A 72,089-nucleotide genomic window follows, 5' to 3' on the forward strand; every position below is an offset into this window, starting at 1 on the left:
TTCAGACACTTTACTGATGAGTTTAAAAAGTCATTCTTTTTTACAGTAGACACTGGATGTGCAGAATTAAATAGCAGATACCTCCCTGAAGCGGTTTCTTTCTTATACCATCTGGTAACAAGAGTATCATTTACACCACATAAAACCATGACAGCTGGAAAGGAAAGGCCAATCTGATAAGATCACACACACACACACCACTAGGACAAGTTGGCTTTTAATCAGCCTTTCTACTTTTCCAAATGTTGGAAATATTAGGGAATGTTTGTTGTTAACAAGAGTTTAATTGTGGATGACTAAAAAGTTTATCTTCAGTTCATGATGAAAACGTTTAAAATGAAAATAGAAAGGATGAGGAAACCCATGGAGACCTCTTTAGAAAGACCCGACACAAAAGTAAAAAAGTCAGGGAAGTGAGTGATAGAAAGCAGTGCTATACTGTACATGAGGAAAAAGGCGGCGTGTTATGTTGATTTAAACCTTTATCAAATGTTAGAGCTCAAGTGTTTGGGCCCTGATCCTCAATAACTACACATGGGCCCCAATCTTTAGGTATAGCCAAGCTCAGCATGGGACCAAAGTGGGCATGGGGGTGCAAAGGTGGTAGGTAGAAGTTACCATAGCCACAGGCACAGACTTCTGTTTTTACTAGTGGGTGCTTTCTGCCTTCTGGTTTCACTGTGCGCTACATACATGCTCCTGCCACCTGCTGGTGGCTCATTGGTGCTGAGCACCCCCCATTTCTTCCCCCCATGAGTACTTGAGTCCCAGAACACACACCACGGAGTTGGTGCCTATGACTATAGCACTCCAATTATAGGGCTAGTACTAAAGCTGATTATATATTAAAAAAACTGCTTTTTTTAAATTTTATTTTAAGTATTTCAAATTTGGTTTCCTTCCAAATTTGAATAAAAGGGTATTTAGAAATTTCTTGTGAAATGGAATTTCAATTTCAGAATTGAGGGTTTTTTTAATATTCTATTAGCCATACCATAGCTGAACTTTTTATTTTAGATTTTACAATAATTAACAGCAGCTGCTACGTAGCACCAATTGAAACAGTTTATCTTGTTTTCTAGGTCAAAGCGTCTCTGGAGTATATTGATCTAAAAAAAGAAGGTAACTGTTTCAATCAGTGCTAAGAAGCAGCTGCTCTTGATTTAAAAAAATCCACTTAAGTGTTATATACACTATATGCTGCTATTACTGGTGTGGGGTGAAATAGTTGGAGGTATAAAAATTACAATTTTAACACAATTTCAAGCTTTCTAAAATTAAGATTTTCTAAAATGATTTTTTTGTGGTCAAGAAACATGTCCACACACACACCCCAGCTCTAGCTAGTTACAGGGTTTGTTCAATACCCAGTACAACTTTTAGAGCAGCTCTGAAGCTGCTCTAAATAAGGCCTGCCTGAAATAGCCTTCATGGGTTCTTAAGTAACAGTCAGACATTGCTAAAGCTCACCATCACACTTCTAGTCATGACCTCCTGGATTGTAAGAGATGTGGCATAGATTCAGTACAACCAAGTGAAGCTTCAGCCTGCTATTTAAGCCAGCATTATATAGCCCCTTTACATTACCAAAGCAGAGGTGGTGTGCCATTATGGTCAGACTAGTTTTAATCCTTTGGTTATAGGACGGAAAATATTGAAGATTAGTAGGAAGTCATTTGCTTATTCTGAAAATTTCTTCTTTGTCAAAAATCAGTTTCCCCAAAAGCACAGACACCCTGTGTTGCCCCTCTGGAGCCTTCCCTATACTTCGGTTAGTGCATTGGTTCTATGCTAGCTGGGGACCTCCCTCTTTCTCCTCCCCTGAAAAGTCGCAGATCCATTTTAACATCCACAATAACTGTCCTTGCAGCTCCCAGGTTCTAGTCTCCTTTGTACTGTCTCAATTTATCAGATCTTTCCTTCACAATAAGGTACATAGAACTATACACATGATAATCCAAATATGGCTTCACTTTCTCCTATAGTGTTGCTGTAATTCCCTTTGACACGTTTACACATTCCAAATTGGTTTGCTTTCTTACCACTATCAAGCCTGCCCCGAGAAATTTTAGAGCTACAGTCATCGTCTTCCACCCCACCAATCATACTCATGATCACTATTTGATAGACGATTTTGGACATCAGTACCTTGCATTGAATTGCTTAAGCCAGCTGTCTGTGCTTCAACTCCCTTTTTGTCCGTCTCAATTCTTACAGTTCCTTAAGGCCAGTCCTGAAAAAGATTTAAGCACGTAAGTAATTTTACCTGCATACATAGTCCCATTTACATCAATGGGACTACTCTAATGAGAGAAGTTTCTCACGCCCTGAAGTCTTCACATGATCAGGCCTGTATATTGTAAGCTATTTAGGGTAGCATCACATGTACCTCTAAGTTTGTGTAGTGCATAGTACAACTAAACCCCATGCCTGGTTCACTTTTCTACTTACTGTCTGCCTTGTAGAGTCACCTGATGCCCAGTATTTTACCAACAAATTTAAGTACTGTTATGGAAACAAGTACTGTCATGCATATTATGAGCCATTGAGTTATAAGCACTCAGGATGTAACTCTCCATAGAGAAAAAGCTGCATCCAGATAGTCATTATCTCTGTGCATTGTTATTAAACAAATAAGATTAGAATATACATTGACTTTGCATAACCTATTACTCCAATGGGAAACTGACATAAGGCCCTGAGATCTGCTACTACTTGGCAAAGAGAAAACAGGACCTTACTTCAATTTCCTACAGGTTGATATCCACTATATGGCAAGAACCACTTTCCATAACAAACATGCTGAAAGTATGAACATAAGTAGTAACAGAATCATTACCAAACCCACACATTTAAAGATCATGAATAAGACTTTAAACATTATGAGATTTTAAAAATAAAACTTGGGATTCTTTTCATTTGCCTCCTCTTTTTTGAGCCTCAATGTTACACTTGGATCCCATTTTTCAGTTCTCCTCTGCAATCATAGGGCTAAAAACTTACTTTCCTATTTAAATGAAAGTGGAGATTCTCCTGTCTCCAGGAGGTGGCATTTTAAGAATAATGCAACACTATGACATATTGCCAAAATTAGCAACACTATGCTAGGTCATATTTAAGATGTTCCTCTCATGGGGTCCACTTACAACCTCTTCCTACCCACTGTGGTGATTAGCTCCTTCTAGGTCTGGGGCCCCCTTCTGCTGTTTACTGCACACCCTATTGCCACTCTCTCTCCAAGTCAGCAACCACAGATGTTTCTTATTTGACCCTCAAGCCAGGTCACTGTGACACCCCAGAATAGGGACATATGCAAAGTCTTTTCTCCCTTGCAGTCTCCCCATCCCTTCCCCATGGTACCACTCCCTCAGTTGCTGGTAGGGGAACCCTGGCCTGCCCTCTTTTCCAGGTTTCAGCTCAGGAACCCTCTAATCAGCAAAAAAACTCCTGAACTTTACTGCCTTTCTCTGAGCCCTTTCCTCACCATCTGGCACTTACCCCCCAGGATTGCCAGCCAGGAGCAGCAGTAGCACCCTAAAAGTGGGGGCCCTAGAAGTGCCCACACCATGGCCCCATCCCCATTGCTCAACCTTACAGCCCTCCCACTTTTAAAGGGGCAGCAGAGCCCCACATTCCCCACTGTTCTATCCTGCTGTTGCCAGCCTTACAATTTCTTCCTCCTAGGGGACAATTATATGCTACTTACCTCTGTAGCCCTAAACACAACCTCCCTTCTCCAGAGAGTGACTGTAGACTGCTTCCCTGTTGCCCTGTCTGCTATCATCTTCCTGCCTTTATGAACCCAGACCAGCCAGTTCCTCCTCAACTGGGATCCTTCATTATTCAGGGGATTACTTAAGCCACCTGATTCCTCTCAGCTGTGGCCTGTCTAGTTAATTGGCCCCCTTCTCAGCCTATATTAACCCTTTAAGGGTAAGCGTGGGGTGAACCACAGCTGCCATCTCACCACCTTTTAGGGTGAATTATTCAGAGCTAGATTGTAATTTCACAATTTGTCCAGAGTAAGGGGCTGTACATAGTTACACTGCCTCAGGAACAAACTAGAGAGTGAGTCATGATTTAGAGCATGTCCTTTTGCTCATAGAGGGGACTACGGGATTAGCAGTCTCTGCTCTGTACTACCAATATGAACTGGAGTGAGATATGAATTTATGTCACAGTCTACCCTCCAGTACTTAAGGCACTTAAGTGGGGAAGTTAGCCAGTAAGTCACATATAGGATCACCTGTTCTCACGAGAGCAGGAGTTATTCTTCAATGTATTAGGTTCCCATAGCTCCCTTTTGTTGTTAGATACCCCTGAAGGTGTGTGGGGATGGGTGATTTTATTCAACATATATCAGGGCTGGGCACAGTGTCTTTTATGGATAGTGTTCATAGATTGATTGGTAACAACCACCCACACTCCTCCTACAGACAGATATCTCCTTTACAACACACAGGAGAATCATACTCCCCCAGAATATGAGAGCATCTTCTTCTGCCTACTTGTATAGCCAAAACAACCTTTTCATATCTACACATCTGGTACCCCAGGACTGGGCCACTAGAACTAATTCTGAATAATTAAAGTCAATGGGAGTTTTACCAGTGATGTCAGTAGAAGCAGTAGCAAGGTATTCAGTGAGCATTCAGCCCTCCTTATTGGAGTAAATTGTGTATGCTAAATGATCCTATTAAACACAAAAAGTTATTGACTCCTGATTACACATCTAAAATTAGACTTTCCTCACAACCACCTCCAAAACATTTTATCCAAGATATCAGATTTTATTAACAATGAAAACTGATTTCGCTGAATGATCAAAGATGACAGTCATTGTGTGGCTTTCCACACAGCTGTAAAAATTATTTAAAAGCAGAAACACTTCTTCTGCTTGGGAAAAAAAAAGTGCATTGCTGAGACCTGTTTTCATATAGATTTTCAAATATGTCCCTTAAGAAAAAGGGGCAAGATTAGCTTTTTACAAGATGTGTTTTTCCTATAGAGCTACTAGACCATTTTTTAAAAAAATAAATAAAGCATGCAAACTTTCTGAAAGGGAATTCCTTCATAACTGCCTTTAGTTATCCCTGCTTTGAAAGAATCAGAGCAGAAGGAAGCTTTCATAAGCTTACTCTTTGGCATGCAGGGTATAGTGTACAGCTGAGTAATTAATTCATAACAATTTGTATTTAACCTCTCCTTTGTGCTCATGAAAATGTCCTTGAGCATATCAAGTGCATTTGCTATTTGAATTTAGTTGAGAAATATTTTAAAACATGTTTTTCTGGATCTTAATGTGAGTCTCAATAGTCACACTTTGAGCTGTATTATTATTTTATTAATCTTGCAGAAGCACCCTACCCTTGAGGTGAGATTGTGGATCATCTTGTGTGTCTTAATTGGGGAACAAGTTGGTGGAATGAGCCACTTCTCCAGTGAGGGCTAAGTATACCAAAGGCAGCTGAACAAGAGGGTGGGAGGAGGCGCACCCTCTATAGGGCTATGTCCCCACGTGAAGGACTTAACTCTTCACTAGCACTGCCTTGTGGACAGGTGTGGCACAGCAGCACTCTTCCCATCAAGTATCTCCTGCTGATGGTTGCTCCAGGCCTGTAGTGGTCTGCATCTTTCTGTGACTTGGACAACCAGCTATGTCCCTTTAAAAAACTCTCTCCCCTACCAAGATAGTCAAACAAACAAAAACAAGGGCAATTAATGCAAATAAATTGAGTTCACAGGTAACTGAGGGGAATGGCTCCTTCTCAGGGTGCATCAACATCTGGCTTTCCCTTTCCCCAAGGCAGCTGCGGAGTTCCGGCCTTCAGTCTGCCCTATCTAAAGAAGCTGAGTGTTGAAAGTCTGATCTGTTCTCCTCCCTGGTCTGCCATCACTTGAACTGGGGCTCTCCCTCTTAAGCTCCTACCTCCAACCACAACCAACATTTCTCACAACCACCCGAGCCCACATTAGTTCATTAACCCCATGTTGTCCATTGTGGAGTTTGGATACCCCATCTCACCCCAACACATACAAGTAGGCAGAAAAAAAAAAAAAACAGAGCTTCCCAGTATCCTAACCAGCACACACCAGGGAAACCAGGAGGCAGAATGGGACTGAGTGAATGCAATATTATTCGTAACAGAGGTCTCACTTAAAACATTTTTCATCAAAAAATGAAGTTAATAGCAAGAAAATGTGTCTGTAATTAGAGATGAGCAAATAATTGATGTTTTTGATTCTGTGGCCAAAACAAAACAAAAAACACACACCAAAAAATTCACTCTGGTTTGTTTTGAACCACAAAAGATTGTTTTCAGTTTTTCTTGTCAAAATGAAAAACTGGAAAAAGTTTGTCTGGGTCAAACGAAATGTTTCAAATGTTGATTTGAAACAACAGCTTGAAATGAAACAGGGCTTCTCTACGCTATGGGATATATCGGCATAACTTATGCAGTGCAGCTGCACCGCTGTAGTGGTTCTAGTGTATACTAGCCCTAGCTACAAAAGCAACAAAAATGAAGTGTTAAAATAGCTCATTTCTAATTTTTCCCCCTCAGTTTTTGGCCAAATAAAATATATTTACTGAATTTGACCCAAATTCTAGTTTCAGTTGGCCCCAAAACTCCTTTTTCAGTGAATTTACTATTTGATGGAAAAAATTCACTCTACGGTGCCTATAATAGAGTAGTAATTTACAGCATATTTGATTACATTTAAATTTGCCATCACTTAGCAGTGAACTGACTGAGTTAAAAGTAGAGCTCACAATTCTAGATCGTGTTATCTTTGATTCAAACTTATCCCATTCCATAATAAAGCGAGGATGGGGGGGAAATAACATAACATGCCAGAGGCATGATATCCATACCAAGGTCACTATTGTTACTCTGTTGAAAGTGGTTAGGATTCTGATAGTTTCTGGAGCTGCTAGGATACCACATCGTACATTTGGCAAAACCTTTGTTATCATCAGCAAACAATTAGCTACCCTAACAGGCCTTAGAACACCTAAGCACGAGTTTTGCTTTAGAGGTGCTAGAATTGTATTTATTACGCAAGTGTCTTTCTAAGGTAAAAATGACAAGGGGAATGAGACTCTCTTGGTTATTTAAAAAAAATAAAGAAAAATCATACAAGTTGGTAATGCAACAATATGGACAGATGGCTGGCTGATCACAGATATTATATTGGGATTTTTTTTCCATTGGCTGTAGAGATTTCTATTGGGGAGAATGAAAACATAGGGCTGTAAGAATGCTGCTTTTCAATCCAGGTATCAAGGCTATAGTGCATATGACTAATGAATATACATTTAGAATAGACCCTATTGCTCTTAAAGCAATTTTTATTGTGTTTAAAAATAGTTTCACAAATAACATTACTTTTGATCAGTGTTTTCCTGAAGAATATAATTACCTTGTTATTGCTTCTGCCTCACCCTATTTCTACTGGCAGCACATCATCATACTCCACCCTTCCATGGGTATCAAGCCAGACCATGTTGTGGCATTCTTGTGGACGTTTGGTAATTCAAAGCATTGTGTAGACCAGTCTGTGGTTCTTAACAAATGGATGGCTCACTTAAAAGGTTCTGAGGCAATTTTAGCAACTAGCATGCTTAAAACTGCGTGCCCACTTCTGGTATTGTACAATACAGACGGTGCCTAATGTGTTAAGTTTGGCATATTCTATCATGATTCAGCAGCCACGCTGTTTTCTTCTCCTTGTCAGCTGTTTTTGGATTTTCTTCCTAAAACCAAAACTATCTGTTGATTAAGAGTCGATATTGGAGCCTCCAAAGTTGGGACTGTTGGGTTACTGATTTCATAGATTGCTTTGGGCATTGCAAAGTTTAGAGGTAAATTTTCCTGAGGTTTCTTTAGTTCCTTTTGCATTGGCAGCCATTTTACATATCTCAGCTAATCTGGATCCAGCATATCTAGGGGATGGTGGTATTTGTAAGCCAGCGATGTTGATTTGTGGAAAGATTTTATTTGTATAGCTTACTAGTGAAGCATTTAAAAAGTTATGAATCGTGTGACAAAGTTCCTCCCCTGCCTTGGTGGGTCCTGTGCTTATTGGCGGATTTGCTTGCCTCAGAGATTCACGGCAGCCCTCAGTTTGGCCACTTTTGCTAGTGGCTCAAACCTGCCGTTCATTCAGCTAACCTCATTACTAGCCAGCATGGAAAAAAGGAAGGAAAACAATCCCTGCAGTCTCTGCTGATCCACCATGTGGGTCAGGGAACAGCCCAGAGACCTTCCCCTCTGGTGGAACCCATAGTCCAGGTCAACTCCTCCTGTGTCTGATCAGGAGTTGGGAGGTTTGGGGAGAACCCGGGCCCTCCCTCTACTCTGGGTTCCAGCCCAGGGCCCTGTGGATTGTAGCTGTCTAGAGTGCCTCCTGGAACAGCTGTGCGACAGCTACAACTCCCTGGGCTACTTCCCCCTGGCCTCCTTCCAACGCCTTCTTTATCCTCACCACAGGATCTTCCTCCTGGTGTCTGATAATGCTTGTACTCCTCAGTCCTTCAGCAGTACACATTCTCAGCTCCTACTGCCTTTTGCTTCCCAGCTCCTTACACACATGCCACAAACTGAAGTGAGGTCCTTTTTAAACTCAGGTGCCCTGATCAGCCAGCCTGCCCTAACTGATTCTAGTGGCTTCTTAATTGGCTCCAGATATCCTAATTAGCCTGCCTGCCTGAATTTGTTCCAGCAAGTTCCTTCTTGGTCTGGAACTGCCCCTGTTACCTTACCCAGGGAAAATGGACCTGCTTAATCTGTGATTAATATATCTGCCTTCTAACACTCTCCTGTAGCCCCGAGGGGTCTTCCGCGAGACTTCTCCAGGCTGCCGGTCTTCTACCAGGACTTCCTCCGGACCTGGAAACTGTTCGCAGCGACCAGGTCCGTGGCGGCCTCCCTGGGGGAAGACCTCCTCGCGGAGCCCCTGCTACACAACCCCCAGCTCCGTGTGCAGGCGGCGGAGTCCCCCTCGGTGCGCCAGAGGTTGGTCCTGGCGGAAGTCACCAGAGTCGGAGACCTCCTGGACTACGACCGGGGAGACTGGCTGGATCCCCTGGCGCTCGCTCAGCGCATGGGGCTCTCCAGACCTCGTACTGCCCTGCGCGTACTTCAGGAGGTGAGGGCCGCTTTGCCGCCCGCTGCTCGGGTTTACCTCGACCGGGTCCTGCGAGAGGGCGTGCCCCGCCCACCCTCCACCCCAGGCCCTCCGGACCTTTTCATTGGGCCCCTGCCCCGTGGACCCGACCGACCCCCCCGCCCCTTCACCGTGAGCCGGCTGCGTGAGCTACAGCCGGTCCGGTTCCAGACCGCGCCAAAACGACATCTCTACACGCTCGTGCTCCACACCCTTCATGTCCTCACCCTCGCGTCCCGCCCTGACACAAAGTGGCGGGACCTCCTGCCACCTCTAGAGGGTGAGGAGCCCCGGTGGGCCAGCCTCTATTCCACCTTGGTGCCGAGGCCCGCCGGGGATATCAGTTGGCGGCTCCTTCACGGGGCCGTGAGCACGGGCGTGTATTTGGCGCGGTTCACCTCCATTCCGGACACCTGCCCCTTTTGCGGCGTGAGAGAAACCCTGGCGCACGTCTATCTGGAGTGCGCCAGGTTGCAGCCCCTATTCCGGCTCCTCACCAATCTTTTGTTACGGTTTTGGTTGCACTTTTCTCCTCACCTTCTCATCTACGCACTCCCTGTCCGTGGCCCCACTAAGTCGCGGGACCTCCTGGTCAACCTCCTCCTGGCCCTGGCTAAAGTGGCCATCTATAAAACCAGGGTGAGGAGGTTGGCCGATGGAGTCTCCTGCGACTGCGGGGCCTATTTCCGATCCTCTGTCCGTTCACGCCTCCGAGCGGAGTTCCTCTGGGCGGCGTCCACTGACTCCCTTGACGCCTTTGAGGAGCGGTGGGCGCTGTCTGGGGTTCTCTGCTTGGTGTCCCCGTCTGGTTCCCTTCGTTTGACCCTTTGACCGCACTCCCGTCCCTGTTTTTCATTAGTTGTCCCCCGTAATTAGTTGGTTCTCCAGGCCCTGTGGATCTCCCCCTTAGGCTGGGGGGGATCCTTTTGTAGTGGACGAGCTCTGCCCGCCCACGTCCTGGATTCCCAATAGAACACTCTCCTGTAGCCCCGAGGGGTCTTCCGCAAGACCTCTCCAGGCTGCCGGTCTTCTACCAGGACCTCCTCCGGACCTGGAAACTGTTCGCAGCGACCAGGTCCGTGGCGGCCTCCCTGGGGGAAGACCTCCTCGCGGAGCCCCTGCTACACAACCCCCAGCTCCGTGTGCAGGTGGCGGAGTCCCCCTCGGTGCGCCAGAGGTTGGTCCTGGCGGAAGTCACCAGAGTTGGAGACCTCCTGGACTACGACCGGGGAGACTGGCTGGATCCCCTGACGCTCGCTCAGCGCATGGGGCTCTCCAGACCTCGTACTGCCCTGCGCGTACTTCAGGAGGTGAGGGCCGCTTTGCCGCCCGCTGCTCGGGTTTACCTCGACCGGGTCCTGCGAGAGGGCTAGTTTTTATACTAGCTTTGCTGCTGACTCACTGAGCCTCTATCCAGGCTCTTTAACCCCTCTCCTTCCTTTTAAATCTACTCCCATTGCCAGCTCTCATTAATGCAAGGCATTGTATGATGCTCAAAATCCTAATTTTTTGCTAATTGAACCATACCTCTTTCTCTCAAAAGTCAGGGAATATGGTTTTGTTATGTACTACATATTAGAACAACAGGCACCCAATCTCAATATCAGCTTGTTGGGTGTTTGCTTTCTTAGGATACATACAATGGCAAAGTGTCAAAATGTGTAATTCATCTCTGTTTAGATAGACTTCATTAAACTGGGTAATAAAAACTTTAGTGTCAGTCCAATCCACCACATTCTGGAGCAAACACTCTTGTAAGAAGAGGCTGTGGATGGTGCAAAGTCAGGAGCCAGTTACTACATGGAAGTGCAGTTATGGAGACCATCTGTACTGCTAAGTAAGCAGCTTAAGGATAAGAACTAGAAGTGGTCTCAACTCACAGAATTTGGATCCATAGCTTAGGTGAGTCAAAATCCTTGAGTTTAGTCAGCTCCCATTTCTAATAAGAACACTGGAACAATGATAACCATAGAGAAGAATGACAGAGAAAGATAAACAGAGGTATATTTTTAACCACTCTGATGCCTGCTCTGTTTCTGTGTACAACTGGTGTCCATATTTTTGTTGTGTTTTTTTGTTTTCAAATCTGAGTAGCTGCATCATTAACAATCTGATTTCTTCCTGTAATCAAATTGTGGGGGCAAAAAAGCCTTTAATATGTCTGCCATATTTCTGAAAATTTATCCTTTACTGTTGAAATGAAAAGGAGTACTTGTGGCACCTTAGAGACTAACAAATTTATTAGAGCATAAGCTTTTGTGGGCTAAGGTTGAAATAAAGGTCTGGAGATAGGCTATTTGCTTCCATATCAGAACTTTCTCTCACACGTGCACACTGCTACAACTTAAGCTATCGGTTTTGTAAGATTTAATATTGGAAGGGTTTTGGTTATTGCAGTTAGGTATAAGTAATTAAATCTATTAAAGATCATGTGAATTTAGTGAGAGTTTTGCAAATTACTTTAACTTGGGTTGGCAATGAATCTTCATGTTTTATTCTTTAAAGACCATATGCTGTTCTAAATCCACATACACAACTCCTCTGTTAATAAATATCAAACAGTATATTGACCTGTATGTTTTTGTGGATTAAATCTGAGTGTTATGGGGGGGAGTGGGATCAAATGAAATTAAACGACGAAGCTTTCTTACAAACACATATATTCAGAGATGGACTGAGCTACCATATATAGTATAAACTACTTGTCAGAACCATCCAAATTCAGGCGGATGGGGTGTTGACCCAAGGGGTCAGTTTGACCCATTATACAGATAGGAAACAGCTGTGAAATTTGTTGATTCCTTGCTACCTTCCACATACTTGAAGGTGTTCAAAGCTGGGGTTTTGTTTCAACTCTAAATTCAATTTATATCAATATTTTTTGAAAAAGAACCTAAAAATCTACAAAGAGCAGTAGTTCCAGCTAGGTTTTTTCCTTTCCCCCTTATTGGTTCAGCTGTATTTTCCATTGCTAGTCTTAAGGTTTCACTGTTCCTATTTGAAGGTGGCTTTTGGACCCTCAGCATATATCCACTGTCTCTACCATCTGAGGGAGCTGGAGCTCCAAGGTCACCTACATGCTGCACTGCCATTTGGCTACTAGTTACAGTTTGACTGAAACCTGCTGTATAACTCGTCTCTTTTCCTTTCTGTATTGCATTGCTACAGCAATAAAATGGCTAGAGTACAAAAAAGGGAAAATAGGTCAATATTTTGAAAGTAATTTTGTGTGTAAAAGGATGGGATTTTGAAAATTTAGAAAGATGAGAAATCCATTTTAAAGTTCATTAGTCTTTCTTTTGGTAAACTACTTTCAGAGTTTCAGTCCAGACAATGCAGACATTGTTTTACCTTTAGCAGAAATATCTGGGCTGTACAATAACATAATATATGAAGTTTTCTGACTACACACATCATCTAGCCAGCTGAATATACAAGCAAACTCGTCCAAAAAGCACAGCTCATCCTGCCAGGCACTAAGAGACCTTATCTCCTGTTAACTGCAATGGGAGTTGAGAGCAGACAGCATGTTACAGGAGATGATCAACACTTCATAGGATTGGGCCTCTAAAGGTAGTGCTTGCTCAGATTTCCAACTCCTATTCTTATTACAGATGTGCCATTCAAATGAAGGCTCCTATTGTATAGAGGAATTGTCATATTGTAACAGAACATTTCTGCATGGCCAAAGTAATGCTCTAGAGGGTGGTGGAATCCCCATCCAGAAAAACACCCAGTCATTGGTACAAATGAACATATTTTAATATTAGGGTTGAAAGAAAATATCTTTAAACAATTAGCCAAAAGTCATAGAAAAATTGAGTTTTCTGCTTCCATAAGTGTCCAAATTAATTAAATCTTCTACAATTCATACATCAGAGATATATGTATAGATATTAGTGAACAGCAAATCTGTATCGTGTTCAAAGAGAAATATAATGTAATCTTGGTCAAATTACAAAAGGCCAAACAACGTTCAAGGTCTACATCCATAATAGTAAGAAGCCAGCCACAATCATAAAAGGGGAGAAAAATGTATCCTCTGTTTCCCTAAATATCTTGTCTAGGATCTAGTCACATAACAGTGAGACTAAGTCCCTTATCTCAACAAGAGAGTGCATAGTATCCAATCAGTTTTTCAGCAGCTTGCTTTGCGTTTTTTGGTGCATGTGGTTTGTTAGCCCTATGACAGAATGTTCAGATTTGGCCCAATGTTTAGATTCTGGTCAACACAGTCAGCAAAGATTAGGGATGATTAGTTCATTTACTGATGTAGAATTGAGGTGTCAAACATCTCTTGGATATTAAGGAAGACTTACAGATGAAAGGCAGTTTAAATAGCAATTGTTCAAGGAAACATGATTTGATAGCAGGCCAAGGATCCACTCTACAAATTCCCAGGTTGATTTGTTTAAGTGAAAATAGGTAGCAAAGTAAGGTATGTGAAGTAAGAAAAATGGCATGAGAGCAAATCAAAAAGATCCTTTCAACAAAGAAGACTAAATGTGTACAACTATTCCAGATGTTCCTTGAGATGAAACAAAACACAGTAATTGTTTCCAGATTGAGGATACAAGATGAAAATGCCTGGGGAAAAGAATTCCTAAGGCACTGAATATATGTGACACCTGTAGGCTCAAGGTTAGGCTGATTGCCTAAGGGAACAGAGAGCTTCCAAACTGTTGATCATTTATCAGATACCTGTAAAACGTTAAAAGAAACCCACAAGTAGGAAAAATAATAAAGAACATTCATGAACCAAATGGAAATGGGCATATCCAATAATTAAACGTAAGGAAGAATTACTAAAATTAATACTTGGATTTACTTTTACCTCCAAGATGATAACAGTATCCTGAGAAGCATTTAACTACACTATGACAGGTTTCAGAGTAGCAGCCATGTTTGTCTGTATCCGCAAAAAGAACAAGAGTACTTGTGGCACCTTAGAGACTCACAAATTTATTTGAGCATAAGCTTTCGTGAGCTACAACTCACTTCATCAGATGCATTCAGTGGAAAATAGAGTGGGGAGATTTATATACACAGAGAACATGAAACAATGGGTGTAAGGAGAGTGATCAGGTAAGGTGAGCTATTACCAGCAGGAGAGCGGGGAGGGGGAACGGACCTTTTGTAGTGATAATCAAGGTGGGCCATTTCCAGCAGTTGACAAGAACAATTACAATTAATGATTACAGACCTAAAAGTGGCAATTCTTCCATAAAAAAACAGACTCCAACGCGCGACTGCTGAATAATGGAATTAATTTGCAAACTGGATACAATTAACTTAAGTTTGAATAAAGACTGGGAGTGGATGGGTCATTACAGAAAGTAAAACTATTTCCCCATGTTTATTCCCCCTCCACCCCAACTGTTCCTCAGACGTTCTTGTCAACTGCTGGAAATGGCCCACCTTGATTATTTTGATGTCTTTGTTTTTAATTCTGAGTCCCACTTGTGACATCTTGCTCAAGTCAACCAAAACAGTGTGCCAGTGTGTTACCACTATGCCTCAGTGTGAGTGAACTGTGCTGCTGCTAAACTATTTGTCAGCGCCCTGGCATACCAGCTTGTCTGCCTTGCCAGCTGATTCTTCAGGACTATGCCAGTCCAAACTTTGCCTTACAGGTAACAGTGAACCTTATTTCCCAAGTTCCCCAGAGAAGTCTTCCTGCAGTCTCCAGTCCCTCTCACTGGACACTCACAGAAGTTATTAAGTTCACTGCCTCCAAAGAGACAGAGCAGACAATAGTCTATTAGGTTAGCTGAAGACTTACACTTCACTTCAATATAACAGCACTGAGAATTTTTTTTATTACAAAACTAATAAGTTTAACAAGGAACATAGGTTTGAGTGATTTCAAGTAAGAGGAAGAGACATTGAAAGGTTACCAACACACTTTCTAGTGACTAAAACCTAACTTCAGGAAGTAACAATCTTTGTCTAAGAAGGTTTTCCACCTACAGTCAGTTCCCAGTGGCTTCAGCCCTCTTGGTTGAAGGATCCAGCTTTCTTAGATTTCAAGAGCTCTCACCTGTTGTGTCCCTCAGGTGATGGATGCCAAAATAGTTTTCTGTTTCTGCTTATATTTTCCAAAGTCCATCTGTTTCAAAAGCCAGGAAAGCTTCCTGGGGGTAACAGCCTCCACCCCCCATCATGATCATTAAGTGTTTATTTCTTCCACTTAATAGCTTGAGGGCTTTGTCTACATTCTGTGTAAATGTACTGTGTAAATGTTCCATTGTTTCTGGTCTTGCCTTGCTCAGTTTATGTTGGAGACAAAGTCACCCAGGCAAAACAACACTCCTTGGTTTAGGACAGCTGGGCTTATGCACTGCATGCCAAACACCTTTTAAAAACATATTTCCAGCACACATTTATAATTTTTTATATACTGCCCATACATACATCATGCAGTATCAATGACCAGCGTGTTTACATACAATACCTTACTTTTTAGATACAGATTATGACAGCAGTGAGTTGGGGCAATGAGCGTGTCAGGCATGATGTGAGTCACAGTATAGTGTGCTCTTCGCCATCTGGCACTGAGGCGTTCTCTGGGTCACACCTTTCATAGGGTCAAAGTATACTAACTCCTTTAATAGTCTAGTACCCTCTATGTATTTGTTCTTTTAGAAAGTTCTGACTAAAACAAGTGAATATTATTTTCCTTTGAAAAACTCATTGTCCTGTTCTATAGATAGGAAACTAGCATCCTAACTAATGTCAAGGCTTCTGAACCATGGTGGAAGACTGGAATTCTGACTGCACTCCAGCGATGGAGAGTAGCAACTCCAACGTAGGAGGCATGTTAGAATGGCAAGGGGAAATGGTGCAGTTGCCTTCAATGGTATCATGCAGATTAACATCAGCTGAAGATCTGACTCAAGTCCAGGTGATGCACTGATGGAAATTCATCCTTTTTCTTCTTTCATCCAAAAGTACAGTCTTGCTTGCCAACAATGATTGGGATGGGTGGGGCAGAGGCAGGCAAAGGGACTTCAGCATTACTATTAAAACTTTGGTAGACCTTTGGTCAGCTCACTAAGAACTGCCAGGCCCCAGCTAAGGAGGTACCACTTGCAAGGGGTTCCAACATTGCACCTGTGGATGATTGAAATGGAGATAACACCACAGTAAGTTACTAAACAAAAATTTCTCTGCCTTTCACAATGCCTAGTCAGTGATCATTGGATTAATTTTACTGATACTAGTTGCTTTTCTTGCTACACCTTTCTCTTCCGGCCCCCTGGCCTGACAGTTACACCAACATAAAGTCCCTTAGTCTTCCTCACACTCAGTCTCTCCAAGCCAAATTTTGCCCTACATCATGCCTGTTTAATCCAATTTATTTCCTCAGTGGACCAAATTTAGAGATAATAGGTGAAATCTTGGTTCCACTGAGGTCAATGGCAACATTCCCATTAACTTAAATGGGGCCAGGAATGTTTACATAGTGGGGTATAAAGTGCATGCAAGTAAGTGGATGTGAGTCAAATAAAGTAAGTATAAGGAAATCCAAGGGATTCTAAATTTGTGTAACATAAAAACTCAGAGGTCAGGAAGAAGGGGCTAAAAGTAGATCCCTATTGTCATTACACATGCTAATGAGAGCTGGGAAAACTGTTGCAGTGAAATATAAAATGAGGAGTTTATGGTTTTCTGTTGAAATCATATAAAAACAGAATATTTCTTTAGCAGGAAATTAAAACAGTGCAGAATTAATTTCCTATTCCAAATCAGAACAATAAATTGCAGGGTGCCATTTTCAAGAGTACCTAACTGACTTAGCGGTTTAAGTCTCATTTTCAGAAAAGGTGCGTAGGCATAAGTTAATGAGTTTTAGGAACCAAAGCTCCCAAATAAGTTTTGAAAATAGGACTTTCGCTACTAAGTCACTTACAGCCAGATTTTCAAAGGTATGCATGCACTTATGTATGATAAGTGATTTGCAAAATCCCACTAGGCAACTACACACCTAACTTCCATTACAATGTCTTTAAAAATCTGCGCCTTGCTGCACTTTCAATAATCTTACTCAAAATATAACTTTTCCAAAAACAGGTAATTTCTGAAAAGTTTCAAATTAAAAATATTAAAATGGAAAATTTCAATATTTTCAATCAAAAGTGTACTATTCAACATGTCAATCTGATTTTTTTCCCTAACACTCCTGATTAGAAAAGCCTAAATTTTTGTTGAAATTGACATTTTAAACACATTTTTCTGTGAGAACTTTTTCACTCAATTCATTTCAACCAGGTCTATTGCTGATAAAGTTTACAGGTGACACAAAACTTGGTGAGCTGGTTAATAATTATAAAGTCAGGTTAATTCTTCAGAATAATCTAGATCCTTTGTGTTTCATGTACAACATCCTGGGTAATAATACGAGAGGGCTCCATATTCCTATATCTAAGCTCTTTATTAAGAGATGCTGCAACTATAGCTAGCATTCAAGTCATGTACACACAAACTGGCTTACTGGTGACTTCTTTAAATTCTTCCTATCTTCAACCTGTGCTCCTCCCTGCACATTCCATACAGGATGCTACAGTTTGGTAAGCTGGCCGCATCTGAGCAATGTGCAATTTAATACTGTCAAATACAAGGTCATACATATAGAAATTAAAATATAGGTCACACTTACAGGAGCAGGGACTCTACTTTGGAAAGCAAAAACTCTGATAAGAACTTGGGTCAGTGTGGCTTACCAATTGAACATGAGCTTCTAGGGCAATGATCTGCTAATGCAACTGTTGGACATAAAAGTAGGCAAATATCCAGTAGGAATAGGGAGATGGTATTACCTTTGTATATCGTATTAGTCAGACCATTAATGGTTTATTGTGTCCAGTTAGGATGCCCACACTTTTAAAAAGATGTGGACAACTTGGAAAGCAGCTATAAGAATGACTCAAGGTTTGGCAAACTGCCTTACAGTGAAATGTAAGCAGCTCTATCTATTTAGCCTATCCAAGAGATAGCAGAGATGACTTGGTCATGGTATATAAGTACTTTAAGGAGAAAAATTTTCTGAGAGTAAAGAGCTCTGTAATCTGACAGACAAAGGCATATTCTGATCCAATGCTGGGAGCTGAAGCTTCAAAAATTCAGGCTAGAAATAGGGCACAAAAGAGAGGGTAATTAAGTGTTGGAAGAATTTACCAAGGGATATGGTCTTGAAGTGTTTAAATTAAATTTGGATTGCTTTCTAAAAGATATTCTGTAACTCAATCACAAGACAAAGACATGACAAATTACTGTGTGACATTCTATGGTCTGTGATATACCTGTCAGGTTAGATGATTGTAAAATAGTCCCTTCTGCCCATAATCTATGAATCAAAGAAAACTATCAGACTTCACATGGTCTTACCTGTAACACCATTTCCTGAAAAAGCCACCTTCTATAGCTGATATTTAGTTGAATGTCAGCCAGGAACATCAAACTGGCATTGTGGGTAAATTGTGATTCACTGGAAATTATGTGCTCAAAGGGGTGGCAAAAGCCAGGCTAAAAGTAACAAAGCAATGACATTTATGTAGTACTTGCTATTTTCAAACAGTATTTAATTAACCCCACCATGAAGTGGGTTATTTCCCCCCCCATTTTATAGATGGTGATGGAGGGGTGAAAGACATAGGCAAGTTAAATGACTCATCTACTACTACAAAGCATGTCAGGAGAAGATCCAAAATTAATCATGCATTTCCAACTACTAGACACATATTTAACACTTTAATCCATTTGCTTCTCAAAATCCCTGTCCTTTCAATTGATCAGTGTATGGAATACTTTCATCGCTATTTGATACCATAATCTTCCTAAAGCTATCCATAATATTATTTGATAAAATACATAATTAACAATGGGTAATATGAACATTTTATACTGTAACTAGTATTGCACAATATTAATGTACATATTTCTATCTATTATTGTCAAAATATTAATAATCTGCTCCTTTCTCTTTTCCTATCACTCTTTTACAAGCTACCTGTCTTCCTGGATTTACCTCTTAGGATAGGGATAACACCCTCATTCCTTTCTCCCATGCATCTATTCAGAAAGGTTAAATTTCAAACTAAGGATAGTTTGCAGTCAGTCTTTATATATTAATTTTCCTTCACACGGCTAACAGCTCAATCAAGCTCCTGAGGAAGTTAATGGAAAGACACCCACTGACTTCAATTGAAAGTGGAGTTTGCACCATTTCATCTGCATTTTCTTCTGCCAAATCACTGCATCTTGTGGCTGAGTAAAAAAGGAAGCAAATAGGTCTCATTTTAGAAGGATTTAGAGAGGACACTCCTGGATTTTCCTGCAATGATTTTCACAATAAAAGTGAAAACTTGAATATAATTCATCACAACAACTAGTGACCCACTTTTGATCCATTCTTCACTGTATTTCAGATTTTTGACAAGTGATAACATTGGCCTCAATTTGATCTGACTTATACTACTTTTGCAATAGTGTAACTCCCTTGACTTTATGGCATAACTTCTGATTTATACCAGTTTCAGTGAGAGCAGAATCAGGCCCAGAAGCCTACTTATTTTTCCACAAAAGTAATAAGCATGAATCATTACTTATTCCATGCTCCATGATGTGTGAGCACCTAACTGAGAGAAGAATCAGGCTCTTCATTTTCGAAGATAAAATTTATTATCAAACATAAAATACAGCTAGTAGCTCAAATGCAGTTTAAATTAGAGCTACTGGGGAAAAAAATCTGTTACCAAGATATATTGTACGAGCCGGGGTTGCTTGAAAGTACAGTAAGTGGAAAATTATCTCTATGGCTGAGACAGAAGGAAAAGAGAGATCTTGGAGGAATGAGAAAAATGTGGATGGATATATGAAATTATTTATCTAGTTAATTATTACATATTTTAATTCACTTAGCCAGTGAAATTAATGACCCTGTTTTAAATAATTAAATGGATAATGTCATTAAACCAGTAGTTTAATTGAAACCTACAAACCCAAATGTCAAATGCTGACATTGATTCATGGTATAAATATGAGTTCAAAGCCCAGAGAGGGTTTCCAATAGCCCTGCTTCCAAACTGGTTGCTACATTGTTTCATGTTAAAGATACTAATGAATGTCATTCTTCTCCCCTTACTCTCTGCAGAAGTCATTATTAACACACCTCCTTCCATTCTTTTCTGGAGTCCCCAAGTGGGTCTGCATTTGCTTTCTGAAAAGTAATTCAGTAGTGCTGCACAGCTACAGAAGAGCAACAAGAAAAAAAAAGTCGACGGTAGCCCAAAGTGAAGAGGAAGCTTTGGAGATTGAAAAACTTTTCCAATACATATCAGTATTGCTAGCTACATAGGCTTTAAGGTCAGATAGGACTATTATGATGATTTAGTCTGACCTCCTGTAGAATTTCATCCAATAATTTCTGCATCAAACCCAATAACGTTTGGTTAAACTAGGGCAGGGCTAAAATTTTCAAAAGGTTCCAAGTGACTTGAGATCCTAAGTCCCATTTTCTAAAGGCTCTTAGGTGCATAACTAAGAATCTAACAATGCAGATAAGCACATAGTCAGATTTTCAAAAGCAACTATGCACCAGCTCCCATTGATTTAATTGCTTTCAATGAGAGGCAGTATTGCCTGAAGGTTAGAGCACTGGACTGGGACTCGGAAGACCTGGCTTGTACTCCTGATTGTTCTACTAGCCTGAAGGCTAACTTGGGGCAAGTCACTTCACCTCTCTGCACTTCAGTTTTCCCATCTCTAATAAGAGAATAAGGATACTGACCTCCTTTGTAAAGCACTTTGAGGTCTACTGATGATATGTGCTATGTAAGAACTTATTATTATTAAGAGGTCATTATTTGCCAACAGTTATCACAAAGTCATACCAGAGTTGCCACAATCTCCACTTATGCCTCATATAATGAATAATTGCTGTTCATCATGTACCACTGTGTAACTCTGATAAATGTTAACATTTTCATGGTGATTATTTATTTATTATTGCTTTATTGTTATTATTAGGGCATTCTTAAATATTGCAGATATCCTTGTTACTATCATGGCAAAACTGAAGCTATTCTACTTCTGTTCACTGAACTACTTCAGAAAAAAAAATGTTTATTAGTGCCCTCCCACTCAACCAAAGCACAGGGTTTTCTGAAGACATCTTAATGCATGTCTTGTTGACAGATAAAAATGTACACAACTTGTTTTAATTTTATCCCATGTATTATCATTTGAATCAAGATAAATGACTTATCACACGGGGCTAAGAAGTGCTACTTCAGTCAAAACAAATAATGATACTACATGTACTGAACTCTAACACACATTTGATCTTTGTTTATTCAAACATCCCCACTCCTTCCTGGCTTGGTTTTCCTATGTACCACCTAACCACATATCCAGTCTTAACTTCTTCACCCCTCCATCATTTTGTCAAGGCTGACCCCTTATCTATCTCCTCAGCACTATGTGTTAAGTTCATACTCATCTCTAGCTCAGCTGTCTGTCATGAAATCACAGAAATGTAGGCTAGAAGGGACCTTACGAGGGTAATCTAGCTCAACCTCCCCCTCCCCCTCCCCCCCCCCGCATAGGCAGGACCATGTATACCTAGACCATCCCTGACAGGTATTTGTCTAATCTCTTTTTATACAATCCCCATCACTGAAGATTTTTTTAACCTCCCTTCCAAATTCTTAACTTCCAGTGCTTAACTATCCTTATAGTTAGAAAGTTTTTCCTAATATCAAACCTAAGTCTCCCTTGAAACAGTTCAAGCTAATTACTATTTGTTCTACCATCAGTGGAGAGCAATTGATCCTCCTCCTCTTTATAACAGTCCTTTACATATTTGAAGACTTATCAGGTCCCCTCAGTCTTGTTTTCTCAAAATTAAATATGTTATCCTTTATGTTGCTCTCCTCTGCTCTCTCACCAATTTGTCCACATCTTTCTTGAAGTGTGAAGCCCAGCACTAGACACAATACTTCAGCTGGGGCCTCACTGGTGCCAGTTAGAGTGGGACAATTACCACCAGTGTCCTACATACAATATTCCTGTGAATACATCTGAGAATATTAGCCTTTTCCACAACTGCATCACATTGTTGAATCATATTCAAATGTATTGTGCCTGTAAGTTTATATTTTAAAAATGCAGGGGAGGAACTCCAAATTTAGTTATCTTGGGAAGCAGGATGGGGAAGTACTGCTCATGAGACATTGCTGAGAGACCTATCCTGGCAATGGTTTCAGAGCCACTTGCTCTCTGAGCTGTGGAGATATGTATCCAGGTATGTCTATGTAATGTCCTCAGAGGATTCTATCTAGATTTTTAAACAGGACTTGGAACAACTGCCAAAGAAATATTCCCAGATTTTACACTCATGCCAGTGCATGCTTGGAAGGGTCTTTGAGTAGTCTGAGTCTTTAGTTACAACTTCCCCTGGAGAGCAGACATGGTAGCAGTGTTGAATGCCATTTCTCAATAACAAATATGGATTTAAAGAGCTCCCAGCAAACTGGTACATAAAAGGTCTGGTGTGCAGATGTTCTGTTTATTCACCAATTTGGAGTGAGACTTGTACATTTTAAATTATGTCTCTAATGTTGATGTGAAGGATTCTGGATTGAGTTTCAGTGAGACACTGAAAACCTACCTTCACAGATGTTCCAAAAATGTCATTCAGTTAATAGTCCCAGCTTGAGGTCCTTCTTCTCCTGCCTCCCTCTGACTCTTCTGCAACACAACTAAATCAGAGACAAGACACAAATTCTCCATTCAGCGAGAACTTTCCAAAGTGAATTCAACTTGCCAACCCTAGTCCTTCAAAAACAAGCATATGAGCAGTCCTAGTAATTATGCATTTACATTTTCCCACGACCCAGGCATACATTTCAGCTATCTTACATGCCCCAATATAATGGATTTGAACCCATAAAAAGTCTTTGGGCATTCACATAAGATACCTAAGTGTCCAATTATTCAATTTACATGCACAGTTATTTTTCTATGCAATTCAGTCCTGGAGCACCCAAAACCAAAAGTGACCATAACTGCAGGCTTCAAAACTTGTACATTAGAAAATTAGTTAGTTTTGAAAACTGGGCACTTTCGGTAATATAGCCCATAGCATTAAAAATTTAGAAGTCCTCCCTGTAGACAGGCAGGAAGGTGAAGTGCTACAGCCAAGATGTCAAGAAAGAGAGTAATAAAGGGTGAGCCCTAGTCCAGTGGATGAGCACAAAACTAGAGCCAGAAAACCTGTGTTCTCCTACCAGTTCTAACTGTCTTATTGTTGGAACGCAGGAAATGTCTTCAGCTCTGTGCCTTAGTTTCCCACCTGAAAAACATTTAGAATGGGATCTTAGTAATTGATTATTGCATGATGATATTGTTTATTGCTTTTATTTCCCCAAAACTCCATAGCATCTCTAGCTCACAAGAGCAACCCCTATGACAACAAGAAAGAGGCAGAGCCCTCAGATAACAGTAATAAGCAAGGGGAGAAAATGTTTGCCAGAAAATGTTTGTTTGTGTTACGACTATATTTCTAAATGTGCAGTCTGACTATACAGTAGTTCTTTTTTAAAAAGTGTGTGTCCTTTTTAAACTGTAATATGTTCATTAGTTTTTTTCTGTATTATACAGTAGTCTTCACTGCTGGGGCTGCAGCACTGAAATGTAATAATATCATTGGCTGAAGACTCTGGAGGATTCTGTGGTCTGTCATTCTCTGCGTGGCTCTCCAGCTGAGAGCATTGCTCTTCATTATAGCATTTCTTTTCAGCAGTATCATTCCCCCCTCCTCATTCAGTAAACAACAGTCCCCAATTAGTCAGACAGCTGTAGATAAAATACCAGATAAGAAAAATGTAATAAACTGTTTCTCCCTGCCACAAATATACACTTTCAAAAGCGGCCACTTTGGCCAGCAAAGACAACAGACAACAAATTCTTTACCCATCCCATAGATTGAGATAGTTAAACTCAGATCAGTTAAACTCTAGATCAGTATTTCTCAACCTTTTCGATACCAGTGGCTGGCTTGCTGCCTTCCTAAACTGTGTCGGGGACATCTCAGGGACCAGCACCATCCATGGACCAGTCATTGAGAAATTTTGCTCTATCTGATGTTTGTTTATCCTCGTGTTTGTAATAAAAGCTACTCCTTCCCTAACTGAAGTCTGTTTAAACATTAAAAGCTAAACCAAAAACTCCTCCTTTCCTCACAGTTAAAAATCTTAGCTACTTATATGGCACCTATTATTGTACCATCTGAATGCTTCACAATCTTTAATGTACTTACCCTCATAACATGTCGAGAGGCAAGGAAAGTTATATTATCCCCAGTTTACAGATGGGGAACAGAAAGATGAAGTGAATTGCCCATCATCATACAGAAAGTCTGTGACAGAATAAGGACTTGAACACGGGTCTACAACCACCTTGGCTGCTCCACTAACTACTGAAGCTTGCCCACTAAGCTTTGCTTCCTCACCCCCCTCAGTTACTAAGACCTGCCTCATGCCAGTTAGGCATCCCTTGTCATTGGTACTGAGCCACATTATCTCACCTGAAGCTCCAAAAGAATTCTGCCATCTGCCACTACACTCTTTCAGAAAGTGCAACATATCCCACCTGGTATCCTCAGCCTGCTCTGCCAAACTAGCCCTAAACTAACAATTTTCATCTCCTGAACACTTTACACTGCAGTAAATTCAGAATAGCTCATCTGACTTCTGTGAAATTACTCTGGATTTTCATTTACATAACTACTATCACAATCTGGCCCCTTATTTCCTTTAACAATCCAATTTACACTATACTTATCTATCTTTCCTACTCTATATAATATGTTTAGTGATTTATCTTCCCAGAGTCAATGGAGTTTAGTCTACTGAGCCCAAGAGCAGAATTTTGACTTGTATTGTTTCTCTATCGGTCTTCTCACAGATCCTGTGAGACTGAACTTCCAAGAATAGGGTTTCACAGTCTCCAGATTCAATTGTAAAGATGGTCCACAATTCTTAGTCTGAGTCAGATTGATTGGAAACTCACTTCTCTAATTGAAAGAGTGAGATGATCCAGGCTGTAGGACATGGGATTTCTTTCTTGCCTCTCTAGGATGATACAGGTCCCATCTCATGGAGAGACATAATTCCAAAAAGTACTATCATCTCTCAGATGTTACATTCTTAGAGCAGAGTGGGAATATTTTATAGAGCTGGCTCATAAAATAAGTTAGGAATAATTTGTTTGGCTGCCACAGTTTACCTCTGCTGTGGTCCTCTGCTTCTTCTCAGTTCCTAGAGAAAAAAAATCTTTGGGGATGGGACAGGGAACTTTGTGATTGCTCCCACGCATATATCACATGGATATACTGAAGATTTTTAAGCCTCCTAGCAACCACAATGGTAGCTACTGGTGCATTCCAACATTGCATTGACTGTAGCTTTGGGACCACAGGTTGGAAGTAGCAATTGCTCCAGGGGAAAAATGTTAAAAGGGACTAGAGTAAGGCAGCCCTATTTAAATATACCAGCCTTTTCTATCCCCCATTTCAGGAAAATTGGCTTAGATGTGAGTACCCAGTTCTGGAGACACCCTGCCCCAACAGAACTTTCCTACTCCTGTATTATGAGAGTACTGATAATGGCAGACTTGTCCCCAGCTAGCATTATGGTCATGAATCCAATGAACTCCTGGAGCTGCCCAAACCTCCACTGTCCACATCTCTTTCTAAGATCCAAAAACTTTGGAAGTAGTACTTTCCTAGATACAAATTAATAAATCATTTGTTCTAGGGGTTTTTGTTTGTTTGTTTGTTTTAATATTTGCACATGGTCTTTAAATAAGTGCAGTAAAATACTTGACATATTGGAATATCATAAGATTTTGGCAGATTACCTAACAAGACATACTAGGCTGATTTCCCAGCACAATTTATACCATCTCAGATTTATGCACAATTATTATTTGCTATTCATTTGGATTTAGAATATTTATTTCACAGGAAATGGCTGGTGGCTTTTCTTTCTCTTCTGGAGTTGTTTTTCCCTTTCACTAAAACATTAAATTTGCTATTTTGAATTGAATAAAATAAAGATGAGTGAATACATAGGGGGTATGTCTGAGCTAATGCAGTGGCTAATAAGCCTTCACTTGTTCTTCCTTATGGCCCTGATCCCACAATAGCTTTTGATTGTGCTTATCTTTACTTGCTGTAAGTTTCACTGAAGTTGGGGGACAACTTACAGTATGGAAAGTTAAGCATGTGCATAAATCTTTGCACGATGGAGGCCTTTGTTTTCCATTTATCAAAACCTTCTCACACCCTCTTCTCTGCCAGCGATGCTGCCCTTGAACATCCACCTGCCAACTTCTCTCACAAACATCAGCTTCTCCCACAAACATCTACAAGTTTTCTATCTTGCAGGCCCTTATGCATATAGCATCCTTCTTGAAGAAATCAATGAGGCCAACTCATCCTCTCTTCCTTCAAATTGGAGGAGGGCTCAAATCCTGTGTCAAAACCCCATTTATTGTGATACCTACAAGAAGTTAGCCAACTAATGACTACTATTGATTTATGCAGGGAATATTGCAAAAAACTTGTAAATAACTCAGAATCATGAAGTCATGCAAGTGGCTAATCTTTATAACTGATCTTACCTAAACCCTTGCCTTCCTTTCTGTCTATTGTATGTCACACTCACTTGTTGTAAGCTTTTCAAGGCAGAGATCACATCTTCCTATGGGCTTGTACCGTGTTTTGCCCAAGCTTGTTTGATGACTCATAGTACAATATAAACAACAACAACAATTATTATCTGGTACAGTTCAAGCATGGAGAAATCTGTGTTAAAAATCCTTTCCTAAGTAGCACCTTGCCCCAAGCAGCCATTCCATAACAGCACCAAGCATTTTACACTGTGACATTATCTGTTTTACCCATCCAAAGCAACCAGAGACCATTCACAACTGGTCCCAGAAGAAACAGCTGAACTACTTAAATAGTCATAAGGCCAACATGGTATAGACTGCACCCAGACTGTTTTTTTTTCCATAGAAGACACTTCACTTTACAGAGATCTGCTCTAAGTTTTTATAATGAAACACCAGACAGCAGTTAAATATAATACACTTTACTTACGTATGTCACCTGTGCCTAGGATAACTGTCAATCAGATCAGTGTTTCAGCTACAAATGGCCTTCTATCTTGTCAATAAAAAAAATACACTTAATATGAAGTATTTGAAATTGAAATGATTTATAATAAATAAATGTTCTATAAACAAAAACTTTTAACTAGTCAATATGATTTCATCTTGTATGAGATTCCAGTCAGTTATCCAAGCAAATTTCTAGACCACCTTTATTAAAAGACCACCATCTTTAAAAAGACCAATTTTTGTCAGTCCCTTAAGTAGTTGCATGACAAAGATTTCACTGTAGTTAAATTCAGTGTGAAACAGAATAGTGCAGGTCCAGGGAGAATTCTACTTGGATCTCAAATGTAACTCCCAGACAAATCTATAGTACATTGAGTCTATGCTAATAATAAATTATAACTTTCTATTGTTCCTCTGACTAATCTTGGATGCTTCATGCTGCTCTCAACCAAAGATGGTAAATAATGTCTCTTCTTTCATGCTGTTTCCAAATTTATTTTGTTTTTTCTTTTCATTTCAAATACTATGAGTACCAGTTACACTACAGAAAAATAAATCTGAATTTAAAGGCCACATCCTTTTAAATGTGATACTACATATCGTGGGAAAATCCTCCTCATCTCTTTACTCCCCTTTTCCCACTTTTCACATAAGCCCTTTCAGCTTCAATTAATTTCCCATTAAGTATGAATCTGGCACATTGTTTCAGAAAACAGTTTATAGTTTCTTCACTGCTAATGCCAAAGACAGTTTAGATAATAAAACAGTTTGGGGCTTTACAAGGGATTACCACCACTTTCAAGCAGCACCTCTGATTCCAGAGCAGCTATGGTTCAAAAATTTCTGATGAGAATGACATCAGCTACTACTCAAAGCCTCACATATAGTACAGGGTATAAAGAGAAATGAAATCATCATCATTTCTGCCTTGCTGGACTTGGTGGTTTTCAGTCCCCTAATAAATAGTTATACTAAAGTTATATGATTGTACCTCCAGGGATGGCTAATTACTTACTTTTGAAATAGCTACCTTGAGCAAAACATCTGGTGATTACTAGATTTTTCTTCCCTTCATCCTTATAAATATAACACTATTGTAAGTTCTAGCACACTTGATGCAACTCAAAAATTCCTTGCATCAGCATTAATGACCATAAGGAAATGGGTTTAGCAGTGGCTACATTATAGACACATTACTGTGACAGCGTATACGAAGGACCTAAAAAGATCCTTCAGAATGAAGGGTGTAACACAAATCTTTGAGAGGAGGCAGGATTTCAGTTGGTTATTTTAAGCAAACAGCAGAGGGGCCATGTGACAAAGGAGGAATATTTTTGTCTTGCATGTGAAAAATAAGCAGTCTGTGTTCCAAAGGAGGCAAACATTCTACCCCACTTTCATTGGCTGCATTTCATTGGGCTGGGGTTCATTAGCTAGGACAACAGCAATGGTGATTTCTCTATCAAAAGCAGGAATGAACAAAACAAATAGGAAGACCTGACATACTTGGAATTTTTCTGATAGAACACATCGTTTATATAGTACTTCAAATTGTCAACTTAGAAGCCCTTAACTGGTGAGAGTGAAAGAATGGAAATTCAGTCTGGTTCTTTTAAAGAAAAGAGGAAGGTCAGAAACTCAGTAATGGTTACAAAACCCATCTTAAGACAAAGAAGTCACAGTTCTGTAAATAGAATGAGGCACTCCTCTCATCTCTACCCCTCCCTCCCCCCCCCCCCCCCCCCGCAAATTCCCTCAACTCTATTAATTCTGTGCATATCACTGTGACATGAGTGGCTTACAAATTCTAAATGTAAGCACAAAGGATCATTGCATCTTTTCCCTCTATTCCCCCTCCCCCCACACAAACCATCAAAACATTTACGGTTAGAACAGACTAAAGTCACAGTTCTGTTATCTATACATGATTTTCTTCATGGAAAGATACAAGAAATTAGAGCTGTGTATAGATGTTCATATTTGGGCTTGGAGTTCCTATGGAGTCCTGTTAGGAGTTAAAGATAGCCTCCCCAAAGACAAAAACCAGAGAGGACAGTAGTGAGCACACTGACTTTTCTGCAGGAAGGATTCTGCTGTGGTGTTCAAGAAGTTCTGTTGGCACAGTGAGGTGTAAGTTACTGGCCACTTCATACTTAGGTATCTAAATGGGAGCGGTGCTCTTTTGAAAATCTCTCCTGGCAATTGTAAGAGCTATATTAGCAACATGCTACTAATACTGCCTCATAAAGTTGTTATCAACCTATCCATCTGTCTTTCATAGAAATTAGGGATGAAAGAGCCCCATTAGGTCATCTAGTTCATATCTTTGCCAACGCTAAATTGTTCCATGTTGCATTTCTCAAGGTTTGTTCAGTGCTGTTTAATGACTCAAGCATCAGAGCTCCCACCACTTTCCTCAGGAGATTCTTCTATGTTTTAAAAGATCACATTGTTAAGAAATGATGCCTGACATTCAGACTAAAATTTCCTTTGCTCATTCTTCCCTTCCTCCATATTATGCTTATACATGGCATGGGTCAAATTCTCTTCAGTTACATCATGCAGCCTTTCTAAAGCTAGAGGGGTTGCTGCTGGAGGTAACCATGAGAAGAGTGTCTTCATATTTTATTCCTTTTAAAAAAAAATGAATTTCCTGATCGAGGTAGCAGCTTTATTTTCATGATATGCAGAAAAAGAATAAAAAGGTATAAACTGGTGAGAACTTTCCTTCACAGGAAAGTCTGCCTTTCTATCTTAGCCAGAAATGTCACTTCAGAGGATCATAAAAAAATAAATAAAAAGGTCAGAGACCACTGGGATTTTATAAAGAAAGAGAAAAGAGAATGAGGAGGGTATAAATAGCAGATGAAGTCATTTGCCAGTAAACAATTTACTGTATTTCTCTATTGTAATAAGGCTATTTCTTCCACAAGGCAATTGTGCTTTGGCTCTTTGATTTTATTAAAACCCAGCATAAACAATAACAGTAACACAAATTCATTGTTAGTATGTAGATTTTTTTGGCTCCCAGAGCAGCCTGCATGCAGGGAATGTTCCATATTTACATGTTCTTAAGTTATGAATGGACGTTTCTGAGGACAGGGAATGCTGTTGCTGCTGAAAAGCTCCATGCAATGTGCCGCTTTGGGATTCATAAATATACCTTCACACATTGCCAGTTGCAAAACTGTATTTGTAATATTTTTCTTTACTAGCTCTTCATATAACCCTTTTTAAGACTAACCCAGCTCCTTCCAAACATGAATTTCCAGTGCAATTTCAAGTTAAATGTAAATCTTGATAGCTTTCATGATTGATGAAAATGTATAATGCAGGCCTATAAAAGGGTAGTGCCATATGTAATACTAGAAAGAGATGTATATGATTCAGAGTATATATCTTTATATGTGAAATACAATCTGAATTGGAAAATATATTCCGTATTAGAAACAGATGAAGCTTTTCTAACTTCCACTGATTGGCCCTTCAATTAATTTTCTCTTTAGCTCTGTCAGAATTACTTCTGACATTTTATTCACTGGCACAGTAATAACAGGTCATTTCCAGTAACCCATAGCTAACCTCTTCCAAAGAGGTTTAGGAAACACTATTTTTTTTTCCCTTTGGAAAAGTCTGATGTCAGTTTAAAGGTTGTCCAGAAAAAGGAGGGTTAAAATTCCACAGAATAAATCTCTTGAGCAATTACATAACCCAGAACAAAGGAAATCAAGTTTGGTTTATAGGAATCACAAAATTACAGTAAGTCACACAAACAAGAAACCTCTCTAATTTTTTTAGACTGATCACTCAGTTAAATGTTTTATTGTCTTCTTTCATTCCCCAGCTTCTGCTGGGAGGCAGCATTGAGTATCTGAACCTCACAAACATAAGGTTAAATCTGGTTAAGCCTAGAAGCATAAAACTGAGTCTTAAATTCTCCAGGATGTACCCTGACCTCTTGCCAAGTCTCAGGGTAACAGGCAGACCTGAGAGAATAATCACTGTAAGGGTAAACTCTTCTCAACTCAGATCTCAAACATAATTCTTATTCCTGCAGTCGGTTTGAATTTGTCTTATTAATGAATAACATTCTTCTCCAGAGAGATGCTAACAAATATTAAATCCTGCACCCCTTCTGCTCCAGGATTCCCTATACATTTAAACATGTCACTCCTGTGCATATGGGGATCCTGACATTTCTCTGTTCTGGAAAGGCATTCCATGCCTGCCCTTTCAGTAAGCAAATAAAGCAGAGAGATTCATTTGAGATTTCTCTCTCTCTCAGCACTGTCTCTAATGATTCCACATTAAAGACAAAGGGCCAAATTCTGCTCTCAAATACACGGATGTAAATTCAGAGTAAGGACCACAGTCATTTAGTCTTAGATATGCCTGCTTTACCTGCACGTAATGGAGTTTAAGTTAGAGCAACTTACACACTGAAGAGCCCAGTGTAAACTATCATAGCGCTGGCCGCACTCTACGTTAACTTACATTAATTGAGACTCCATTACACTTCAGTACGGTGAGTAAATATATCTTGGTGTACCTGAGCAAGTATAATGGAGATTGAATGTAAAGGGATGGGAGTGCAAGGAATTTGAGTTTCTCCTCCTTATATCACTTCTGAATTTGGTCCTAAGTCCATTGAAGTGCATATTTTCACTAGTGTAAAGGAAACCAGACTGGCCCAAAGGGCTTACTTCTACTATGACTTACTCTACTTGCAAGCAACTTATACCATGCACTACATAATGTCACAGTGATTGCAGAGAACCAAAGCCAGCCCAGAATTTTGGCTAAAGTAATTTCCCAAGTAATTGTTGAGTCAAATGCATGCTGCACTCCAAAAAAGTGACTCTTTATTAAAAGCTTTGTGGTGTTCCATAATTTCTTCATCTCATCGAGTTTGCTTAGTTTACATTGTTTTTAGTGTCACTCCTGCAAACTCAACCTGGTATCTAAGATAGAAGGAAAAAAGTAAAAAACAGATTCTAATGCAGTTTCATTGGTAATAAAGATGATGCAGATTAAATGATTCCCTCAATAACAATTAACATATAAATGTCATTAAAACAAGTCACTTACCTATTTAAACTGAGGTTCAGGGAGGGAGTTTGAATGGTAGCAAAATCTAGAGACCTAATTGTTAAGAGAATTTCTTACTATCCTTGCAAAGATAAATTGCTTTACAAGTAGACAGAATGAAAGGTAGGTAAACAGATTTTGTCTAAATAGGGTAAATTGTAGAAAAAAAGGGCAGCAGAAAAAGAGAAAGGGTTGCATAAAGGCCTCACATATCCCATATATCTCCTGTTTGAATTCATTGTTTTGGAAGAGAAGACTTGGAATCAGGTGTGTGCTGGGAGGAAGTCACACTGGAAATAATCCAGAACGTCCTGCTTCTACAAAAAGAGAATCCGAAAGTAATTTAGGTAGGAGACCTTATTTAAATGTTTCTACTTTGAAATATGACTGAAAATAGCATTGTAGACTTCAGCCACTGCTGCTGTACAAGGAAGAAGAATGGATTACTGATTAAGATAAGGAATAGGATCCTTGGGCAATTCTGTTAGGCTCTGTTTGCCTCAATTCTCTACCTGTAAAATAAGGATAATAATATTTTCCTATTTAACAGGCATGTTGTGATGATCAGTCTAGAAACTCTTGAGGTTCTCAGAAACTAAGGTGTTTCAGATACTAAGGTCAGAAGTACTTAACTATGTTTTGAATGTGGGGCTTTGCCAGTCAATCTATAGGCTCTTCACATCATTCCCATACCATTTGTTCTTATGAAATTAGAGACTCAAAATAAATTGGTCTATTCAGATTGCACAGAAAAAAAAAACCTCTGGTGGGCCTGAATTGATAAATTAGAAGAAAAAAGTAGTTATACTACTTCAATAATCAATTAGGACCAGATTTTCAAAAGCTATTTTTGTAATTATGACTTGTGGGCACAATTTTGTATGCACAAAGGCTGGATCTTGGACTTCTAGGTACCTGAGATCCAAGTGATCCTATCTGAGAGTGCAAAATGTTCTGGGTGCAATTTCATATCCATAATTCTTTGTATTCAGAATTTTGGATGCAAAAACAGAGGCATGGTTAAGTCCAACAGAATTTTAGCTTTCATGATTTGATTCTGATCTCAGATTGTCACCGTGACTCCATGGGTCACAACTGAGAATACCAAATTCAGGACAAAATGCTGAGAAAATAGGGCAGCTACACCCCAAAATTGGTTGTTATTCTCCCATAAGATTTACCAAACCAGTAACAAACGTAAACTTCTGTTTCACCACACTGGCTAACAAGAAGTCAGAAAAGCAGTCTCCTTCGGTATTCCAGTGCTTGTATCATCACCAAAAAACACTAGACTTAATGAGGAGTGGTTATTTAAAACCAATTTAATCAAACACAAGGGTTCTTCTGATCCCAGAGGGCCAGCCACATACCCAGCTCAATATATAACTCAGATCTCACCCAATAATCATGCTGTTGCCAATCCTTTAGTATCTAAAATCTAAAGGTGTTTTTATAAAAAGAAAGAAAGGGGAGAGTAAAAATTGGTTAAAGGAATCAAATACATACAATAATTGCAAAGCTTGGATCAGGCTTGCAGCAGTGGTGGAATAAACTAAAAACTGATGGCTTGTTAAGTCTCTGGTTGCTTCCAAATTTCTGGAAGGTCCTCAGTCCCTTGGTTAGAATGCTCCCATTAGTATAAGTTCATAGTCCAGAAATTTGAGCAGGAAAGAAGCAAAATGGAGATGTTTCCTGGGCTTTTTGTAGCTTCTGCCAAGTGAAGGGAAACCCATTGTTCTCACTGTGGAAAATTACAATTAACAAGATGGTGTTTGGAGTCACATGGGCAAATCACATGTCCATCCATGATTTTGCTTAGTCATAGTAGAGGCCATCACAAGAAAGTTCATTAAGTGTAGATAGGCGTCTTTCATGGTCCATTGTGAATTAAGTGTTCCTTGATGAGCCATTTAACTTGAATATTCCTGTCAAGGCTGAATCCCCACTTTGACACTTTGAGTACAGAAGGTGGAGGCCCACAAGGATTTTAAAAATTAATACTTGCCACTCCAGGCTTGTATTAAACTCCCAAGGTTACAGCTTTTCTCTGACCTTGGTTTGGTAAACGCTGCCACCACCCAAATGCAAAAAAACTCCTTGGACCCAGGAAGGAACACTTGGGAATTCCTGCCTGTGGGGTACCTCAAGCCCTTACACACACACACAGGGAAGAGCTGAGAAAGAAAACAAAGGAAATTAGCTGTTGCTACCAGCTAATCAAACAACATGCACAAACCTCTTAGGACACCAATAATCCAATCCTGTTCTGTATTAAACTCTAAAACGAAGAAAATACGTCTGGAACCTAGGCTTTTGCTAGATTTTAAAAGAGCTATTTCAAAAATTAAGCACCCAAAATTGATTTTGTGAGGGTTAGCTTAAAGGTTACAAGCAAACAAAAGCATTTGGAGGTTAGCACAAAGGAGTCAACAAGCCTTAAAAAATAAACAGAAATAAACCTAATCATGTCTTCCTAAACATTCCTAATATACTTACATATTTGGGTTGTTAAAAGTAGTTCTAGATATGATCTGATGATTTTCATAGCTGGTTCAAACTTTATACAGCATTCCTGCTTATAGCATTGCTGCTCCGTGTCCCTGCAGCCCAGAGAGAACAACCAAGCAACAGAGGGAACATTTCTTTCCCAGTTTTAAAAAAGTTCTAGCCTTCCCATTGGCTCTTTTGGTCAGGTGCCCAGTTTCCTTTCTTTGCCTGGGGGATTTCTAACCCTTTACAGGTAAAGCAAGCAGAGAACAGTTACCAAGAGGAATTTTACAGCTAACTGGCTAGCTGGATGTCCATCAAAGGGAGCTACCCCCTCACCCACGCACACTTCATTTATCACAAGTCCCTTCAAGATGTGTAGGCTAAATACCTCGTGGGCATTACCAAAGGAGTAAACATATCTGAAACACAGGTATAGAGCCAATAATCATAACTTCAAATACAAAAATGATACACGCATACACAAATAGCAATCACATTCAGCAAATCATAAACTTTCCATAAACACCTTACTTGACATACTTTGTACAAGATTTGTTGCAATTATATAACAGTGGTAGCAACAATGAGCTACATGATCATATTTTAATCAGATAACGTCACACAGATATAGTCCTTTATAGTAGCCAAAATTAAAATTAGTTCCTTAGTACACAAGTAACTGGCATCATGTTGTGGATGACCTAATGACCTAAAGTCTGTGACAAATATGCAGTTTATGCATGCAGTTGAAACATCATTATTTTGACATTAATACCCTGCAATCAAAGAATAAAGTTATGATATGGGATTTGAGCCATTTTGCATTTATAAATTCCCCAGTATCAAAGATAAAGCTGAAGAAAATGGTCTGGACTCTATCAGCATATGATAAACTAAGAGGCAACTTCAAAGCTGTCAACACAACTACCTGGAAGTTGTCCAGAAGGTTAGATAGGGAAAATACTTTCACTCCTTGGTTTTGAAGTTCTGAGATTACCATCAAAATAAGAAGAGTTGGGGTGGTTCTGTGTTTTAGTGCAAAATAAAGCCAAAGATTATTTTTTTTAAATAAAGGTTGCCCTACATGTACAAACTAACCCTGTTTCCCTCTTCTCAGTGGGCCATGCTACATACTGAAGTGTGAGCAAGGGGAGAAACAAGCTTAAACAAACAATGACAGATGGAGTGAACTAAAATAGATGTTATTCAACATGATCTTATTAAAAATATTTTTGTGGGGTGAAGTTCTTCCCTGTTTCAAAAGGGAATTTTTTGAGGTTGTCCAAATACGAAAGCAATGAATTTCTCACATTGAAAAGCAGAGGGGTAAATTCATCAGTAATGTTTATGGTGACATAGGTAGTACATTGGGAGTAAATTACCGGTAGGTGGAATAGGGGTAAGTACCAAATTAACCTAATTTGCACCAGTTTGGAATTCTGGATGTGCAAATGAACTTGCCCACTTCACTTTGGGCCAGATCCTTCCCCACAGAAAGGTCACTTTAAGATCACTGTGACACTCTGGATGCATAAAGATGTCCTACAATGCAGCTGCAGCGTTCCCTGGCATAAAGGCAGCATAGCCAGCTCTGTGCCATGGGGAACAGAGCCACTATCAGAAACAATTTGTTCAGTTAACCCATCTGCAACAAACATATTATGCAACATCTTAGCAGCAAAAACGATCCCCTGGATGACTTCTGGCTGCCTGGAACAACTGTCACAATTAAATGTTTGCTTTTTCTTTTCTGTGACATTGGTGCATAATTTTTTTCAGATGCCCACTTCCACAGATAATATGGAACTAGAGCTGGCTGAAAATTTTCCAGTGGTATATTTTTCCGTCAAAAATCCTGATTCATCAAAGTACAAAAATTCCACAGGAGCATGAAAATAATGATGTTTAAAAAAAGTTTAAAAATTAAAACCTAATTTTAAAATACAATCAAAACAACACACTTGCTTTATCTAAAAAGTACATATTTCAATTTATCTGAAATTAACTTTTATTATTTTGTTTTGCAGAAAATTTTGACTCAGATTTAAGTTGAACTGTCAGAATTTCCTGTGAAGCGGAAATTCTGAGTTTGGAGCAGATCTGCACAGAACTCTGTGATATACTTCAATGACTTCTTCTGGGTGTAGCCAGCCAAAACTCCCCGGCAGAAGCAGCAATGTTAGTGTTGCTAATAGAGAAGCTGTCATTTCTAGGTCTCCAGTTCCAATCCAACCCACATTCACAACGGCTGTGTGTTTGTTTAAATCTGAAGGTCATTGCACAACCTATGTTGTTGGGTGGAGTGTCTCAATTCATTTCCTGTTGGGACAGATTTTATTATTATCTCAACAACCACCATCACAACAGGTATTATCAAATTTTCCCCATTCAGGGCCAGATCCAGAGCTTACTGAAATCATTAAGAGTTTTTGAACTCTCAATTCATTTCAAAGCTAAGGAAAATTTATTTTGCAAAACAGCTGTTGAGCTAGTTTTGTCATTTCATCTGGTCTTCTTCAATTATTATTTTATAAGACTGCAAAGGCCTTGATTGCTAGCACTGAACTTTCACAGCCTGAACATGTCTCAAAAACATGAGCAAAAGATCTCAGCTTTTCAGTTGGGCTACTCAAGTTATAGATTGATGTGCTGGCAAATGACCCCCACATACCCCATAGCTTCAGATGAGATACCCAGAATAAGTGATTTCTCAGATTAAATGATGTAAGAAGGAAAGGAAATAATTATGTCATATGTCTTTAGTTAAGATTTTGAATTTGAATACAATTTCATGTACCAAATCTGTAGAATAATAAATAGCATGAATCACTTACTGTACCTGTCTGTTTCTTGTGAGCTGCACTGCACTAGTGTTCAGTGTTTGTGATTTTATGATCCCATAGTACTATGTAGAAACTACAGTAGCTCTATGAAGCTAAACACTATTGTATACTCTCCTCCACAATACACATCTCCACTGCAAAAGTGATAAAAAAAAAAACATTCAGCAGAGTGCTTCTGGGTGGTAATGCCCTTGCATAGCCTGTTAAAAAAAAATACATGCTGCATTTAGCATGATGGCAGCTTCCCCTGCATCCCTAGAGTTCTACACTTCCGGGAGGGGAAAGGCAGGCTTGCAGGCTCCAGGGAAATGGTGAAAGGCACTCAAACAGAATGGTCTAATGTCCTATCCTTATCAGGACGTTTCCAGCCACAAGATGATAAGGTATTAGTATTATCCCTCCAAATGTTAACAGAAGTGGAGAGCAAAAAATTACAGGAGTAAAAAGTAATTTTACAAAAATAAAGCACTGTCAGTAGTTTAAGTTAAGATAGTCTCCAATTGTCTATACATTTGAATACTGAAAGCATATTTGTCTTTGGCATCTGGCAATGTCATTTAATATGTTCTTAAGGACCTGCATGCAGTTAAGCATGCACTGTATATTATTTTATGATGTTTGAGTTGGAATCACACTTTCTGGGTACAAGTATTCATGTTTTTGCAGATTCTTGTGTAAAGCTGGGAGAATCTGTTTCCAATTTCATGACCGTTTATCGCTAATCCAAAATGACTGCAGCATTACCTACAGACAGGAAGCTGGATTGGGACTTGTGTGTTTTGGATACATCATGCTCTTCTCAGGAAGCTCTGTTAAACTAGTTGTATGCTTACATGAGGGGAAGACAGTAGTTACTAAAGGACATGACTATGCCTAATCTATATTTAGTTTAGAAAAATAAAAGGTAGAGTTGTGACAGGTTTTATAGCAACTCTCTGCCCATTTGTCATCTAATAATTTCTCTTAAGCATTTAATTCAAGTTTTTTCTTGTCTGTCTCAAAACTCAAACTATATGGAAACAGAACTGCATTCCTCCATTCAGCCAACTATAATGAATTTTATCAATAGGTTTAGAGACGGAACTTGTAATATTGCTTGGAATAGCCACAATCCAATTCAAAATATTTCATCTAAGGTTTCTGTATAACACTGTCATGCTGCAGGAGACTATGGTATTCTGTAGTTGTATTATATCAGCAGAGACATATTGTAAGCATAGTACCTCAGGCAGTCACAAACAAGATCAACCAGAGGACAAATTCAACTGTCACCCAGGACACCTAGAAGAAGCTTGAGAAATACTTATAACTTTTTATGAACTTGTAAACCTTTGGAGGTTCATTTTGGCCTCCAATTTATCCTGAAGCATTTTGAACTAGTAATTGAATTGATATTCTTGTGAGAAATAGTCGTCGTCTGCTACTTCTAGATGTTCCTGGATTATGATAGAAAAGGCCTCAGTGTTTCTGGATCTCAATGTCTGGTCCTCACCAAAACCAAGGAGTGAAGAGGTGCAAATTTTTCTCTCTTAAAAGTTAACCACTCTAATGAAACTCAGTTGAAAATAAACACTGTTTCACGTTTGCAGTCTGGTTTACATTTTGGACAACATTTTGAATCCCTTGATATCTGATTGACAACACTGCAGATCACACAATGCTAAGGTGTTTCTTTCACATAATATACATTTGTCTATATCATTTCATAAAAACTCAGTTGAAAATAAACACTGTTTCACGTTTGCAGTCTGGTTTACATTTTGGACAACATTTTGAATCCCTTGATATCTGATTGACAACACTGCAGATCACACAATGCTAAGGTGTTTCTTTCACATAATATACATTTGTCTATATCATTTCATAAAGTTCTTCAGTTTATTTTCATAATTTTATTATTGGACATGTATTAGTCACAGGAGATTATGATTCTCTGTAGCTGATTTTTAATTTTTTTTAAGCCTTTAATGGAAAGGACATTTAAAATTCAAAGTATTTTCATGATCCAGTGTTCTCTCCATAATTAGATTTGTAGGAAGAGAATAAAGCTAGGCCTGTTCTTGGCCACAAGAGCCCACAGAAGCTCCACAGTTGTAAAGCCACAGAGGCTGTTACGTGTCCTGAGGGGAAAGCACTTTTATGAATCAGCTCCAAACAGCCTCCAGTACATGGTCACTCAGGTCTCTCCCCTTCCGCAGGAATAGTCTAGGACTCTGTACCACAGAATCACAGTCAGACTCTGGGGAATAATGTCAGGGTAAGCAACTGAGAACTAGCTCTGCCCCAGCAGAAAATCCTTAAAGAGGCTTAGTTGCTGAAAAAGAATAATTTTTGGCTGACATCTCACAGATATAGCTTTTTGAGGTAAATATGCTTGGATGGGCAACAGGACACTGGGCTGAAGAAGCTTCATAATAATCAGGAGGAGGGGAGTTGAAGAGTGAGCTACCTTGACTACACAACCCGGTGGAGAAGTGAAGCCCCAACCTCATGTCGTGACAAGAGCCTCATTCAAAATGGTGTTGAGAAACACCCCCCACCTACCTTTGGAGTTAATTGTTTATTTTAAACTAAACTAAATGAAAAGACACTACTACTATCCCATCTCTAAAGCCCTTTAAGGGTGTTACTTCGAGGGTGGAAAAATCAAAAAGGGAAAGAGCAACATAACCTTTCAAAATGCTTCAATCACAAAAAAATTTAACAACAAAACCACAAATATCCACCATATTCACTTGTTAAACCAGAAAGGTTAGTCTTGTGGTTAGGCTAGAGAACTAGAAGCCAGAATACCTAAATTCTATGCCCCGCTCTGTCAAAAGTTTCCTACAAACTTCATGCTAATCATTTAAACTCTCTGTGCCTGTGTAATGGGGATAATAGTTCTTCCATACTTCACAGGGGTGTTGTGAGACTTCATTAGTTTGTGTATAATGCTTTGAGATTTGCAGAGGGTAGATGGCCAGGAAGGGCAAATCATCATTCATTAATCCTCGATGCAGGGGGTGGATTAGGACCTCTTGAGGTCCTTTCTAGCCCTGCCTTTAAAAGATTATCTGAAGACACAGATAAATACAGCTTATTTCTTTAAAATGAAAATTGTGCCCAACTCTAAATGTTTCTATTCTGTTGATACTGTATATACTGTAAATTTATAGCACCTTTCATCTGAAAACAACTAAGCATTTTACCTATACTAGTGAATTCAGCTTTACAATATTCTCATGAGTTAAATAGTATTATTACCTCATTTCAGACATGGGGACACTGAAGCACAGAGTACTCCATGACTTACCCAAAGTCACACAGTGATTCAGTAGCAGAGTTGGGAAATCTGGGTTCTGTTCCCAACTTCCAATTCCCTGCTCTAACACAGCAATTTTCTGTGCCCTCTATATTTTTTCCTATTTTTATTAAGGGGAGTTTTGTGAATAAGAAACAATATTTTTAGAAAGCCAGATTTGGTGCTCAGCAGTTATTTATGAACAAAAATCCAAGGATCAAATTCCTCCATCAAAGCATGTGGATTGCTCCCTTTCAGGTCCATGGCTCTGGAGTGTCTACCTCCATAGAGAGAATTTGGCCCTTATACCAGACATAAAACAGTTGTCAGTTCTCACCATTGTTGGCTTCATATCTAAGGAAAGAAGACTGATTTGTGTAGAATTCTAGTTTAGTGTTACTCAGAGCAATTCGCTGTGTGTAAAAAATAAAACAGGATCTGTTTGAGAGGAAAGAAGAAATAAAGCCAAATTCACCTGTAAATTCCGGCTGCTTTGCACTGATCTGGCAAAATAGCCATACAGCTACATTGCATCACCACAGCAACACAAGACCCATAGACAATGCTACTCTGCAAAGCATAGTGACAAAACATATGGCTAAGCATGGACCAAACTGAGTCAGAGCTTCCACAGCTGGGTAGGAAAAACCCATATGTTTTTTGTATGTGTGTCTCAAAAATATATTGAACATTTTTTTAAAATACTTCGGACAATATATAAATACTTTTAAAATGTTCCACAACTGGTCAATTTTTAATGATACTCAGAAAATACCATATTTTATTGTACCACATATTTGAAATATTATGAAAATTGGCCAGTGTTATACCATTTTAATATATAGTATCTTATGTGGGGATATCTATAATTTAAATGTATGTGCAATAAATTTTAAGCAAACATAACAAATATACAGAAAACTTATTTGTATTCCATGTGGGAAGAAGTTATTCCCATTACAGACATTTTATTATTAACCGCAGGCAGTTATGTGAAGCAGATTTCATTGATTTTATTTTTTTCCTGCAAATCTAGAGGTATTTTTGCAGATCCTTAGTACACAGTTAGCACAATAACTGAAACCTGTTACAGACATACTGTAACTGCAGCATAAAAACCTTTCTCTAGAGCTCTGTTGACTAGAGTGTATGTTTTAACAATAACTCTAAGGAAGGTACAGAGCAAATAATCCCTAGTTTGCCCACATTCTTGATCTTCATAGATCCATGTCTTTATATCCTTGACTTAGTAACACTGTCTCTTAAGGCTTCCAGTCATAATTTGGTTTCATTCTTGGAAACACCTAAATCAGAAGCAGAAAGATATAGTTCTGACAATTTAGTCGCTAACCTGGTTTATATCTGAAACTTCCCTTCCACTGTAAGCCTCATCTCATCGCCACTTTTAATTTATGTAACTGCAATTTTTAAAATGTCTGACAGAGCACTGTCATTCACTGAGTAAAATTTGGAATGATTTAAGCACTTAAATAAACATGCAGTAGCAGCATTCTCTCGATCACTTATCTGTAAAAGAAAGCTCTCAGACTAGTACAAGATTGAATCCTACAGCAAAACCAAACAAATATTCAACACTGATTGCAAATTCCTTAGTCTCACTACATACCTCAGAGGTGTCCAGAGCACAAAGCAGTTGGAGTCAGGTAAAAAAGGAACCGGTTTTCAAGTCACACAAATTTTGCTCCTACTTGTAACCCCCAAAAAGTGTAACAAGGTCCTTGGGGAAAATTCATCTTCAAAAGTAGGAGTTGGCTTTTTTAAAGCCTCCTCTGCCAGTGTTATCCTTACCACTCTCTGCTAACCACCACCAATTTTTTTCTCCTGCTACTTCTATTGTAGATCCTTCCTCCTTTGACAGTCCATTAAATACTGGGAAGTTTAGTCAATGGCCTCATCTTACCACTTTTCTCAGATTATAAATCTTATTCTCCATGGATCAAACTGCTTGAGAACCAATCAGAGTCTTTCAGACACACTCACTTTTAGCTCACGGCAAGTTAACTGCTCCCAGTGCTGCATAGTATCTTACAACTGCTTAAAGACACGTACAAACAAACAGTGTTCTGCTTACCACATCAAAATCCACCTCTACTAGAGCTGCAGAAATGCACTTCATACTCTGTGGGAAACACCTCTGCAAGCTCACACGCTCCCAGAAATTCATCTGTTCTGTTCATGAAGACTAGCCAAATGAAAATCATGCAACAAAACTGCAGAATTTCATACTGCTCCATGTATGGAAAGTTAGGAACCAATGCAGCTGCTGAAGCCTTAAGGTATAGATGTGACAGGAATTAACTGCCTAGTTATCAGTAGGTAACTCAAGTCACATTACAGCATTATGCAACTAATAGCCCCTACCGTTGTATTGTCTATTTTTTCACCATCTTTCCAGCAATGGTGTATAGTGTAGGTCTGTGCTGCGCTGCTGCCCTTCACACTAGAGGTGGTTGTTATTTGAGTGACAGTGGTATAGAGAGGAAAAACATTTCAAAGACACTTGGAGCACAATTCATTTGACTTTCATAGAAGAAGCCAATGGTATTTCTGCTCCTTAATCATGTATGTGCTTTGGAAAATCCCACCCAGAATACAAAGTGATTGTATAAAGTTCATTTTGTGCTTTGGGATACTTGGATGAAATATCTACATTTGTCAGCAATTATACAAATGTTAGTCATCATTATCAGACAGCATCAATCATTAGTGTGTATGCATTTTTATAATAATTTACAAAAACTTCAGTTAATGCTCACCACCACTATTTAGATAGTGACAAAGATCACAGAGTCAAAGATAATATAATCAAGTATTTAAAAAAATCATTTTTTACTTTTTTACTTTTTTTTACTTTTTTACTTTAGGAGAAATAATAGTAACAGAAAATTATTCTGATCTGCTTTATTCACAATATACAGCTCTTGCTGAATATAAGTATCTTAAATAGCACAAACAACCCAGTTTATGCTTAGCTACTCAAAGTTACTTTTCAGGAAACCTTACTTAGGATGAATACGGTTGCCAACCCTCCAGGATTGGCTTGGAGTCTCCCAGAATCAGCACTGATCTCCCGGTGACTACTAAAAGCAATCCGGGAGATTTTGATAGGATATTTTAAGAAAAATTATATTATGTCATGTAGGGGAAAACAAATCTCCCAGAATAGCTTCAGAGTTCAAAGAATGAAGTACTGTCCCCCTTTTTCGCTCAAAGTTACTGATTCCAACAAATGAATACATGTCAACTCCACTTTGTAATGTCATGTTTCTGTTCAAACAAATGTATTTTCCTATCATAATGTGGTTTTGAGCGCCTGTCTCAGAGCCTGTCTGTCTGAGGTCATAGTGCAATACAAAAGGAAGCCACATGACAGGGTGTCAAAAATGACATAAGGCACAAAACCTATTATTTCAAAAGGAGCTCTGCTCCTAAAAGATCATAGTTCAAACAGTGATGAATAAATCCTGATCATCTGTAAAGGAGCAAGCGCCATGAAGCACCATTGAGTTAAGAGGGGGATTGGGTTCTCGAACGTCTTTTTTTAACCCCTTCTGATGGAAGATTTCCCTCAATTTCAGATGTGTTAGTTCATTTATATAGTTTTTGGAACTCTTTAAGAAAAGTAAAAGTGGCAATAATCAAAATGAAGTTGTGCTGTTTGGAAAGAGGAAATAAGATTATACTTTCCCCTGAAAAATAATTAATAAAAGGGGAAGACAAAATGATTGAAAAAAAGTGACTGGATTACCAACCTTTATGGTAATGCTAATTTTACAGCGTGTGCAGTACTGGGATAATTCTGTTCTCACTGAAGCCCAGGATAAAACTTCCATTGATTTCAAGGGAAGCAGAGTCAGGTCAACACTAAGCACTTCTAAAATACTTCTAAAAATCCCACCTGTAATGTTTATCAGGAATCTCTTTTTGTTTGCTTTTCCACAAATATTTGTGCAATCTCTTTCGGTGCACATAAGTGACTGGGAATGAGCTTTTATTGCTATGAATACATTATTGGTACACGAACAAACATTTGTGTACAAATAGTGAATTTACATATTCACACTGAAAGTTCTTGCTTGGCCACTGTAGGGAGGTGTTGCTGCACCCCTCTTACTTCTGCCCCTGCTGCCCTCACAAACCAGTCAGGGATGCCTCAGGTTGATGCAATCACCAGTGCACTTTATTTGTAGCTATTTCCCACCACCACCACCTTACTATCTATCTATATACAGGTTTGTTTCACTGCCAGGCTTAAAAGCAGCAAACCAGACCAGAGCCCGCCCACCTGCTGGATTCTCCCTTTCTCTCTCCTCCTCCGAGCCCCTTTTATAGCCCTGGCTAATTAGGCAGGCAGCTGTCGCTAGTTGCCAGGCAGGCACAGGCCTACTCAGCCAGCTCCAATCTACTCCCATTAATTGGGCTGGCATGGCAGGGGGCTAGTTAAGCACTCCTTATCCAGCACCCTGTCACAGCCCCCTTATATGTATAGTAATGTCTGGTACAAATTTGACGAAATTAAATTAAATTTTAAGCCTGCAGGACAGTCAACATGTCTGTCTTGTATCTTCTTCAGTCAGAAAGGAACCCAGCTATTTTTAAAATCTGGCATCCAGGTATGTAGCCAAGTAAAAAAGCTATTTCTTTCACAAGAGATAGGAAAAGATTTTATATGTCCCAAAATTTCCTAGATAAATTTCCTATTTATCTCTTTTATCACTGCTATGTTGTTTACTCAAGCCCTAAAATAATTTTTACAACATGAATTTCTTCTTGAGGTATTGCTTTTTTTTTAAATTAAAGATATCCAATCAGGAAATGTAAACCATACCATTTGACTTAGATAATCAATTGCACAGATGGATAACTTATTCTTCATACAAATACCAAAAGAGCAAACTACTACATCAAACAATTACAAATAATGAACATATTCATAAAGATCACAGTCATTTCATGGGCAAAACGAAGGACTAAACTTGAATACATCATTCCAGTGTTCAGATCTGGATTTCACAGTTTCCCCTACATTTCAGAGTTATTCAGAACCAGGATTTTGATTTGGGCTTGTCCCTTTGTCCAACCCACCCCCTTGAGGCTTATCTCTATTCTAATAAAATTAGCAAGTTTTCTGTCCAATTATTTAATTACCATCCCTGATATGATTAATTTATTTTAAACCATATGAACGAGAGGAATATTCACAGTGCTATTTACATCTTCTCTTTTGTGATAAATAATAACTTTAAAAATCATTTAAACCAAAAGAATAAGTAATAGTCCACTTTTTTCAGCAGTTCTATTTCTTTAATTGTTCTTGTTAGTGGTCTTCAAGTCTGCCACTAGTCTGTCAGAAGTGTATATCACCACAGCTTCCTCTTCTGAAAGACACGCAAGAAGCAGGTGTAATGATTTGGCAGTTTAGTATCCATAGTTGACATCTAGGTGGAAAAACCTTTGGAGAGCCTTCAAAGACATTTAGACCCAAGCCTAAGAAGACTGAATTCTAGTTTGCTAGTTATTCCTAGATCAGAGATGTCCAATACCCAGCCCATGAGCCACTTCTGACCCAATGAATGCACATTATTTGGGGGAAAAGGGTTAGTCAGATTTTGCCAACTCCCTCACAAATATTAAGTTTCTACGGTTGTGAAGAAAATCCTCCAAAACATGAAACATAGCTCTTTTAGACACCCAGAAGTGGCAGCTATAAGGCTTTATGGAAAGTGGATCTTTCAAACCCAATGGATAGAGTTACAGCAGTGGTAGTAGCAGTGAAAACTAGTTTAAACCAAGGCATCCACTGTGCTCTGAGCAGGATTAGATCACAATGATAAAATCCCCAAGGTCTGTCTAAACTAAAGCTTGCACCAGGACTACCATTCATTGAGAACTACGGGTCTGAAAAACCCTGACACAGACATGGCCCAGGAAAGCTGCAAAGTGCCCTATTAAACATGAATATTCCATTGAGTTGAAAACTAATGACAACACTTTAGTGGCCAGATATTCACAATTTAGAGACACACTTGTCCACATAAATTAGGTAATCACACATGCAAATGGACAAATGAATAAGGGAAGAAATAGTGGTGATCCTAAATGTGCTCTGCAGCTTTTCCATACCCCTCCCACCCCACTGAATGAGTCTGAAAGCAATAGTCACTTTATTAACTAAGGCAGATTCTCAGCAGCTGTAAATTGGCATAACTCCGTTGATTTACGTCACCCGATGTATTTCTACAATATGCAGTTAGATCAGAATCACATTCTTTGAGCCAATTTCCCTTTGTAATCAGTGGATGAGACACTATGGATCAGGGTAATTTTGTAGCCCCCGCAAAGAGACCAAAATTTAATTCTGTCCTCTTCACAGAAGGAGTTTGGTCAACTAAGTGCAGGGCAGTGAATAGTGGCTGGCTCTTTGCTTTGCATGGGAAACAAATTCAGGTATATCAAATCTCAGGATGTCATATGTGATGTGAAAATTCTCACTGTTAGAACTGAAAATGTATGGCCTGTGTTATGCAGAAGATCATCATAATAGTATTTTATGGCTTTATAATCTATGAAACATAGGGAGATCCCAGAAGAGAGAGCTGCAACAGCCAAAGGTCAAAACATAAGAGAGGTCCATGAGAACAATAGATGCCCAAGTGGTCTGATCATTATTAGGCAGGTTAGCAATGACTGAGGTGATATCACTGGACGAGTCAGAAAGAGCAGCACTGAAACCTAAAGAGGTCATTTAAAACATTTCTAAGGAAGTGCTTTGTGACCCTATCTACTACAATAAACTTCTCATAAAAATGTAATGAAAGGATTCAATTTAATAAATCCTCTGCTGTATCATGTAAAAAAATATTAAATGAGAGAAGAAATGGTTATCTTTGGTTCCTCTAAATGGATACTTCCAGAAACTGACTGAAGAAAATAAAAAAATAAAATAAATTGTTATCTGCTCTCTTATGAAGAAATCAAACTGTCTAGACTAAAACATTTTCTACTATGCTACAATGAGCAGACTTCAAACAGCCTGGCTAGGGAAACACACATAGAAAAAGAATGAACTGTGCTGGCAGAACAGTGTGGGAAAGTGTATTTTCTATCACAGCTTCACCTGGCCTGCAGTTTAGTGGAGGGATCTCCAAGCCACACTTTTCAGTAGCATTCAACGCGTTGAAACCACCTATTTGCAAAGTAAGGAGGAGCTAGAAGAGAGACAACCACATAACATTCTACCATTAAAGAATCTCATTTGGACAGGTTGTGCTTTCCCATGCACCAGAACATTTTTCAGTAATAGAATTCTATAAACAAGGAGACTAAAAAATGGAAGGGCAAATTCTACACTGGTATGCAGCCCATGCAATCCTATTTGGCCAGAATGTATGAGACTTTAGAAGTCAGAATGAAAAGTGAATGAGGGGGAAAAATACATTTTCCATTCATACAAACACAAAACATTTGACTCACTACAGGGATGCTTCAGAATACAGCCGTAAAAATAGAACTACTCCATGAGAGTATAGACATACTGAGTGCTAAAAGGAGTTTGTTTGTTCCAACAAGTTCACACGTGGAGGTCTGTGTCATTGTCCCCTCTCCTCTCGGCACCCCAGCAGAAGAAAGTATTCTGTAGCAAGGCAGATTGAGCAAAAGAAGCATATGCTAAGTCACCAAGAAGCACTTAGAAGGGCTGTGCACAGCTGATGATCAGAAGAAATCGGAGCTAGTGGCCATGCTAAACTCATATGCTGTGAGGCAGGATGGGGCACCTGCTCCAAACCAGGAGACCATGCAGATGGTTCTCCAGATGATCGAACAGAGGTAGTGGCAATGGCGAGCGATCCGGAGCTATGGAGTGGAATAGGCTGCCTGTGGAGGTGAGATGGATGGAGCTGGTGGTCAGGCACTACAGTGAGCAGGCAGAACTGAAGCTTGCTGACCAGAACAAACACTGACAGCTCAAACAGAAAAAGAGGGTCAAATCACACCCATGGGATCTAGGGCAGGGGAACGAGGCACAGCCATAAGGTAATGTGCATCAGAGCTCTCCTGGAATGAGGGAGACTCGGGGCAGGGGGGTAACAGTGCTGACAAATTTGTGTTACCCTGTAAAGGTTAGGGAAAAGCCAGAGGGGTATGAAGCAACCACGGGGGGAAATGTAGATGTCAAAGAGGGGAAAAGGTGCCCCTTAATCTATGGTTTTAGGAAAATCATTTCAGATTTAAACAAACATAGTGAGGAGTTGTAGAATGAAGTAGCCAACAACCTATTCAAAAAAGAAAGGGCAGGTGTGAAACATAGGTCTCATCTTCATGTACCATGGTGCAACTGCACTGATGCTGTAACTCTTCAGTGAAGAGCTTCTCCCATCTGCATAGTTAATCCACCTCCCCAAGAGATGGTAGCTATGTCAAAGCTCTCCCATCAACACAGCACTATCTACACCAGGGGGTTAGGACAGCATAACTACGTTGCTCAGCAGCATGGATTTTTCATGCCCCTCAGCAACATAGCTATACTGCTATAGGTCTGTAGCATAGACCTCACCTTACATTATAGTCAGAGGCCAAAACTCCAACATCAAACTCACAAGGGGGTGACAGTCAGGTCAAGATACTCCAAGAAGGGACAGAAGGTTTAAAATGAGAAGTTGAACCAACTTATTGCATACTGTATTATTTTACTATAAAAGTGTATCAAGTAAAGTATTTTATGAAAGCTTGTAATGTTCTGAAATTGACAGTTATTATGCAATATGTACACAGACTCCGGTTATGGATTTATGTATATAGGAAATTGTTCATGATCGGTGATGAAATTGCTGCACCCCAGAGCTGTGAGATGTAGCTGAAGTCAAGCAGAGAAGAGCACCTCCCAAGCCAATTGCTTATACAAAACCAACCTCAAGGACCCATCCATTATTCAGCCCAGTAAAGGCCAATGATGGAACATTGAGACATCCCAGCTAGAATTTCTCCTCTCTGAATAACCATGAGTCACCATCCAAAGAGGAGAAAGAGCCTTTTAAAAAGGAGGCTTGAAATAGATTGTCATTCAGAAACTGAGGGACAGCTTCTAGGCAGGAAGATGTTTGTGAAAACTGAATCCCCCCTATAGGTAGGGGGTATACTTGGAAACTGTTCAAAGGCTATAGGTAACTTTTATTGAAAGAGGAATGTTATCTTGTAAGAAAGTGTAAAGGTTGAGTTTGCATCCTTTTTTTCCTTCTGTGTAACGTGTATATTTGCTTTCCCTTACTATTTCATATTGGAATGTGTGTTTTTTCTGTTAAATTAACTGTGTTTATTTTTACCCCAAACTGCAGGTCTCTGGTGTCAGTTCACTTTGGGATACACAGTTTGCACAACTGGGAGGTTGTATTCACCCTTGGAGGGGGTGGGTGGGGAAGGAAGATGAACCAGAGGGGAACAGTCAAGTGTCTGGTTCCTAAGAACTTGGGGATTTGGGGAGACTTGAGACTGGAAGTGGTGTTGGGGTCACTCTGCAAAGACCATCTAGGCTGGGGGAAGCCAGGATGAGCCCTTGTGCTTGTGGGCAGGCTACAGGTGTCAAGGAATTGAATCATAGCTGCACTGCATGCCATAAAGGCACCCAGGATTACAAGGCAGGTAGCCCCTTACTGGTCTCGGTGATCCCCAGAATGTCATAGGTAGAGCCATAGACAAGCAGCTCACTAAAATTCAGCAAGAGTAAGATAGAAGGGAGATCCAGAAAACTTGAATTGCCCTCTTTTCCATTCTTGTACTATTAAGTGTCAGTTTCCTTATGGTCCTATAAAAAATTATAAAAAGAAAAGGAGTACTTGTGACACCTTAGAGACTAACCAATTTATTTGAGCATGAGCTTTCGTGAGCTACAGCTCACTTCATCGGATGCATACCGTGGAAACTGCAGAAGACATTATATACACGCAGAGACCATGAAACAACACCTCCTCCCACCCCATTGTCCTGCTGGTAATAGCAGCTAATGTACACCTGGCATTTCTTAGCAGCTATTACCAGCAGGACAGTGGGGTGGGAGGAGGTATTGTTTCATGGTCTCTGCGTGTATATAATGTCTTCTGCAGTTTCCATGGTATGCATCCGATGAAGTGAGCTGTAGCTCACGAAAGCTCATGCTCAAATACATTGGTTAGTCTCTAAGGTGCCACAAGTACTCCTTTTCTTTTTGCGAAGACAGACTAACACGGCTGTTACTCTGAAACCTATAAAAAATATAAAATCTATAAAAGGGTAAGGAATACACATTCCATGATCTTAACAAAACAAAAACTAGGTTTGTCCTGGGTTTGGGGTGCTAGTTATAGTTTAGGATTAACTTAATTCAATAAAGTTTTACCTTATTGAATTCGGGTTAATACCTTTGGGTACATTGTATTAAAAATGCAATTTTGTGTACGCTATTGTACCTATGTACCTCCTATAGGAGACTTACTAATGCAATCTCCAAAGAGCTCTGTGTAAACTCAAAAGCTTCTCTCTCTCTCAGCAACAGAAGTTTGCTCAATAATAGATTTAAAAGTTTTATTAAAGCTAATGTTTAAAAAAATGATATAATACATAAGTTGGGAAAAGAGTGTCTGTACATCTGGGTATAGTGCTTAGATTATCAACAAATATAAAGTCAGTTTTTAAAAGTCATATCATACATAGAGTACATAATCAATAATAACCCACATTTAGGTGAATAGATTTAACAATACGGTTTAGATATTAGAATCCAAATATTCAGGTACATCACTCATCAAAAGTTGTACAGAGTTTTTGTTGTGGAAAGCAAAATATATCAATGAGTGGCTATTGTCCCTCAGTAATTAAGAATTAGGTTGGTTGCCCATTTAGAAAATACAATCCATGAGGAAAGTATTTGTTACTTTCCTGACTACACTTCTCATCGGCACTCAAGATCATCCCTCCTGGTATTGCCAATGTCTGGTGATGTGTTCTATGTGGATGTCCCTCGATCACCTGATGGCATCTGTCACCATGAGCTGCCGAATCAGCTGAGCATAGCATGGACTGATTCCACATTCTCTCAGCACTCGCTCATTCTCTCAGCACTCGCTCATCTGCCTAAGGCTCTGACGATCAGCACATGTGTCTGGACCTGGTAACCCTTAGCTCTCAGGGTTTTGGCCAGAGGGGCATATTTCTCTACCTTTCAAGCTCGGGCATTGTGGAAGTCTGGGGTCCTGTTCTTGAATGGTGCTGTGATGTCCACCATCATGCTCTTCTTCCAGTCCTCGTTGGTGATGACGATGTCCGGTCGCAGCTGGCTGTCGGTTCTGGGGATGGCGGAGTTTACAGCAACCTTCCCCCTGGGTGGCAGGATGGCTCTGGCCAGGTGATCTCGGATGGCATTGTGTCATAGCTGCCAAGCTCTTGAATGGGGCTTGCAGCTATAAAGGACATGGGGTAGCATCTCGTTGGTGTAATCGCACTTCCTGCATCGCTTGTTCTGATTCCCATAGTGGATGGTTCCGTTCAGTGGAATGCAGTTGATCCGGGCCCTGCGGATGAACCTCCAGTTGGCAAATCGGAAGAAGCTGGCCCCGGGGAGGAAGTGGTTGCTGGGGTCTCACTTGCATGTCACCTGAAATGCCTTGTCCTGGTCCGGCTTCCGTTTCAGGTTTTCCATGTACTGGCAGCAGATGGCATTCTTCAGGGTCCTCTCCAGCATAGTTCTAGCTCTTGGAATGATGATAGTGTGATCTGTATTCTTCACCTGTGGCACCAGGACTCCTAGCTCCTGGCATTTCTAGCACCATGTCCAGTGGCAGCCAATATGCTTCTCCAGTTGTCCTATTGCATTGTGGGCACAAGCCAGAGCGAAGCAAAGTCCCCACTGTCTCTTCCAAATTCACCTTCCACCAAGCCACTTAGGTAGGTGGTGACATCTTGGTTGGAAGGGGTCCTGGTGATTTGCTTCTAGACGGCATCCTGCAGAGCACTCACCATGATGTTTTTCATCGTGGCATGCGGGCACGTCAGAAGGCGGAAGGCATGAGTGAACATGGCAATGTCGCACAGATCACCCATTCAAGGGATATTGGTGCTGCCTTGCCTGTGTGAGATGTACACCAGTTCATTGCTGGCCCTCTGGGGAAGAAACATCATGTTCAGAGGTACCTTCGCCAAGGCAGATCCCCTCAGGACGAATGAGATATGGGGAATTGGGAAGGTGTTCAAGGTGTTGATCTTCTACCATGGTGCCAGTAGGGAGGTGTCGATCCTGGCCACATCTATTACCACACCCAGCTTGTCTCCCTAATGTAATCACTGAAAACTCTTAGGAATTTGAAGGGACTCTTTGGAACAATACCTCTGAAGCGGATTTCCTAGGGAGTATCTGGGGAATGCAAGCATCCCATTTCAGATACTCCCCTTTAAGCCACACCCTCAAGGAGGAAAACTCCCTGTCCACTAATTACCTGCTCCTGGAAACTCCAGATCAAAGATCCCTGAACTGTATGAAGAGTGGGCTAAACATGTTAGAAGTATGTTTGTTCTGAGCTGAAGCTGTGATGAAATAGTAACCACAAGGAATCCTCTTGGGTGAGGGTTTGAAGGACTGCTCCTGCCAGAATCCATGTTAGGTTATCTCTGGTAAGCCTATTAGCATTGTGTAGGTTCTTTTATTGTTTTTAATAGGCTTTCTCTGGAATGCTTAAGAATAAAGTAGGTTTTCATAGGAACCATGTGTGGTACCTTATAACTGTAGCTATTACACATGTTACACATCTCTACAGAGAAAGCAAGTAGATCCTGCTTGGGCAGCCTGTCTCTGCTGGGTTTAACAGAGTGTGGGGAGGGACCTGTGCAGACTGGTAATACCCCCTGTCAGAAGGGAGAGGGATGTGTGTCTCCATTTAGGAGAGTCAAAAGCTGGAGAGCTGGAAGCCTGAGATTGGGTGCGCTTGCTGGAACATTGAGGGAAAATATAGGAGCATTTGCCCCAGACTGTGACAGAAGAAGCAGAAGACCAAACACCAGGCAGGCAGCAGATAAAAATTGCCATTTAAATAAAAAAATCATGTTTATAGTATGGATACAGTATGGGGCTATACTCATACAGGGCTTCATCCACAACCCCTTGACATTAGTAGACCCCCACTGAATTCACTGGGCTTTGAATCAAGCCACAAAAGAATATCTGCGTTTTGTCCTGATTATGTTAATGGTAAAAGCCTCACATTTATTCCACTGCAAGCAGAACTGAAATCCCACTGAAGGGAATTTTATCAAATAATTTTATTCTTAACGGCCATTCTTACTTAGTGTTAATAATATTAATTTCTTTATTTGTACATATAGAAAATTGGCATTTTCTAAACACTTGTTTTATTGTGACAAAAGTGCTGCATGACTGGCTGTAAATATATAAAACTAGATATAGCACTAGAAACTCCTAAAATTGTGCACGATATACAAACAGTTAAAGTGCTATTTAGTCACTATACACTGAAAATACACAAAGATGTACCCATTATCTGTTTTACAATCACAGCTGGTGGGATCAAAAGAAAAGTGCTCTTGGCATATCATAGTTCCTCAGTACTACTTCATACTATTGTCACTTACTGGCAGATTCATTTTACATGTTTTTATTTAAATCTGATAATGGATTTGAAAGATAGGGTTATATTCTTCAAACAGATTCATACACAGTAGTTGAGGATATTTGTTTCTTTCCTTTGTGAAGTTGTTTCATGGCAGCAAGCACTGGGAGCTAGGGGGAGAAGCGGGGACACGGCATGCTCAGGGGAGGAGGCAGAGGTGAGGTGGGGCAGGGGGGCAGGATGGGGAGCTGCCGGTGGGTGCAGAGCACCGACCAATTTTTCCCTGTGATTGCTCCAGCCCCGAAGCACCCACAGAGTCAGTACCTATGCTGGGTACTATTCAATATTTTTATTAATGACTTGGATAATGGAGTGAAGACTATGCTTATAAAATCTGCAGATGACACCAAGCTGGGAGGGGTTGCAAGAACTTTGGAGGACAGAATTAGAATTTAAAATGAATTGATCAAATGGAGAATTGGTCTAAAAATCAACAAGATGGAATTAGTAAAGATAAGGGCAAAGTTCTACACTTAGAAAGCAAAAATCAAATGCACTATTACAAAATGGGGAATAACTGGCTAAGCAGTAATACTGCTGAAAAGGAGCTTGGGGTTACTGGGCATTACAAATTAAATATGAGCCAACAAAGTGATGTATTTGCAAAAAAGGCTAATATTCTCAAGCGTATTAACCAATTTCTCACATATAAGACACAGGAGGAAACTGTCCTACTCTGCTTAGCACTGGTGAAACCTCAGCTGGTGTACTGTCCAGTTCTGGGCACCACACTTTAAGAAACATGTGGAGAGAATTCAAAAACATAGTGGAGAGAATTCAGAAGACAGCAACCAAATGATAAAAGGTTTAGAAAACCTGACCTATGAGGAAAGATTAAAAAAAAAAAACTGAGCATGTGTAATCCTGAGAAAAGAAGACTGAGGGAGGGAATTGATAATCTTCAAATTCAGTTTCAAGATCAACCAGCAAGAATAGAAAATGCTAGTAATACAGACATCAGAGAGCTTCAAGAGGAGGGGAACTGTAGGAGGAGTTTTATTCCTTATTTATAAAGTGATGATGATCACAATATACATGACTACATTTGATAAAATAAGTTTATCTTACCAGTACTTGCGGATCTTCTCTGAACACCTAATTAAGTTTGAATGGTCCTGTCAGGGCACCACAAACTTCCTACAGTGCTAGGCTGTGCCAATTGTGGCAATAGAGGGCAATGTGAATTGTACAGTTCTCTGTCTCCTTCCCGTGCATGTCAGGCCTATAATGTGCACTCCTTGTACCTCCTACACCATGTGTACTTCTGCAGGAGCCAGGGCCAATTTGCCTTCAGTGATAAGGCATAGCGTACCTCATGCCATTTCCAAGGGCAGGGGAGTCTCTTTCTCATCCAGATGTAGTCTCCTTGTACATGACCATTTCTTCCCCCACTCCCTATTATCCTCAATGAATACCACTCTAGGTTCTGCTTAGATGAGTGACTGAGCTTTCAGGAAAAACTGAATGACTTGTACAAACTATCTCCTCAAAAACATTTAAAATGTGTGCAAAATATGCCACTTCAGAAAAAAAAAAAGGGCCGTTATGTAAAGATGTGAACCATGAAAAGGAACAACTTAGAAAAGAGGTAGCCATTTTAAAACTCCAAGTGAAACAAGATACAATAAAGCTATACTGCCTATTATACTCACACACTTTCTTGGTCTCGTTAATTAATGTAATGTAATTAAATTGTCCTTTTTTCATTCACACTTTTTGGCTTTCATTTCACTCCCACCTTCAATGAAAAATAAATATTTTTTCTCTGTATTATGCAAACTATTGCTGAATTCTGCAACACAATTATATATCTGATCTCTTTCCAGTGGCTCACTATTTGCTAACAAATACTATTCTCAATTTTAAACAGATGCAGTATTTAGCTCAAAATGGATTTTTTTCTCCCATTGAGCATAAACTTTCACATTCAACAGCTTGTTTTCCTTGCTTTACCTTCAAATCCAGTTGCTGTTAGTTGTCTTTTTATTTGTTTTTCTTTTGACTAATGTACCACCTGCAAATTCCTATGACTTAATTCCAAACAGTATGGGCCAGATCCTGAGATAGTATAAATTGGTATGGCTCCATTGGCTTCTCATTCATTGAACCCACCAATAAAAATCTCTCCTCAAATTCCACTTGAAAAGCCAAATGACCACCAAAAATTCTGAATTGTGGGGACCACACCCTCTATTCATTTCCCTGGAACCTCTCTCTCTTTCTGCAGCTTCCATTTTGACTGACATGGTGCAAAGAGGATTTTCTGACAGGCAAAAATATCCATGAAGAATAACATCAGGCAGGATGATATAGTCAGGTTGATGTGGTAACATTACAGGTTGATGTGATAACTTTCTCCTTCGTGGAGCACGTTTTCCTTCTTCAAGGCAAAATGTTGCTGTCTGCTTCCTCTTTTATTATCGTTTCCACCTTTGGATTTACTACTTTTCAAAGTCACCTTCCCATTGCTTCCAGTAGAAGGATAACAGAATAAGTATCTTGGTCTTGTAAAATCCCTTTGATTATTGATCAGGCAGTTATCAGGCCTGCTCCCATTTTATTCCATCAGAACTACTGTTCTTGGCATTAGAATCAAGAAGTTTGTTTTCTTGGTTGTGGACCAGAGAGACTGCCTCCTTGGTAGCAGATCAGTGTCATCTTCTCAAGTTGTGTTTCAGCCGGTTTCATTTGCTGAAGGTGCTTCATTCCGCAAGCTGAGAATTAGATTTAGTTTCTTCAATTGTGCTTTCTTTATGAAGTTTTCAATATCTTCCTACAGAAAAGCAAGGATTTCCTAGGCACCTTTTCAAGAAGCCATCTCCTGAAGTTGACCTTTTTTTTTGCTAACTGTGCCCTTTCTTCAATTTACTTTTTCCTGGGAAGGTTGGGGTGGACAATTCTTGTATCAGCTGCAGTCTTCAACTTCCTTTGACCTCTTTCGTTCAAGCTTCAGACCTGGATATGGCACTGACTGTATTGAAAGAGGGAGTGGTAGTGTAGCACCTAAATCCTACCAAGCTCCAGCAAGGGAAGAGGCCATTATTAGAAGTTCAAAACATCAGCAAGGATCTAAAATGGCAAGTGGAGGAGGCAAGGCAGACAAATACAGAAGATTTAAGTAGTGCATAAATTGTAAACTGGTTTCTGTTCTGGAGAATAATGTGGTCTGGGCCATCTGTGGCACATCCAAAGTGAAATGGGGTGGGGTAACCAGCTCCCATCTCTAATTTCTATAGGACTAATTTTCAGGCAGTCTCTGAATTTGCATCTACAGTTTAGCATGTGCAAACCCACATATGCACATGCAATCAGGCAACGTTAGATATCTAATGATCTGATTTGTGTAAGCAAATACCGAGCTATTAAAATCAAAGACATAATTTGGGAGTCTGTATTTGAAAATGATGCCCTATGAACTGCAGTCTAAATGCAATCTTTATTTGGTCAGTTTGTTCACAGAAAGGATATGATAAATTGCTTGCTGGGTCAAATGCATCCTTGGTGAACCTCCTTTGAAAGCAGGGAAGAAATTGCCCCTACAACTTGTAATGTGAGACACAGTTCATGGGAATGTTTACTCTGTTTCTAGTCAGTTTGATGTGTTTATTTAACAAAGGTATTTCTTTAGTATCACTATATATCTGTAGTATTCCTAGTTTGAAAATCATTGCTAGTTTGTTATGGAGCTCACTATGCAAGATTTATTTCTGCTGGTTTATTTTTTAATTCATGGAGCATTTTATTAAAGTAAGCCCTCAAGCTCTGCATACTCTTGTGGCCAGTCATTTCTATGATGTATTGTCAATGGAATGTTGTGGGCAATTCATTTTTTAATTAAATGTTTCCTTTTGTCCTGTAATTGGTGAGGCATTCACCTGTTATTTCAGTGTCTTCAGTTGTACATTTTCCTCTATATTTCCCATTTCTTGTTCTTGCACAGTGGCTTTTGTGAGCATAGGAGAGAACCATCATGAAATGCCAAGTTAAATGAGAGTGATAGGTTTGTTTATCTGGCCTTGTCTTGTTTTTCTTAAAGTCTGAGTCACACAGCTGTTAAACGGGCTCCTATTGGGTTATTATGGAAATATATCTCAGATATCAAGGTCATAGCTTTCACTTTGGGTTTTGTTTATCATATTTGGTGTAGATGCTGACTGGTGTAAATCTACATAGCCACTGGAAAAAAAATACTTTTATAAAGGAGCTATACTAATTTACACCAGCTGAAGATCTGGCCTCTTGAGTATACATTAAGCATTTATTTCTTTCAGTCTCCTCTTTCAGTTACCTATTCCCACATTCTAATGTATCCATTTCATTGTCCTCTTCACATTCAGAACTACAGCAAGGATTATTATTTAGCCAGATTGTATTCAGAAGAGACCATGGTTTGTGTGGTCCAAAAATCTTCCTTCTTAGGACTAAATTTGCACTAGTCTCTACAGGCTATCAACTTGTGGTTTTGTTTGCTGAAAAAGTAGCTTGGAATCTCAGAAATATTTTTGAAGGTTTTTGTTAGTTTTCATAAGTTTCTGCAAATGCTTACACTATTTCCTGCAAGCCTCTGCTAATGTTCACTGTGTGCTATGGGATATTCAGAAATGAAGGAGCAGACTGAAAAATCCTTCCATGTCTGCCCCTTTCTGTCCAGAATAGTTTATTCTAGCCAAAACCTTTACTCCTTTATTGTTTCATAAAACTCCTTGAACATACACTTTAGAAGGGAAAAACTGCTTGGTGGTTATATCACAGATGTGGGAGTCAGAAGATTCATTGACTTCAAGGCCAGAAGCAGAAGGGACCGTTATGATTATCTACTTTCACCTCTTGCATTACACAGACCATAGAACCTCATCCTGTAATTTCTGCATCAACCCTTTAACTTCTGGTTTGGCTATAGCATATCTTTTGGAAAGATATCCAGTCTTGATTTAAAGACTTCAAGTGGTGGAAAATTCACCACAGCTCGAGGTAGCTTCTATTAGGAGATGTGTCACTATCCTGCTGTATGACTTTTGCAAGTCATTAAGCCATCTGCCTTAAGTTCCCTACATGTAAAACGTGGATAGGTATAGTTTATGGTCCCTCCTTAGAGCACAAATATTATTAAAATCCATCTGATAACAAAATGTGCTTTAATTATTATCTGATTCTGGCACTTATTCATCCAGGGAAAAGCAGTTCTCCAACTGGGCTGTCCAGAGCAGACCAAAACCAACAGTAACTTCCATATTTAGTGTTAATCGTAGCATGCAGAATAAAGGATAATACAAATACAGGGAGGAAAACTCCTTTCCCTCAATGGCAAATAATATCATAAACTGGCTATAATTTATAAAATCTCCAACTGTAGATATCACTAAAATATGATACGGTAGTGTTGTGACATGTTAGTCATTAATGTTTGTACAAGTGCTTTGATAGCCTCAAATGGAAGGTGCTCCGCAACTGAAAAGTGTGAATATGATCATATTTGGCAAATGAGTGCATATATTTATTATTCACTGCAAAAACAAAGGCTGCTTAAATTCCTTGAGAGCCAGTACTTCTTTCTTAAGCTTAAATACTTTTCTGTTAATTTAGCCTTTGAAACATCTATTCTTTCTGATTTCTTCAGAATCTTGTTTATTGAGGCCTCTCTTGTCTTAATTCAGTATACAGATGGTAAAAAATCATATCACTTATGGGATTGAAGCTAAACAAGATGTTTTCTTACCAGACTTTACTTCTACACAAACTTACATCACACCTTCCCCACAACAGCCAGCTGCCTTCACTCTCTAAGGACAAACATGGCTTGGAGAGCCTGGTTTCTGCTTTCAGGATGCAATATAACACTACTGTAATTCTCATCTTTTCTCTGACTTCTGTGTTTATATGCTTCTAGACTCAGAACTGCACAGAAATTCACATGACAGTAGATGGGACATAGGGCATCTGGGATTCTCTTCTATGGACTTCCTGGGAGTCCTTGGACAAGTCACATAACGTCTCTGTTCCTCAGCTCTCTCATATATTAGATAGCATAGTAATATTTACCTGCATCACCAGCGTGTTGGAATTAATTACTATTTGTAAAACATTTCAAGACAAAGGGTTTCCTTGTGGTTAGGGCACTAGACTGGGACTTAGAAGTCCTGATTTCAGTTCTTAGCGCTGCCTCAGACTTCCTGTGTGAAGTTGAGCAGGTCATTTACTGTCTGTGCCTCAGTCCCCCATCTGTAAAATGGAGTGAATGATATTTATTCCTGTTTTATAGATGTGGAAAACTGATGCCCAGAGAAGCTGACTGACTTGCCTAACACTACACACAAGGAGCCTTTTCCAGAGCTTGGATCAGAAATGAAGAGTTCTGAGCCCCCAACCCCATGCTTAGTTCACTGATCTTCATAATGCATCAAAAAACCCCTAAAACCTGCAAGCAATTTACAAGCTGAGTATATATTTGATATTAAATTTTACCTACAGCTCAAAGTTGGAGGCAAGGTGCAGCCATCCTGCCCCAGAGAGGCTCTTGAAGGAACTGTGCTTGTTTAGCTAAGGCACAATCCCTTCCATGCAGGGGAAAGGTGAAAACTATATAATCTTCCTTGCTCACCCAGATACTTCAACTGTTACCCCTCCCTTCCAGTTTCCCCTTCAAGCAATCTGCATCCCCTGATCTGTTTCTGGCCTTGCATGGGAACCACAAAGAATATAAGAGGACTTCTTGGGCACCAATCTGGCTCTACAGGTGACGTTTGTATATATAAGGCTTTGTAAAATAGAGCACTGATCGCCTTCTTAGCATATGCGCACCATGCCTCAAGTAGCACGTGACCAGGATTCAGCACCAAATTTGATCCGATAACACAGGCATTTTGTATTAGAGTTTGTCATATTTGACACACTTGTAGCTTTAAGACAGTAACTTCCTGCTGTGAATATGGGAGTGCTTTCTGGATCAGCAACTTCAAGGCTGCAGTAGAATTCAGTCAAACTCTGGCAAGTACAGCCTCAGAAAAAACATCGCGCTGTTGACTCCTCTCTTTAAGTTTCTACTTTAAGTAGTTCTGCATGTTAGTAGGTCTCTCTTGCAGTGTCGTTGCTGCTGCTGCTGCCATAGAAACTCATGGATATTTATTTTTGGTTTTGACATATTTGTAGTTACAGGATCATTTGTTGCAGCTGCATTCTGAGGAGGGTCTGGGCTGAGGTACGTTCTCAGTTAATAATATGTCAGGTTAGAAAAAAATCAATATCATTTTCTAGATCTTCCCACAGCTGCTGATGGTCAAAATCAGATGTGTGAATGCTGAAAGTCAGTTTGAAAGCTGTCTGTGCTGAAGCCTGACCAGTGCCTAAAGACTTATGTGCTTAAGCGCGAAAGGCCTGGAGTGCAGCTGCTGCCACCTCCTGTTGACCCAGCTGTCCTTGGGGATCCCAGCTGACTGACAATAATCTTGGGAGTCAGTTAGTAGCCTTTGAAGTCTGGGCTCAAGATCCCTAGACCTTGAGCCCAGACTTCAAAGGTTGTTGGCCAGCTTCCCTGATTATCTGAACATCTGATTATCCTGGGGTTTCTGGGGTTACTCATGATTTTTCGATAATCAGGGTTCTACGGAATTGTTTTCCTTAATTTTGAATAAGATTTGTGACATAACTCAAATGTAAGGTCAAATTCTGCTCCCAGTTACATCCATGTAACTCCACAGTAATTTCCCTGAGGTCAATAGAGTTACTCTGGATTTTCATGGTATAACTGAGAGCAGATCTACCTAGTCCATCAATTTGCTTTCAAATGGCATGAAAACGTAGGATAGATTGATTAATTCCTATGTGAATATCTCCAAAAACATAAATTGTCCATGGTTCAATGTCAGCTTTTGCTCCACCCTTTTGCACTGGTTTGGGTTGTTGGATTGTGCCCGATGTAACTCAGAGAAGTACATATCCTTGGCTTCAGTTCATTTGCGCACTTAACTGAACCCAATTGGTTAAAAGGGCCAGTTCCCATAGTGTCATCACGTAATCAACTATAACTTTCTGGTGAGGCTGCATTTGTGAAATAGGAACATTTTCTCCAGAGAGCAGTTGCCATATAAGAAGACTCTCACTTCAGGTGTTTGGTTGCACAAGGCCTCTCTTATTCCCTTTGTTATCACGGAGATTCCATCTCTCTTTCCCATTATACATGTTAATTAAAAAAAACAACCCACAAGTTGTGTAGTCACAGAAATAAAAAGAATCTTCACTGTGGCCAAGGGAATCAGGCCAGAGGCAATGTGCTTTCAAACACATGAAGGACTACAAAATATTATTTAATATTTATATTGCAATAGCACCCTAAGGCCCTAATCGGAAACAAGGCCCCATTGTGGCAGGTACTGTTCAAACACAGATGGAGAAACAATCCACACCCCAAAGCATTTGAAATCTAAGAAGAATAGTTGAAGGATGCAATAGTTTTCCTACATTTTAGAGGGTGAAAAAAAGTACTTTTACTGTAACAATATCTCTTCAGGACAGAGGTTGTATCTTCATGTGTATTAATTCAGTTCTACTAGGATATAATTATTAAAGAAGAGAATGCAATTTCTCATTATAAAACATGCTTAGGTATCATCTACACATGGAGCTGGGGATGTGATTCCCAGCTCACATAGAGACTCATGCTGGCTCCAATCATGCTAGCATTCTACAGATAGTAGCCACGGACGCACTGGCAGCTAGCTGCAAGGGGTGGCACTGGCCAGCCTCCCTGAATACAAAAATGCCTAGGCCCTGTGGGTATCTATACAGGGCAGCTAGCCTGTGCCACTGCTCACCGCTGCCCATACGACAATGGCTACACTATTATTTGAGGGTGCTAGCACGGTCGGAGCTAGCACAAGTAGGTCTATTTAAGCTAGAAATTACATCCCTAACTCAAAGTGTAGGCATAGCCCGAGTTTCAAAACTGCAGCAGGAGAGGCATTGGAGCTTTCCTCGAAGCTGCTACATCCCTTCCTGTGGGGACAGACTTAGAATCATAGAATATCAGGGTTGGAAGGGACCTCAGGAGGTCATCTAGTCCAACCCCCTGCTCAAAGCAGGACTGATCCCCAATTAAATCATCCCAGCCAGGGCTTTGTCAAGCCTGACCTTAAAAACTTCTAAGGAAGGAGATTCTACCACCTCCCTAGGTAACGCATTCCAGGGTTTCACCACCCTCCTAGTGAAAAAGTTTTTCCTAATATCCAACCTAAACCTCCCCCACTGCAACTTGAGACCATTACTCCTTGTCCTGTCATCTTTTACCACTGAGAATAGTCTCGATCCATCCTCTTTGGAACCACCTCTCAGATAGTTGAAAGCAGCTATCAAATCCCCCCTCATTCTTCTCTTCTGCAGACTAAACAATCCCAGTTCCCTCAGCCTCTCCTCATAAGTCATGTGCTCCAGACCCCTAATCATTTTTGTTGCCCATCGCTGGACTCTCTCCAATTTATCCACATCTTTCTTGTAGCGTGGGGCCCAAAACTGGACACAGTACTCCAGATGAGGCCTCACCAATGTTGAATAGAGGGGAACGATCACGTCCCTCGATCTGCTCGCTATGCCCCTACTTATACATCCCAAAATGCCATTGGCCTTCTTGGCAATAAGGGCACACTGTTGACTCATATCCAGCTTCTCATCCACTGTCACCCCTAGGTCCTTTTCCGCAGAACTGCTGCCTAGCCATTCGGTCCCTAGTCTGTAGCTGTGCATTGGGTTCTTCTGTCCTAAGTGCAGGACCCTGCACTTATCCTTATTGAACCTCATCAGATTTCTTTTGGCCCAATCCTCCAATTTGTCTAGGTCCCTCTGTATCCTATCCTTGCCCTCCAGCGTATTATCTGCATAATTATTATTAGTATTATCTGCAAATTTGCTGAGAGTGCAATCCACACCATCCTCCAGATCATTTATGAAGATATTGAACAAAACCGGCCCCAGGACCGACCCCTGGGGCACTCCACTTGATACCGGCTGCCAACTAGACATGGAGCCATTGATCACTACCCGTTGAGCCTCACAATCTAGCCAACTTTCTACCTACCTTATAATGCATTCATCCAGCCCATACTTCTTTAACTTGCTGACAAGAATACTGTGGGAGACCGTGTCAAAAGCTTTGCTAAAGTCAATAAACAATACATCCACTGCTTTCCCTTCATCCACAGAACTAGTAATCTTATCATAGACGGCGATTAGATTAGTCAGGCATGACCTTCCCTTGGTGAATCCATGCTGACTGTTCCTGATCACTTTCCTCTCCTCTAAGTGCTTCAGGATAGATTCCTTGAGGACCTGCTCCATGATTTTTCTAGGGACTGAGGTGAGGCTGACTGGCCTGTAGTTCCCAGGATCCTCCTTCTTCCCTTTTTTAAAGATTGACACTACATTAGCCTTTTTCCAGTCATCCGGGACTTCCCCCGTTTGCCACGAGTTTTCAAAGATAATGGCCAATGGCTCTGCAATCACAGCCGCCAATTCCTTTAGCACTCTCGGATGCAACGCTTCCGGCCCCATGGACTTGTGCACATCCAGCTTTTCTAACCACCTCTTTCTCCACAGAGGGCTGGCCACCTACTCCCCATTCTGTGTTGTCCAGCGCAGCAGTCTGGGAGCTGACCTTGTTCGTGAAGACAGAGGCAAAGAAAGCATTGAGTACATTAGCTTTTTCCACATCCTCTATCACTAGGTTGCCTCCCTCATTCAGTAAGGGGCCCACACTTTCCTTGGCTTTCTTCTTGTTGCCAATATACTTGAAGAAACCCTTCTTGTTATTCTTAACATCTCTTGCTAGCTGCAGCTCCAGGTGTGATTTGGCCCTCCTGATTTCATTCCTACATGCCCGAGCAATATTTTTATACTCTTCCCTGGTCCTTTGTCCAATCTTCCACTTCTTGTAAGCTTCTTTTTTATGTTTAAGATCCGCAAGGATTTCACCGTTAAGCCAAGCTGGTCGCCTGCCATATTTACTATTCTTTTGACACATCGGGATGGTTTGTCCCTGTAACCTCAATAGGGATTCCTTGAAATACAGCCAACTCTCCTGGACTCCTTTCCCCGTCATGTTATTCCCCGAGGGGATCCTACCCATCAGTTCCCTGAGGGAGTCGAAGTCTGCTTTCCTGAAGTCCAGGGTCCGTATGCTGCTGCTTACCTTTCTTCCCTATGTCAGGATCCTGAACTCGACCAACTCATGGTCACTGCCTCCCAGATTCCCATCCACTTTTGCTTCCCACTTCCAGACCCACAATCTCTTAAAAATCTGTGACTGGGTTCTACTTTTTTTCTTTATTTTTATGAGCATAACAGTAAGAGAGGATGATGTTGCTCACAAATCTGATAGATTTGTTTTTCATTAAGCTCTGCTTAACTGAGAAAGGGTGATGTTTCAGGGTAAACCAGCAACAAGTCCCTTATTTAAACATATGGAATTCTAAGTAGAATTTAGCAGATGACAGAGATGCCTCAATCATCCTCTGACTTTACGCCAAACACCAACAGGATTGTCTCACTTAATTCTCCATTGTAGGGTGAAATGCTTTATGCAAACAGTAATTATTACTTATTATTACTGCACCATCAAGCCTGAGTAAATGGGCATGGAGGGCCTGTGGGCTACTGCAGTGGTTGACAGGAGCAGCCCCAGTATACCCTGTCTCAGGACTACATTAGGCCCTTCAGTTTTTCTGTATGTCCCTACTACTCTCACACCCTGAGCTGAGTTTGGCTAGTGGGTCTGCATAGTCATATATTCACCGGATATAGCCCTTTCCCCTCCCAAACCTGTCCTTGCCTTACCACAAACCCTGCCTCTCCCCAGATTACAAGCAGTGGGAAACTAATTATAGAGTTCCTGCAGCGTAGAAACCACCATTCTTTAACTGTGTTCAGCACCTTCCATGCCTGCTAGGAATGGGCACTATTTGCCCCACAGGTAAAATCTCTCCAAGTACTGAGTTTTTGTTTGTTTGTTTGATTTGTTTTTAACAGATTCACAGTTTTTATAGTGCTAAATTCTATATCTGGACATTTTGGGTATTCTGGTAGATAACTTCAGTAAGACTCTTCCCCTTTACAGCAATATATTCCATATATAGAAACACGCTAACATGTTGATTGGGGATTCCTTCCAGTTTGGCTATGCCTTAAGAAATCAGGATACTGATCTGAACCTCCTGAATCTATAAAATTGGTGTAGAAGTCTTTCTTGTCACATTTTGGATTCTGCTTCTAATCATGGCTGGACCCCAGAAGTGTAGAGACATAAAAATGAAAAATATTGGTGTGAAAGGAACATTAAAAAATGTTCTAACCTCCCCGGATGATCTGTTCTGGATCCATTCAAGTTTTAGATTTAGGATTAGATGGGGCTTGTGTGTTGCACTCCCTCACTACCTTTAGAGAACAGGGCCCATTGCACTCAAATCCAGCACACATGAATGTTCTAAGGGGGCTGGACACAGAAAGCAGCCGGACACAGCAGGCATTTCTGAGTCTGGCTACAGAAAAATGGAAGGATACCGACTCCCATTCCTGAGGGCCAGTCTTCACTACACATTTCTGTTGTGGCTGCTCATGATCCTAGAGGACTGACTAAGGTAGCATGATGCTGATCACTATTTTGTGGTCAGGGTAGATCAGGACAAGTTGTGTCCAGCATTAGGCCTGCTCATTGTGATTAAAGCCTGTTAGGACCAGGACCAGCTCTGTGTTAGTTAACTCAAATCTTCAGTATGATTCAGCAATGGTATTGAAGACAACCCCCAAAAGAACAAGTGGGAAAGGAGGACTGGCCAGCTACCCACCTTAAGAGAAAAAAGAAAGGAAGATGCAAGCTTCTTACATGGACCTTATGAGAATACCCAGTGCTGGAGAAGCTATCACAATACTTGGCCTTTCTCAGAAGGTTTGTCCACAGATAAAAAGTGTGTGAGGGAGGCAAGGTGTAGGAGCAGTTTTGAGACCTTACCATCTGCCACTATGAGTGGAAAGAGCCATTTATCTAGATTTTACCAAACACCACCACCAACAAAACTGTAAAGTTCAGTTTAGGTTCTGTTTTTTATGCAACCGTTAGTGAGGTTATATTTTCCTCAAATATTTCATCTATCTCCTGTGTACGGGTACTCTAACCTGTATGCCATTTCAATCACACTTTGTATTAAGGTTATATTTAATAATCAGTTACAAAGGTTAATGATTAATAGATGTTACAAGTATAGAGCAGATTGAGTAGTATGTATTACAAATAGCGATAAACATAAGTAGAAGGTGTGGTAGATGGTTATATGCCATGATTAATAAGCAACCTAGTGAACTATTACACTCTATAGCAATTGATTAAACCATTAAACCATTATTGATTTATTAAGCCTTACTAAAAATTATAGTTCAATATAAATTTGACTTACTTTTTTACTGATTAATGGATCTATTCAGCACCAGTGGCTATAGCAGCTAGATGATTATTTACAAAATTGGGGATGTGAGGAAGGAAAAGATCCATTACACAAACTGACTGCGATGGAGAATATTAAAGAACAAGCACTTTGAGATACTCACAGGGAAGCTGCCATAAAAGCCCAAAGCATTTACTTATTATTTTCTTCTCATCGGCAGGGAATGAAAAAGGCAAAAGCTAAAACGGAAAAATAAAAAAGGAGACAAAAAGCTAATCCCAGTGAAAATGTCTGCAGCTCATTAGACCTGGGTGCTGGTGGACTGCCAAGGGGAGCAAATTCCTGAGATGGGAGGCCTTCAAATATGAAAACTCTGCACTCTACCCTGGAGGCTTTACCTCAGGAGCAGACTGCTGATTTGAGTATGGGGTAAGAGGTTTTACCTTAGATAACACATCCCAGACACTACAATTTAAAGATAATCATCAACAGCTTGAGCTGAACCTGCATATGAACAGGAAACCAGTGCAGAGCCTAGAGCACAAGCATTATCTACTCACAGAAGAGGTAGATTGTTCTGCAATAGCTGCACCTTCCAAGTAGATTAACTTTAATCAGAGTGTAGCCTGGACATGACAGGCATGGATGACCAATCAGAAACTCTGCATTATGAAGGCATGATCACAGCTTCCTGAGTAGCTGAAGGTAAAAGACACCATCACTTACTGCTACTTCTTGAAATTCCAAGAGAAGGGACTGATTGAAAAGAAAACTAATTTTTTACCACAAAGTTTTGCAGCAATGTGCTCACAGCATAAGAAAGCTGAGAACTCCTGAGGTTAGCATGCACTCGCTTATGCTAATGTCTTTTTGGCTATGTCATCATAAACACTTGAATTTATTTCTTGTCCAAGATCACTGGGAGTTTCCCAGGCTCCCGGAAAACTGTGCTTCTTTAAGGGGCATATCTCATGAGAAAGGCTGTGGTTCTTTTGGCCAAAGATCCTGAATGGAGTATGTTTCGGCCACACTTCCTCTTCATTATTACTTATTAGAGTTCATAGGTTGGTTCGTTACTATGGAATAGGCTGAATGTGTGACATTCCCAAACCACAGTCCAGATGCACTTCAGATGTAATTTAAAAAAAATTACTATGACTATACAGAGAAAGAAAAGGAGTACTTGCAGCACCTTAGAGACTAACCAATTGATTTGAGCATAAGCTTTCATGAGCTACAGCTCACTTCATTGGATGCATTCAGTGGAAAATACAGTGAGGAGATTTATATACACACAGAACATGAAAAAATGGGTGTTTATCATGCACACTGTAAGGAGAGTGAGCACTTAAGATGAGCTATTACCAGCAGGAGAGTGGGGGTGTGGGGAAGAGAAAACCCTTTGTAGTGATAATCAAGGTGGGTCATTTCCAGCAGTTAACAAGAAGTCTGAGGAACAGTGTGTGTGTGGGGAAATAAACAAGAGGAAATAGTTTTACTTTGTGTAATGACATGAATAGGTCGGAATATGAACAAGAGGCTGCTCGGCAGCTCTCCAACACCACTTTCTACAAGCCATTACCCTCTGATCCCACTGAGGGTTACCAAAAGAAACTACAGCATTTGCTCAAGACACTCCCTGAAAAAGCACAAGAACAAATCCGCACAGACACACCCCTGGAACCCCAACCTGGGGTATTCTATCTGCTACCTAAGATCCATAAACCTGGAAATCCTGGACGCCCCATCATCTCCGGCATTAGCATCCTGACAGCAGGATTGTCTGGCTATGTAGACTCCCTCCTCAGGCCCTATGCTACCAGCACTCCCAGCTATCTTCAAGGCACCACTGACTTCCTGAGGTAACTACAATCCATCGATGATCTTCCTGAAAACACCATCCTGGCCACTGTGGATATAGAAGCCCTCTACACCAACATTCCACACAAAGAAGGACTACAAGCCATCAGGAACACTATCCCCGATAATATCACAGCAAACCTGGTGGCTGAACTTTGTGACTTTGTCCTCACCCATAACTATTTCACATTTGGGGACAATGTATACCTTCAAATCAGCGGCATTGCTATGGGTATCCGCATGGCCCCACAGTATGCCAACATTTTTATGGCTGACTTAGAACAACGCTTCCTCAGCTCTCGTTCCCTAATGCCCCTACTCTACTTGCGTGACATTGATGACATCTTCATCATCTGGACCCATGGAAAAGAAGCCCTTGAGGAATTCCACCATGATTTCAACAATTTGCATCCCACCATCAACCTCAGCCTGGACCAGTCCACACAAGAGATCCACTTCCTGGACACTACAGTGCTAATAAGCGATGGTCACATAAACACCACCCTATACCGGAAACCTACTGACCGCTATTCCTACCTACATGCCTCCAGCTTTCACCCAGACCACACCACACAATCCATTGTCTACAGCCAAGCTCTACAATACAACCGTATTTGCTCCAACTCCTCAGACAGAGACAAACACCTACAAGATCTCTATCAAGCATTCTTACAACTACAATACCCACCTGCTGAAGTGAAGAAACAGATTGACAGGGCCAGAAGAGTAACCAGAAGTCACCTACTACAGGACAGGCCCAACAAAGAAAATAACAGAACGCCACTCACCGTCACCTTCAGCCCCCAACTAAAACCTCTCCAACGCATCATCAAGGATCTACAACCTATCCTGAAGGATGACCCATCGCTCTCACAAATCTTGGGAGACAGGCCAGTCCTTGCTTACAGACAGCCCCCCAACCTGAAGCAAATACTCACCAGCAACCACACACCACACAACAGAACCACTAACCCAGGAACCTATCCTTGCAACAAAGCCCGTTGCCAACTGTGTCCACATATCTATTCAGGGGACACCATCATAGGGCCTAATCACATCGGCCACACTATCAGAGGCTCATTGACCTGCACATCTACCAATGTGATATATGCTATCATGTGCAGGCAATGCCCTCTGCCATGTACATTGGTCAAACTGGACAGTCTCTACGTAAAAGAATAAAAGAATAAATGGACACAAATCAGATGTCAAGAATTATAACATTCATAAACCAGTCACTCGATTTCTGACCTAAAAGTGGCAATTCTTCAACAGAAAAACTTCAAAAACAGACTCCAATGAGAGACTGCTGAATTGGAATTAATTTGCACATTGGATACAATTAACTTAGGCTTGAATAGAGACTGGGAGTGGTTGAGTCATTTCACAAAGTAAAACTATTTCCCCTTGTTTATCCCGATCCCACTGTTCCTCAGACGTTCTTGTTAACTGCTGGAAATGGCCCACCTTGATTATCACTACAAAGGGTTTTCTTCCCCTCCCTCCCCCCCCCACTCTCCTGCTGGTAATAGCTCATCTTAAGTGATCACTCTCCTTACAGTGTGCATGATAAACACCCATTTTTTCATGTTCTGTGTGTATATAAATCTCCTCACTGTATTTTCCACTGAGTGCATCCGATGAAGTGAGCTGTAGCTCATGAAAGCTTATGCTCAAATAAATTGGTTAGTCTCTAATGAGCCACAAGTACTCCTTTTCTTTTTTGCGAATACAGACTAACACGGCTGCTACTCTGAAACCTATATAGAGAAAATCATATTAACTAAAAGAAACAGAATTCACAAATTATCTAGTCTTAAACTCAGTAAAAGCTAATCTAGATACAATTTGTGTGTTTAGAATTTAAATCAGTCACATGCCCTCCAAGCTGCTAAGGCAGGTTCTAGTTGTAACAGGTATGAATGAACTCCCAACTCTATCCATTCTTCCAACTGCTTTCCCCTTGCCAACAAGCATCACTGCTTTCTTATCTATGCTGAGTCAGACACCTCACACTCATCTAAATCCTTATCTTTGTTAGACACCAGAGCCAAAATTCAGCCCTAGAATAGGTGGGTACAAT

The sequence above is a fragment of the Lepidochelys kempii genome, chromosome 4 (assembly GCF_965140265.1).
Source record: "Lepidochelys kempii isolate rLepKem1 chromosome 4, rLepKem1.hap2, whole genome shotgun sequence".
NCBI lineage: Eukaryota > Metazoa > Chordata > Testudines > Cheloniidae > Lepidochelys > Lepidochelys kempii.